Source organism: Coregonus lavaretus (assembly GCF_964263955.1).
Source record: "Coregonus lavaretus genome assembly, chromosome: 38".
Lineage (NCBI taxonomy): Eukaryota > Metazoa > Chordata > Actinopteri > Salmoniformes > Salmonidae > Coregonus > Coregonus lavaretus.
In genome coordinates, this window is record NC_140025.1 from 21,000,770 (window position 1) to 21,072,858 (window position 72,089).

General features: G+C 43.6%; 2 protein-coding genes across 4 annotated transcripts; one reads left to right on the plus strand and one right to left on the minus strand.

Moving 5' to 3' along the window:
* Positions 1-10,443: 10,443 nt before the first annotated feature.
* Positions 10,444-14,297, minus strand: LOC311112332 (uncharacterized protein). The gene is made up of 4 exons (XM_084155396.1): positions 12,949-14,297; positions 12,057-12,254; positions 11,861-11,969; positions 10,444-11,621 (listed from the first exon to the last, which is right to left on the minus strand). Exons 1-4 carry the CDS (start codon positions 12,952-12,954, stop codon positions 10,678-10,680), a joined length of 1,257 nt encoding a protein of 418 aa, XP_084011522.1. The 5' UTR covers positions 12,955-14,297; the 3' UTR covers positions 10,444-10,677.
* Positions 13,441-51,971, plus strand: LOC311112331 (centrobin-like). Of its 3 annotated transcripts, none has more exons than XM_084155393.1 (21): positions 13,441-13,528; positions 14,195-14,462; positions 14,798-14,981; positions 15,067-15,154; positions 24,958-25,024; positions 25,133-25,262; positions 25,538-25,654; positions 25,834-25,950; positions 26,177-26,275; positions 26,349-26,573; positions 26,859-27,026; positions 27,129-27,235; positions 32,434-32,538; positions 32,629-32,770; positions 32,980-33,151; positions 33,620-33,820; positions 35,499-35,716; positions 49,299-49,353; positions 49,456-49,566; positions 49,662-49,761; positions 51,725-51,971. In XM_084155393.1, the coding sequence occupies exons 2-21, from the start codon at positions 14,197-14,199 to the stop codon at positions 51,891-51,893; spliced, it is 2,841 nt and encodes a 946-aa protein (XP_084011519.1). In that variant the 5' UTR covers positions 13,441-13,528; positions 14,195-14,196; the 3' UTR covers positions 51,894-51,971. The 3 variants fall into 3 exon arrangements, with proteins under 3 accessions (XP_084011519.1, XP_084011520.1, XP_084011521.1); XM_084155394.1 differs by having other exon boundaries at positions 25,541-25,654; XM_084155395.1 differs by having other exon boundaries at positions 35,502-35,716; positions 51,725-51,967.
* The last annotated feature ends 20,118 nt before the right edge of the window (positions 51,972-72,089 follow it).

Below are 72,089 nucleotides of genomic sequence, written 5' to 3' on the forward strand. Positions count from 1 at the left end.
GCACGCACCCCACACCTGGAGTTCCAGGTCTCAGGCAGCCTCTGGAACTGCCGTTCTGCTGCCAACAAGGTTGACTTCATCCCAGCCTATGCTACCCTCCAGTCCCTCGACTTCCTGGCGCTGACGGAAACATGGATTACCACTGAAAACACTGCTACTCCTACTGCTCTCTCCTCGTCTGACCATGTGTTCTCGCATACCCCGAGAGCATCTGGTCAGAGGGGTGGTGGTACAGGAATCCTCATCTCTCCCAAGTGGACATTCTCAATTTTTCCCCTAACCCATATGTCTATCTCCTCATTTGAATTCCATGCTGTCACAGTCACTAGCCCATTTAAGCTTAATATCCTTGTCATCTATCGCCCTCAAGGTTCCCTTGGTGAGTTCATCAATGAGCTTGACGCCTTGATAAGTTCCTTTCCTGAGGATGGCTCACCCCTCACAGTTTTGGGGGATTTCAACCTCCCTACGTCTACATTTGACTCATTTCTCTCTGCCTCCTTCTTTCCACTCCTCTCCTCTTTTGACCTCACCCTCTCACCGTCCCCCCCTACTCACAAGGCAGGCAATACGCTTGACCTCATCTTTACTAGATGCTGCTCTTCTACTAATCTCACTGCAACTCCCCTCCATGTCTCCGAACACTACTTTGTATCCTTTTCTCTCTCGCTCTCCTCCAACACTACTCACTCTGCCCCTACACAGATGGTAATGCGCCGCCGCAACCTTCGCTCTCTCTCTCCCACTACTCTCTCCTCTTCCATCCTATCATCTCTTCCCTCTGCTCAATCCTTCTCCCTCCAATCTCCTGATTCTGCCTCCTCAACCCTCCTCTCCTCCCTTTCTGCATCCTTTGACTCTCTGTGTCCCCTATCCTCCCGGCCGGCTCGGTCCTCCCCTCCAGCTCCGTGGCTTGATGACTCATTGCGAGCTCACAGAACTGGAAGAAAACTAAACTCCCTGCCGACCTGGCATCTTTTCACTCCCTCCTCTCTACATTTTCTTCATCTGTTGCTGCTGCTAAGGCCACTTTCTACCACTCTAAATTCCAAGCATCTGCCTCTAACCCTAGGAAGCTCTTTGCCACATCCTCCTCCCTGCTGAATCCCCCCCCCCCCCCCCCTCTCTGTGGATGACTTCGTCAACCACTTTGAAAAGAAGGTTGACGACATCCGATCCTCGTTTGTTAAGTCTAATGACACTGCTGGTCCTGCTCACACTGCCCTACCCTATGCTTTGACTTCTTTCTCCCCTCTCTCTCCAGATAAAATCTTGCGACTTGTGACTGCAGGCCGCCCAACAACCTGCCCGCTTGACCCCATGCCCTCCTCTCTTCTCCAGACCATCTCCGGTGACCTTCTCCCCTACCTCACCTCGCTGATCAACTCATCCTTGACCGCTGGCTATGTCCCTTCCATCTTCAAGAGAGCGAGAGTTGCACCCCTTCTCAAAAAACCAACACTCGATCCCACTGATGTCAACAACTACAGACCAGTATCCCTTCTTTTTTTTCTTTCCAAAACTATTGAGCGTGCCATCTTTAGCCAACTCTCATGCTATCTCTCTCAGAATGACCTTCTTGATCCAAACCAGTCAGGTTTCAGGACTGGTCATTCAACTGAGACTGCTCTTCTCTGTGTCACGGAGGCTCTCCGCACTGCTAAAGCTAACTCTCTCTCCTCTGCTCTTGTCCTTCTAGACCTGTCTGCTGCCTTTGATACTGTGAACCATCAGATCCTCCTCTCCACCCTCTCCGAAATGGGCATCTCCGGCGCGGCTCACTCCTGGATCGCGTCCTACCTGACCGGTCGCTCCTACCAAGTGGCGTGGCGAGAAGCTGTCTCCGCACCACGTGCTCTCACCACTGGTGTCCCCCAGGGCTCAGTTCTAGGCCCTCTCCTATTCTCCCTATACACCAAGTCACTTGGCTCTGTCATATCCTCACATGGCCTCTCCTATCATTGCTACGCTGACGATACACAACTAATCTTCTCCTTTCCCCCTTCTGATAACCAGGTGGCGAATCGCATCTCTGCATGTCTGGCAGACATATCAGTATGGATGACGGATCACCACCTCAAGCTGAACCTTGGCAAGACGGAGCTGCTCTACCTCCCGGGGAAGGACTGCCCGTTCCATGATCTCGCCATCACGGTTGACAACTCCATTGTGTCCTCCTCCCAGAGTGCGAAGAGCCTTGGCGTGACCCTGGACAACACCCTGTCATTCTCCGCTAACATCAAGGCGGTGACCCGATCCTGCAGGTTCATGCTCTACAACATTCGGAGAGTACGACCCTGCCTTACACAGGAAGCGGCACAGGTCCTAATCCAGGCACTTGTCATCTCCCGTCTGGATTACTGCAACTCGCTGTAGGCTGGGCTCCCTGCCTGTGCCATTAAACCCCTACAACTCATCCAGAATGCCGCAGCCCGTCTGGTGTTAAACCTTCCCAAGTTCTCTCACGTCACCCTGCTCCTCCGCACACTCCACTGGCTTCCAGTTGAAGCTCGCATCTGTTACAAGACCATGGTGCTTGCCTATGGAGCTGTGAGGGGATCGGCACCTCTGTACCTTCAGGCTCTGATCAGTCCCTACATCCAAACGAGGGCATTGCGTTCATCCACCTCTGGCCTGCTGGCTCCCCTTCCTCTGCGGAAGCATAGTTCCCGCTCAGCCCAGTCAAAACTGTTCGCTGCTCTGGCACCCCAATGGTGGAACAAGCTCCCTCACGACGCCAGGACAGCGGAGTCACTCACCACCTTACGAAAAAGATATTGTAAAGTGGTTATCCCACTGGCTATAGGGTGAATGCACCTATTTGTAAGTCGCTCTGGATAAGAGCGTCTGCTAAATGACGTAAATGTAAAATGTAAATGGAATTGTGGAAATATTGTAAACTGTTTAAAACGTATTTCAAATATGTAAAACACAAATACTCCGTCCTGTCATCTCAGCTTCTAGAGCAGTACTAGTTTTTGGTATGTAACTCCCTAAAACCTGATTTAGTCTATGTTCATTGAAAAAGGTTGTAATATCAAATAGTGCCTCCATCTGCATTGTGTAAATTGTATTAAACATTATTTTAGACCATGTTCATGGAAATCTGTTGTTACACACAAGTAGCGTATCTCAGCAACATTGCTCCTCTCATCATCTTTAGTTGCATTATGGAATAAGCCTGAAATATGTATTTTACAATATTCATTCAAATATTTTGTTACAAATGGTCTCTTCTCTCATCATCTTTAGGTGCATTGTGGAAAAAGCCTAAAACAATATTTTTGACCATGTTCACTGAAAAAGGACAAAAATATATATTTCGCTATTCAAAAACAAATATTGACTCCTGATCTCTTCTTACGGTGCTGTACTAGTTTTTTGTTGCGAATCCCTAAAACATGTTTTTGACCATATTCATTCAAATCTGTTGTCTCCAAATTTCGTTAATTCCAAGTGCTCTGGTACTTGAATTGTGGAAATATTGTAAACTGTTTAAAACATATTTCAAAGATGTAAAACAGAAATACTCCGTTCTGTCATCTCAGCTTCTAGAGCAATACTAGTTTGTGGATGGTAACTCACTAAAACATTATTTTTGAACACGTTCATTGAAAAATGACAAAAATATGTATTTTGTGCTTCAAACACAAATATTGACCCCTGTTCTCTTCTTACATTGCTGTACTAGTTTCTTGTTGCGAATTCCTAACACATGTTTTTAACCATATTCATTCAAATCTGTTGTCTCCAAATTGCGTTAATTCCAAGTGCTCTGGTACTTGAATTGTGGAAATATTGTAAACTGTTTAAAACGTATTTCAAAGATGTAAAACACAAATACTCCGTCCTGTCATCTCAGCTTCTAGAGCAGTACTAGTTTTTGGTTGGTAACTCCCTAAAACATGATTTAGTCTATGTTCATTGAAAAAGGTTGTAATATCAAATAGTGCCTCCATCTGCGTTGTGTAAATTGTATTAAACATTATTTTAGACCATGTTCATGGAATCTGTTGTAACACACAAGTAGCGTATCTCAGCAACATTGCTCCTCTCATCATCTTTAGTTGCATTATGGAATAAGCCTGAAATATGAATTTTACCATATTCATTCAAATCTTTTGTTACAAATGGTCTCTTCTCTCATCATCTTTAGGTGCATTGTGGAAAAAGGCTAACACATTATTTTTGACCATGTTCACTGAAAAAGGACAAAAATATATATTTCGCTATTCGAACACAAATATTGACTCCTGATCTCTTCTTACGGTGCTGTACTAGTTTTTGTTGCGAATCCCTAAAACATGTTTTTGACCATATTCATTCAAATCTGTTGTCTCCAAATTTCGTTAATTCCAAGTGCTCTGGTACTTGAATTGTGGAAATATTGTAAACTGTTTAAAACATATTTCAAAGATGTAAAACAGAAATACTCCGTTCTGTCATCTCAGCTTCTAGAGCAATACTAGTTTGTGGATGGTAACTCACTAAAACATTATTTTTGAACACGTTCATTGAAAAATGACAAAAATATGTATTTTGTGCTTCAAACACAAATATTGACCCCTGTTCTCTTCTTACATTGCTGTACTAGTTTCTTGTTGCGAATTCCTAACACATGTTTTTAACCATATTCATTAAAATCTGTTGTCTCCAAATTGCGTTAATTCCAAGTGCTCTGGTACTTGAATTGTGGAAATATTGTAAACTGTTTAAAACGTATTTCAAAGATGTAAAACACAAATACTCCGTCCTGTCATCTCAGCTTCTAGAGCAGTACTAGTTTTTGGTTGGTAACTCCCTAAAACATGATTTAGTCTATGTTCATTGAAAAAGGTTGTAATATCAAATAGTGCCTCCATCTGCGTTGTGTAAATTGTATTAAACATTATTTTAGACCATGTTCATGGAATCTGTTGTAACACACAAGTAGCGTATCTCAGCAACATTGCTCCTCTCATCATCTTTAGTTGCATTATGGAATAAGCCTGAAATATGAATTTTACCATATTCATTCAAATCTTTTGTTACAAATGGTCTCTTCTCTCATCATCTTTAGGTGCATTGTGGAAAAAGGCTAACACATTATTTTTGACCATGTTCACTGAAAAAGGACAAAAATATATATTTCGCTATTCGAACACAAATATTGACTCCTGTTCTCTTCTTACGGTGCTGTACTAGTTTTTTTTGTTGCGAATCCCTAAAACATGTTTTTGACCATATTCATTCAAATCTGTTGTCTCCAAATTTCGTTAATTCCAAGTGCTCTGGTACTTGAATTGTGGAAATATTGTAAACTGTTTTAAACGTATTTCAAAGATGTAAAACACAAATACTCCGTCCTGTCATCTCAACTTCTAGCGCAGTACTAGTTCTATATCGTGGAGCTCCGCCCCATAGGGGAGCTCTGCTCCTATTGGTTTACCCACTGCCCTAAGGCAGCATCAGCCTGAGACAAAATTATGCACACACCTGCAGCCAATAGGAGTACAGGTGTCCCTATAAGAGGGGATGCCTCCCCTCAATCAGCCTCCCTTTATCTTCAGCGACTGGACTAGACTGAAGAAGCCAAGAAGAGACGAAGAGACGAAGAGACGAAGAGACGAAGAGAAGAAGAGAAGACTCAGGACGAAGAAAACACCGTCAATTTTCCAGTCATCGACGTCGTCCTAAAATGAGCACACCAGGAGATTTTCCACCCCCAAAAGCTCTTTTCAGAGCTCAATGCAGCTGCTCCTCCATGGCGGCCGGCGACTCCCACGACTTATGTTTTGTTTGTCTAGGGTCCCAGCATGCCAAAGAGGGCGTCTGCAGTCCCCTTAACTGCGCCTCCTGCGCCCTCCTTTCTACAAAGGAGAGGAAGCAGCGCTGGGCGTTTTTTAGGGAGGATATCCCCCTAGAGGATGTGTTGTCAATACTAGCCTCTGCTTCAGAGGCGTCGTCTGACGGCGCAGACTCAGGGGATGATAGGGACTATGAGGAAGAGGCTGACATTCCTATGGAACAGTCAGACCCCGTCCCTCATACATTCAAGCCCCCCTTTCCTTTGGTTAGCGAGAGGGCTTGTAGTTCCTATGGCGATGACGACACGGGCTCTGAGAAATCAGAAGCCCTGTCCTTCGCCGCAGCGTCTCTGAGGACGGACTTTCCGGGTCTCATTGAGAGAGCTGCCAGACGGCTCGAGATACCGCTGCCCCCTGTTCCCTCCGCACCGGAGGTTGATTTAATGGAGGGCGGCCCGTATTCCAGGCCAAGAAGAGCGGCAGAGCCACTGGCTCCTGCCATGCCTTCTTTGGCTAAATACGTAGAGGGCTCATGGGAGGCACCTTTAGCGGAGCGTTCGCCGGTTAAATCGTACCTCCCATTCACTAGAGTGGAGGGAAGGTTCCAGGGCCAAGTCAAGGGAATCCCCAGGTTAGAGAGCGCCATGGCGGCGTATCTCGTACCGGGTTCGAGTCCCTGGCCCTCTTCCAGAAAAGCCACATTGCCATCTCAGAAGGACCGTCTCACAGCACAGCTGTTAGAGAAGTCCTTCAATTTGGGAGCCAAGGCTGTAGCAGCAGCTAACAACATTGCGCTCTTGGCAGCCGCTCTGTCCCGTTTAACCACGGGTAAGACAGAGCTGGAGCCAGAGGAGGTGGAGGAGGCGTCCAGGATTTCTGGCGCCATCCTACACCTAACACAGGCATCGGCCGTCTGCTCGGGGAGGTCCATGGCCACCTCGGTGGTCGCGGAGCGACACCTCTGGTTGTCCCTGACAACCATGAAGGAAGCAGACAGGACGTCGCTTTTGAACGCCCCCCTCTCTGACGACGGGCTCTTTGGAGTCGCCGTCAAAGAGGCGACTGAGAGGTTTTCGAAGCTGGACGAAGAAAATAAGCAGTTCTACGTGCATTTTTAGTGCCCCCTTGTGTGCTATGCCGGGTAATACAGTAAATCCCAGTATGACAATATTAAATTCCGCCCAAGCCTATCAAAAAGCTAATTTTTTTTTCATGAATTTTTACAATATAGCCAATTTTGATGAGTGAAAATCGCCCAATTTTGCCTCCAGGACAAGACTCAATACAATAAACCTCAACCTGCGATTAAAACACATGGATTAGCAATCTTTCAAATTATTAGGACAGTAAACCTTAATTGTGTTCCAGTGGTTTATTAGATTACACGTGCTAGCAACTGCAGCTGGAGCCTCCCTCTTTTGCATGAGTGAAGTGAGTTCGGAAAAACTTAAAGTTAAATAGTTTTCACATACAACTGTATATTTCCGAACTCAGAATCAAATAGGCTTCCCAAAAATAACATGGTCGCTGTGATATAACGTTTATTTTTATTGGCGATTTTCTGCATTTATCAAAGTCCCATCAGTAGCCTGATTTCAGATATGTCCATGTAAACAAGATTATTAGGAAAATTGCTCTTCTTGCTCCAGTATGTAAACGTTTTAATCTAACTATTATATTAATCAGAGTATTATGCATGGAAAGTTACCCAGTGGATTTTTTATAGTATAAATGTTCCCCCCACCGCCACAAATATTTTCCGTTTTTGGGATATTTTTATTTTTCACCTGCACAGTAGGTAGCGGCACGCACATTTTAACGCCATTATACCAGAGAAGAAGAAGGAACCTACCGGTTTGTGGACCTAATAGGCCCTTTTCCGCCTTTCCGCCTTTCCGCCTTTCCGCGTAGCAGGTTAACTTCACTTCCGTTCGCCCGTAACCTGAGACTTCTCAACGAAAATACAACTGTTGACCACTAACTAGCAAGCTAGCTACTTGAAGAAATTCCAAAAGGTACGTTTAAGTTAAATTAGTAAAGTTAAGAGTAATAATGTTTACGTATATGCAATGGTTTGTAACTTGCTAACGTTATTGTTAATTCATAATTGTTCACTGCCTTAGTTACTTAAAAGTGGGCTAACGTTAGCTAACAACAACTTAGTACCAGATACCGATAACGTTAAAAGGTAGCGTTACATTGCTGCCTGGCTGTAATGTAACAAGTTTACTTAGCTAGCTATCTAACCCTTTGTTAGGCAGTTAGTTTATTCATGAATGTATAGTAACTCACCTATTCAAATACTGTTGTGCATGATAGCTAGATAAATATTGATTCCTGGTCAAAGCTGAATGTTAATTTAGCTGTTTCTTTTCTCCCGGTGTCTGTATCGCAACAGTATCCCATCCAACACCGAAGCATGGCACAATCTTCGAGAAGATGCTATTGCAGTGTACCATTTTGTTCAAACAACAAACAGAAATTCCCGTATCTGAGTTTTCACGATTTCCCTGTTGATGGAGAAATACGTGCCCGTTGGGTGAGGGCGATCAGGAGAGATGAGGGACCAAGTTTTAAGATTCTTCGTGGGAGCACCTTTGTTTGCAGTCAGCACTTTACCCCTGAGGATAGATACACATCGGCCAGTGGACGGATCCGTATTAAACAGGGATCAGTGCCGTCTAGATTCCACTGGAATGATTGGGGTAAGGATAGGTAGACAGCGTTAAACGTAATACTACTGTAATCCAATAATATATTACTTGTACAAAATGTTTAATAATTTAATCCTGATGCAATATAGCTGCTACATTTTGTCATTTTAGGGACTGAAAAGTGATTACCAAAATGTATCATGACAAGCATATGGTTAATTTCACACATATAGGAGGCTGCTCACAAGCTCGGGAGTCAGTTTACCAGCGAGCAAGAAAGCGTCTTGGTGTTGCTGTCCTGGATGATTCTGATCATGAGATGCCTGACAGCACAGAGGGTGCTTTGCCTGCAGTGACAAACGATCACGACTATGCCTGCCGTCCTTCTCCTGGTTAGTATTACAAATAAGAGTAACCATGTATCTGTTTGGCAAAAAAAGTAAAAGTATATGGCAGTTAAGTAAAAATACTATTTTATACTACGATTTGGAGTAACTGGTCTCTCTGTGAAAAGACTTGGCGTTTTAAACCTCATCCATCTTAGAAGCTTCTTCAGTTTTATTTATTGAAAATGGGATGGGATAGATGAGTAATAACTAACCTACCAACATGTATGCTTTTTCTTCCCCTTAAGGTAAACTGGACAGTGCTACTCAAAGAATTCGAGAGTTGGAGCTGCAAGTGTTGTCCCTAGAAATTGAGATCCAGCACCTGACAGTTAAGAAGCAGCATCCACTCCTTTTTAATTTTTGTGTCACAGATGAGGACTATCGCTACTACACACGATTCAGCTCAAAGGAGGTCTTCACTGTGTTTTGGGATTCTGTTTATCCCTCTGCTTCACGGCTTGTATACTGGTCTAAGGCACAGCAAACGGCACATGTGACACCTAGCCCTCACCGAAAACTTCCACTTATTGATGAACTATTTATGTTTCTGTGTCGTGTTGCAGCTGGGCTTCAGGAGAAAACCTTGTCTACCATCTTTGAGGTCAGCCTGTCCACAGTTAGCCGCATCATTTTAACATGGACTAGCTACCTTTACCAGGTTCTTGGCTCACTGCCGGTGTGGATGACAAGAGAGCAGGTGCAAGCCACAATGCCTGATAAGTTCAAGCTCTACTGCCCTCAGGTGAGAGTTATAGTAGACTGCACCGAGATCCGCTGTGAAACACCATCCTCCCTCTCACTACAGTCAGAAACCTTTTCGAGCTACAAAAATCACACCACCTTTAAAGGGCTGATTGGTGTAGCTCCATGTGGTGTTATCACATTTGTATCAAAGCTCTACACAGGCTCCATCTCCAACATGGAAATAACACGGAAATGTCAGATCTTGCATTTACTTCAGCCCGGAGATGAATTAATGGCGGACAAGGGTTTCCTGATCGAGAGGATGTTGTCAGAAGTGGGGGCAACACTCGTCATCCCTCCACTGAAAAAATCTCCTCAGCTCAGCAGGGAGGACACTCTTAAGACCCAGGCCATCGCCCGGCTGAGGATTTTAGTCGAGAGGGCCATACGGAGGGTGAAGGAGTACCATATCTGGGATGGGCTTGTTCCTCTTTCCACAGTGGGTTCAGTGAATCAGCTGTGGGCCATCTGCTGCCTCATGTCGAACTATCAGGGACCTCTTGACATTAAAGGAGACAAACCAGTCTGATGTTTTTGTCAACTGGAAGTTGTATATTTCCTGAGTAAGCTAGATGGGCTGTAAATAGAAGTACTTTTATATTACTGTATTGTATGTACAAAAAAATGTAAATATGAATTAACTTTGTTGGTAATTTAATTGATCTAATGTTATACTGTATGTTTTTGTTAAGGGTAATAACTTTTTCATAGCTATTAATGAACCTAATGTGATATATTGTAAAAATATCCAACTATTAACCATGTTATGTGCTTATGTGTCATGGCACTGATGGAACTATTAAATATATGTTTGCAAGCAACTGCTTCCAATCCTTTTTGATTTTGGTAAGAGCATTTACAACATCGCAATCCTTTTCAAAATTTGTATTTCAATACATAGATATACAGTATATAACACAATTAAGTTCATTTGCAGTTAAAGAAAAACATGTCGACATTTACATCACAATCCTTTTCAAAATGTGTGTTTCAGTACATAGGAGATATACAGTATATGACAAGTTAATTTGCAGTTAAAGAAAAAAATGTCAAAGGTTCACCTTCCACATTTACCTTAACACTATTTACACATAAAATTCTGCCTTATGTTTTATAACTTAAGAAGACATCCATGTAGATGTTATAATAGAAATGATCAAGCTTCTGTCGCATTGAGTGGATAATCTCCTCATCCCTAAAGATTCTCTCAACTGTGAAGTCAGTGCGGGTATCTGTAATGAAGTCACACCACTGAAGTCCGCTTAAGGCGAGTTGGCCTTGAACCTGATAGTAGTATTTGTGGCTCTTCTTAAGGCAGGCCTGGCCTTTAACTGTGATCAGGTGTTTAACTTGGGTAACATTTTCAACATCGCAACTCTTAACCTCAGCAAGACCAAATGGTGGTGCTTCTGTTGGGCAGAAGACTTTAGCATCCGGGCTGGCTGCAAGGTGAGGTGAATCAGGGTGGATGATGACCCCGCATTGTTTCAGAGAGACATCACAAAAATCAGAATATTGCCTCAGTATCTCAGGTTCCAGATCCAACCCTCTTCTCATAGCAGCTGTCTGAGGAGTTCCTCTCAGAATGCGGGTTGCCAAAGCCTTGGCAGACAACTCCCCACGAACATGGCATATTTCACGGAATCTGCTGGCTGTCAGTCGGGGTTTGCGTACCTGGCTCCACAGCTGGCATTCTGACTGCATTCTTGTTTCTGCTTCAATAGCAGCAGACATCTCCTCTGACACAATCAGGCTGTCCAAATGACATTGTTGTATGTAGTTGGGCTCAAAATCAATGGGAAATTTAAAGTTGTAACCTTCAATAGGCAACTGAGGAAACTCACTGGCACCAGGGTGTTTAATAATATCTCTACTTAATTCTAGAGGGCACTGGTAAGAAAGCACAGACCCAAATGGCACAGGGCCAAATTTAGAGTCCACCAAATTAAGGCCCTCAAGCCCGTGCAGCAATTTGCAAATCCCTGGTTGTGGACGGATGTCTTTCAGTTTCTCAGCACTGGCCATGACGTGAGGATCCGGAATAGGCCCTGGCATGAAAGTGAGATATGTCAAGTTTAGATTTCATTAAATGCCACCTTATCTTTTTCACTAAAAAAGACAACCACACTCATCCAGTCTCGTACATGCTTCTAATACAAATAAAAAAATATCCACTGAAAGTCTATATAAAAAGTAACAAATAATAATCACTTTTATGTTTGTATTATTTTAGAAATGCACTAAAGTCTTTGTGCTCTAGTACAGGCGGGGGCTCATTCAGACTCACCATCATAGGCTCGGTACAGTGTGCACTTCACACCAGCTCTGACACTTGTTTTTTTCTTAGCCGCTGGTTTACACACCGCCATATCATTGGTGGCCTCTGGTACAATTCCCTGTGATATAATAATGATGAACAATACATTGTCAAAAGTCAATACAAACTGCAAAGTTCTGCATCAGTGTAACAAATAATGTCTGACCTGTGTCCTAGGCCGGTGCCAGGTCTGCAGTGCGCTGGTGCATGACAGAGGCAATGGCACTGTCTTAAAGCCCATGGTAACATAGTGAGCACTTTGAAAAAGAAGTGCTACTATGTGATTACATAGTGCTTTCCCAGCAGAGCAGGAACATGACATGTGATTGAGTACCACAGGAACCTCTGCAGAGTCTAGTGTAACCTGTTCATAGAGACATAACAATTAGTGCTGTACTTACAAAACATTTTTTCTGCGTTTCATTATAAACTACTGTACACAATTTTCAAAACCCAATTTCTTTTTTTAATTAAGAAAAATTGGCTGTTCTGAAACCTTTGACAAGTAGTGCCAACACTTATCGAAAATTTGAACATTTTGAGTTATCACAGAATCTTTCCCAGTCTTTATTGCCGTCAACAACCCACATCGGTTTGTAAGAATTTCGTTGTGTATTAAGTTTAATGATACAAAATCAGAGCTCAGACTGAGAAACAAACTGATCCACAGTGGAACTTTGTGGAATCATTCTTATTAAATCTGCAACCGCAGCAAAACACAACAAAAAGAAAACTTATCTATCTTAACCTATCTTATCATAATGTTAGAGAACTGTTTATCTGAGAAACCTGAAGCCGATGAGCCTCCTCATTTTTCTTCATGGACCTGTAACATCGCCCTCTCACTGTCACCTCACCGTTAACTACACTTGAGACTGTTTCAATACAGTGATTGGGAGAAAGGGCGCAGCATTAGCCATTAATACATTACTGACTCTTATCTTACGGTCGATACAAACAGCAGTAATATTAAAAAGAGGCTGCAAAACAGAAACTCGTCAGCTCATAACCTTCGCTAGCATAGGGCTAATTTAAGCTAAATAAAGATAAACACGTACCTTCATAATCAAACAGGTAACCTTCAACGAAGAACTTGTAGCCTTTATCAAGCTTCGATCTTGAAGTAAGGGACCACTTGTCAGCAAGTCGTTCTACGTCGTTAAGTCGTATTGGTGGCAGATGTGAAAGGGACTGGGTGAACTCCATAATGATGTGCTACTAGCTAAGCGTTCCTAAGCGACACCGGATGTAAACATAGCCTGCATCGCGGCAGAACGGAAGTTGTCTGACGTCACGTGAAAAGGGCCTATACCGGACGTGGTGTAGCTTAAACAAGCGAAGTTGCCACTAGTTACCACAGCCAAGCGCGGTAAAAAAAAAAAAAAAAAAAAGTTTTTCAATCAAGCGCCGGGAGTTTTTTCGTTAGTTAGTACCAAAGAGTATCTATATACTGACTAGATGTTGATATAGCCTTCTGCTAACCTGGTCGTTAGCTAGCTAGTGTATTTAGCTAGAAGCTACCATTGAAGTCTTCAGTGAAGGATAGCTTGGTACAGTAACTAGCTAGCCACTAGTACCTTTTCGCGCCCGGGAGTTGTCCGAGGCCCGGGTACATACACAGCCACTCTCAACTAATAGGTAGGATGGGATTGTGTGTTATTATCGTTTGGAAAAGAAGCTAGCTAGGTAGCCTAACCAGAGTCATACTAAACTAATGACGCTTGTTAGTTAGCTGAGCTTGACCTCTAACGTTATGCATCACTATGATCTACAGGACGTTAACTTAATTTGAAAATGTTTAGCTAGTTAGCTATTTGCTAGCAATGTCTCACTCGTTGGTCTCCCATATAGCTAGCTATCACCATAGCAGTATACAGCCATTTCTCAGGATTAGTCACTTTCCTGTTGCTGGACTAGCTAACGACGTTGTCACAACAAACAAACAGCATCAACATTGCCTAGCTAACGTTAGTTGACTAACGTTACCTCTGTCTTATTTGCTCACTAAGTTAGCTAACGTTAATGTTTTGGTTAATTTTTTTGCTAGCTGAACATAAGTAGCTAGTTAACTAGCGAATTAGATAAGAACGTTTTTTTTAGACCAATCAAATGTACAGCAACAGTTAACGTCGTTAGTTAGCTTGCTAGCTAAGTAGCTGGAAAAGTTGTTGTTTGTAAACATAGGTAGCTAACATTAGCTAGGCATAAAAGGTTAGCTATGAACTGTAACTTGCTCATGTGATTGTACACAAACTCTGATTTAGTATTTTCTACACTGACTGACTGTGTGTTTACTCTGTTCAGGGATGGCATCAGTCAGGTGTGAAGAACTACAAAGTGACATAGAACCTTTGCATATATCAGCCCCCACCTCTCCTCCACCCGTTTCTCTCCTCACCGCTTCCCTTTCGAAACAAGCCCCTCCCTCCCCCTCTCTGATCTGCTCCTGGCCTTCCTCGCCCCGCTCCCTGTGGGATGAGTCTCGTGAGGTCACAGCCCGCCTCTACTCCTCGCTGCAACTCACCCGAGACCTCCAGGCCAAAGGTCAACCATCACCAGGCCACAGTCACAGGTAACCCAGGCCCTATCCAGAAACAACCCCTATGCTCCCAGAAACAACCTCACCCCCCTCTTGTCCAGAAATAAGACCAGGTGTTTAACATGCGAACAGACTGGCTGATGGACAGTGTCATGTGTGGTCGGTCCTCTGTAGCTCAATTGATAGAGCATGGCGCTTGTAACGCCAGGGTAGTGGGTTCGATCCCCGGGACCACCCATACGTAAAAATGTATGCGCACATGACTGTAAGTCGCTTTGGATAAAAGCGTCTGCTAAATGGCATATTATTATTATTAGAATAAATTTTTTTTTATGTCTCACTCTCTAACTATCTCTGCGTGTCTCCAGACAGGTGTCATTTCAGTTTTCTTCACAGCTGGGGGGGGAGGGAGGGGGTAAGGCTAGACCCCCCCTGAACCTCCACACCCCCTCCCCCGGGGGGAAACAGGAGGAGGGAGAGGAAGAGAGGGTGTTGGTAGAGGAGATGGGTGTTAATCTCCAGACCAGTGTGGACTACAGCAACAGACTGACTGTAACTAACCCCTTACATCCTACACGTGTTTGTTGTGTGTGTGCGACTTTGTGTGTGTGGTTTCATGTTGGTGTGTTGGTTGCAGAATGGCAGGAGACATATCCAGGACATGGAGAACGTCAGAGCTCACCTCCAAACCATGCTGAGAAGCACACCTACATTGGAGGCAGATGGTGAGACACTAGAGACTCCCTGTATCCCAAATCAACCCGAGCCCTTACCCCCATAGGCACAGATCTTAGAGGAATGGATGGATGTCCACAATATGGCAAAAAAATCCACCTGACCTGTCAGAGGTCAAGATGGAGGTGAAACTAGGGTTGGGCAATATTATGATAGTATTGTCTATTGACGATGATTGACAGCAATTGTCGATGGTGACGACATTATGATGTGACAGACGATGGTTTAGCGTATTTGAACTTGACTGGTGCCCCGCAGTAAAAAAGTATTGCAGGACAAGTGACATTCTAATTTGCCTATTCCTATTTGTTATAGCCTATTTCAATAAAACATTTAAAAAGCCTACAGAACGCAAGAGAGGAATGTAGGCCAGACAAAGCAGAGAATTACACCAAAGCAGCGCAAAATATTGTTTCTCTCGCTCCCTCTCTCTGTCGGATAAATGGGCATAATGGACACTCCTTAACTATCTTGTCTAGCTGTTTTAAAAAAACAGCCTATATTTCCTTCTCTCTCCATTTGATAGGCTATGATTATGGCTGAAGGCTATATGCTTATGCATGGATTTCTCCCGATCAAACAATGAATGTAACGCAGTTCCATCTCAAAAGTTATTTGAATAGCCAAAAAATGTAAGGTAGCCAGAGGACTAATAATGAGATAACAAACAATATCAATAGCCTATAGAAACATTTAATGACAAGTTTAATGACGTTTAAGCTTATTAAGAAAGAAATCCATGCGGGCCGGGAAAACCCCTACATGCGAGGTTGAAAACCAAATGGCCAATAACCTAAGGGTGTCCGCGGGTCCTTAACTTAAAGTCTTAAATCCATTTATATTGTGCTGCTGCTTAATTGTTGCCACTGCGGCAAAAAAAGGGGGGAAAATCAATATATAAAAAAATACTAGAGACACACTTTCAAGATGCCTCTGTGTGTGCACTACGTGTGCCAGTGCGAGTCGGGCCATTGCCAGAGGAGAGCGCAAGGTAGCCTAAACAATTAGGATAGACAACAACACTAGTCATTTCCGGGCGAGAATATCTGCTAGCATTATGCTTGACTGCTGCATCTCCCTGGTACTTGTTTAGCAGCAGTGTTTACTCGTTAACTTTGATTTGTTAGTTATTCGTCCATTTTTCGTGTAAGTATTTTTTGGGGGTCTGTGAAGTAGGCCTACCATAGTTTTGTGACTTTTACAACCTTGGCTTATTAGTGCAAGCTAGCTTGCTAGTTGACTGTTAACCTACCTCGGAGTCTGGACTGCGCTGCTGTGATCACCTCCACCTGCCTGGATTCTTCCTCTGATCGCAGGCCTCCTGGTTGCCTAACCCACCTTTTGGATTATTGCCTAGGGAATGTATCTATTTTGGATGTCCCTCGCCATACCTCCCTCTAGAATACCTATTGAATTACCCTCTTTGACTCTCCTGCGGCCCGGTGTAGCTCCTGCTGCCCGCTGCTTTTTCACCGGCTAGCTATAGGGCTCCCCTGAAGCGCTTCTCTACCTGGTTCTCGCTCTGGTAACCCAGCCTCCACTTTTTTTGCAACCAAATACTACTGGTATCAAGGAATTCAAAATGCAAGAAGATATTTAACACTTAGATGGAGAGTTGATACAATATGTATTTAATAGATACGGTATCGGGTTCATATAACAAACGTCACATGCGTTGCCTATTGTCATCCGAACTCCTGAACAAAGAAAACCTTTCCGTTTATATAGCCCTTCACATATTTTCTTCAACAACTTCTGGTATCCATCAGTGGGCACTCCCCACTCTGATGGTATCACCTTGTACCCAAGTCAGGGTATTCCATCTTTCATTTATTTTATTTTCTATTTCACCTTTATTTAACCAGGTAAGCCAGTTGAGAACAAGTTCTCATTTACAACTGCGACCTGGCCAAGATAAAGCAAAGCAGTGCGATAAAAACAACAACACAGAGTTACATATGGGGTAAAAAAAATCAAAGTCCATAAATACAACAGAAAAAAAATATATATATATAGTGTGTGCAAATGTAGCAAGTTATGGAGGTAAGGCAATAAATAGGCTATAGTGCAAAAATAATTACAATTAGGATTAACACTGGAATGATAGATGAGCAAAATAAATAACAATATAGGAATGAGGTAGTTGGGTGGGCTAATTTCAGATGGGCTGTGTACAGGTGCAGTGATCGGTAAGGTGCTCTGACAACTGATGCTTAAAGTTAGTGAGGGAGATAAGAGTCTACAGCTTCAAAGATTTTTGCAATTCGGCCAAAGGAGGTTTTGGCTTTGGGGATGACCAGTGAGATATACCTGCTGGAGCGCAGACTACGGGTGGGTGCTGCTATGGTGACCAATGAGCTAAGATAAGGCGGGGATTTGCCTAGCAGTGATTTATAGATGGCCTGGAGCCAGTGGGTTTGACGATGAACATGTAGTGAGGACCAGCCAACAAGAGCATACAGGTCACAGTGGTGGGTAGTGTATGGGGCTTTGGAGACAAAACGGATGGCACTGTGATAGACTACATCCAATTTGCTGAGTTGAGTGTTGGAGGCTATTTTGTCAAGGATCGGTAGGATAGTCAGTTTTACGAGGGCATGTTTGGCAGCATGAGTGAAGGAGGCTTTGTTGCGAAATAGGAAGCCGATTCTAGATTTAACTTTGGATTGGAGATTCTTAATGTGAGTCTGGAAGGAGAGTTTACAGTTTAACCAGACACCTAGGTATTTGTAGTTGTCCACATACTCTAGGTCAGACCCGTCGAGAGTAGTGATTCTAGTCGGGTGGGCGGGTGCCAGCAGCGTTCGATTGAAGAGCATGCATTTAGTTTTACTAGTGTTTACAGTAAGGGAAAAAAAGTATTTGATCCCCTGCTGAATTTGTACGTTTGCCCACTGACAAAGACATGATCAGTCTTTAATTTTAATAGTAGGTTTATTGGAACAGTGAGAGACAGAATAACAACAAAAAAATCCATAAAAACGCATGTCAAAAATGTTATAAATTGATTTGCATTTTAATGAGGGAAATAAGTATTTGACCCCTCTGCAAAACATGACTTAGAACTTGGTGGCAAAACCCTTGTTGGCAATCAGAGGTCAGACGTTTCTTGTAGTTGGCCACCAGGTTTGCACACATCTCAGGAGGGATTTTGTTCCACTCCTCTTTGCAGATCTTCTCCAAGTCATTAAGGTTTCGAGGCTGACGTTTGGCAACTCGAACCTTCAGCTCCCTCCACAGATTTCCTATGGGATTAAGGTCTGGAGACTGGCTAGGCCACTCCAGGACCTTAATGTTCATCTTCTTGAGCCACTCCTTTGTTGCCTTGGCCGTGTGTTTCGGGTCATTGTCATGCTGGAATACCCATCCACAACCCATTTTCAATGCCCTGGCTGAGGGAAGGAGGTTCTCACCCAAGATTTGACGGTACATGGCCCCGCCCATCGTCCCTTCGATGCGGTGAAGTTGTCCTGTCCCCTTAGCAGAAAAACACCCCCAAAGCATAATATTTCCACCTCCATGTTTGACGGTGAGGATGGTGTTCTTGGGGTCATAGGCAGCATTCCTCCTCCTCCAAGCACGGCAAGTTGAGTTGATGCCAAAGAGCTTGATTTTGGTCTCATCTGACCACAACACTTCATCACCCAGTTCTCCTCTGAATCATTCAGATGTTCATTGGCAAACTTCAGACGGCCCTGTATATGTGCTTTCTTGAGCAGGGGGACCTTGCGGGCGCTGCAGGATTTCAGTCCTTCACGGCGTAGTGTGTTACCAATTTTTTTCTTGGTGACTATGGTCCCAGCTGCCTTAAGATCATTGACAAGATCCTCCCGTGTAGTTCTAGGCTGATTCCTCACCGTTCTCATGATCATTGCAACTCCACGAGGAGAGTTCTTGCATGGAGCCCCAGGCCAAGGGAGATTGACAGTTATTTTGTGTTTCTTCCATTTGCGAATAATCGCACCAACTGTTGTCACCTTCTCACCAAGCTGCTTGGCGATGGTCTTGTAGCCCATTCCAGCCTTGTGTAGGTCTACAATCTTGTCCCTGGCATCCTTGGAGAGCTCTTTGTTCTTGGCCATGGTGGAGAGTTTGGAATCTGATTGATTGATTGATTGCTTCCTTCTACCCCCCCCCCCACACACACACACAGCGGAGTCGCTCACCCCCTTCCGGAGACATTTGAAACCCCACCTCTTTAAGGAATACCTGGGATAGGATAAAGTAATCCTTCTACCCCCCCCCACCCCCCCCCACACACACAGCGGAGTCGCTCACCACCTTCCGGAGACATCTGAAACCCCACCTCTTTAAGGAATACCTGGGATAGGATAAAGTAATCCTTCTACCCCCCCCCCCACCCCACAGCGGAGTCACTCACCACCTTCCGGAGACATTTGAAACCCCACCTCTTTAAGGAATACCTGGGATAGGATAAAGTAATCCTTCTACCCCCTCCCCACCCCCCCCCCACACACACAGCGGAGTCGCTCACCACCTTCCGGAGACATTTGAAACCCCACCTCTTTAAGGAATACCTGGGATAGGATAAAGTAATCCTTCTACCCCCCCCCCCCCCACCCCCCCCCACCCCCCACCCACCCCACAGCGGAGTCACTCACCACCTTCCGGAGACATTCGAAACCCCACCTCTTTAAGGAATACCTGGGATAGGACAAAGTAATCCTTCTAACCCCCCCCTCCCAAATTGTAAAGTGGTTATCCCACTGGCTATAGGGTAAACGCACCAATTTGTGAGTCGCTCTGGCTAAGAGCGTCTGCTAAATGACGTTAATGTGCCCTTGAGCAAGGCACTTAACCCCAATTGCTCCTGTAAGTCGCTCTGGATAAGAGCGTCTGCTAAATGACTAAAATGTAAATGTAAAATGTTCTGTGGACAGGTGTCTTTTATACAGGTAACAAACTGAGATTAGGAGCACTCCCTTTAAGAGTGTGCTCCTAATCTCAGCTCGTTACCTGTATAAAAGACACCTGGGAGCCAGAAATCTTACTGATTGAGAGGGGGTCAAATACTTATTTCCCTCATTAAAATGCAAATCAATTTATAACATTTTTGACATGCGTTTTTCTGGATTTTTTTGTTGTTATTCTGTCTCTCACTGTTAAAATAAACCTACCATTTAAAATAATAGACTGATCATTTCTTTGTCAGTGGGCAAACGTACAAAATCAGCAGGGGATCAAATACTTTTTTACCTCACTGTAAGAGCAGTTGGAGGCTACTGAAGGAGTGTTGTATGGCATTGAAGCAGTGTTGTATGGCATTGAAGCTTGTTTGGAGGTTTGTTAACACAGTGTCCAATGAAGGGCCAGATGTTTACAAAATGGTGTCGTCTGCGTAGAGGTGGCTCACTCGACATATTGGAATCCTTGTCATTCAGACTCTGTGGCACCAGGAGTGACCTATCTATCAGATTTAACTTTGTTCCTACAATACTGTGAAAAGACGTCGTATCAACTACTCCCCCCTTGATCTTCGCCGCATGAATAATAACTATCGGCTCTCCTATGATGTCCTTGTTCCTGCCCGCTCATCGGGCATCCTACGTAGACGCGGCTAACTGCATCGTGGCTCACGTCACAACTGGCCTGTCAACTATTCTACTGGTAGCAACATTAACTCTCTGGTCTCACTCACGCCCTACTTCCAATCCATCATCTTGTACAGTAAACCATGACTGCCTACGTCCCCTTCAACCTACTGTACCACTATCCATAAACTCACCTCTCTCACAATACTAACTTTGCTCGCCTCAACACTCAATCAATGAACAACAAAGGCCCCTTGCTCCATGAACTAATATCTGACAACAAGCTAGACTTCCTCCTCCTAACTGAAACTTGGCAATAACACAGTGATTTATTTTCTCTTAACCAAGCTACTAACCAAGCTACTCCTGCTGGTAACTCAAAACTTGCCTCTTTCATTGCTGATCTGGACTTTTTCAATATTACCCAACGTCAATTTTCCCACTCACATCAAGGGACACATACTTGATCTCATCTGCTCTGTTGGCCTCAACCTAACTCATATTTCTCTCTCCCTGTTCCCACTATCTTACCACAATATACTTAATTTCTCTCTTCCCTCATACTCACCTCACAACACTGACAAATGCCTTCTCTCCTTCTGCAACATCAAAGCTGTTGACCCCCTCCAACTCTGATGCCAATTGCTCTGCCCTGCCCCTTGACCACACCCCCAACACACCTGATGAACTAGCTGCCCAATTCAAACACTACTCTATCTGCCTCCCTCAACTCTCTGGCCCCCTCCAAACTAAACCGGTTTCCTTCTCCTCCCCCTGGTTTACCCCTGAGCTCCGCGCCCTGAAGCAAGCTGGCCGCCGACTAGAGCGCCTGAACTGGAAGTCTGGGCTCACTGCCCACGCTGAGGCCTACAAACTACACCTCTCCACCTACAGATGCCCTCAGTGCTGCCAGGTCCGCCTACTTCTCCGACATCATTTAATAACAACTCCCAGACTCTGTTCTCCACTGTCAGCAAACCACTTCAGCCCTGTGATGACACCTTCTCTACTCCCTCCACTGAACTCTGCAAATCCTTCCTTCAGATTTTCAAGGACAAGATCACCCAAATAAACTCATCACTGACTGATCAATCTCCCTCAGCCGCACCTGCCCCTGTTAACCTCCCAACTGTCACCCCTGAAACCCGTCTCTCCGAATTCGCCCCCATTGACTTTCCCTATAGCTCAAAACTCATCATGTCATCCAAGACTACAACTTGCTCACAGGATCTTCTCTCCACTGCTCTCATCAAAGTCTGCTTGCTGTCCATATATCGTACACATCTTCAACTGCTCCCTTGCCCACGGAACTGTTGATGTGGCAAATGAAAAATCCTCATCACTGTCCCCTCCAACTACAAAACAGCTGCAATCACCCCCATCTTAAAAATGCCAGTACTAGACACTACTTTCCTCAATAACGTCTGCCCCATTTCCAACCCCGCCTGCCTTGCATGAACTGTTGTCTCCTAATTACAAACCCACCTGCTAATCAACAACCTATTCTAGCCCTTCCAGTCTGGTTTCCGCCCCCTCCACAGTACTGAAACTGCAATCCTCAAAGTTGTCAATGCCCTGCTGATGCTGGTGCCCTCAAAATCCTGATTCTCCTCGACCTAAGTGCTGCTTTTGACACAGTGAGCTATCAGATCCTCCTCACCTGGCTTGAGGGTCTGGGTGTTGAGGGCACCGCACTCTCCTGGCTACAATAATACCTCACAAACCGGACCCACTACATCTCCCTCAATGGCCACACCTCAGATTCAGCTGCAGGGTGTCCCCCAGGGCTCTGTGCTGGGACCCTTACTCTTCATCTACATACTCCCCCTTGGTCAGATCCTCCGTCACTTCAACCTTGACTTCCACTGCTATGCCGATGACACCCAGATCTACCTCGACACCAAATCCCTCCTCAACCCACCTCTGTCCCACATTGAATCCTGACTCTCTGCAATATAAACATGAATTCAACAAAACTTCCTCAAGCTCAACAGTGATAAAACAGAACTACTCCCCATAGGCACCAAATGTACCCTCACCAAAGCTGGCAACCTCACCATTGATGACACCACTGTCTCTCCCTCCCTCCCCCCACACACGCAACCTTGGCGTCATCCTGGACTCCACCCTCTCCTTTGACCACCACATAAGACGGACTGTCAAATCCTCATCCACCTCTGCAACATTGCCAAAGTCCTCCCCCTCCCGTCCTGCCGCTGAAACCCTCATACATGCATTCATCTCCTCCCGTCTTGACTATTGCAACTCACTACTCCCCGGCATCAACTCAAACTCCTTAACGATTACAAGCATACCAATAACATGATGCAGCCGCCACTATGCTTGAAAATATGGAGAGTGGTACTCTAATGTGTTGTATTGGATTTGTCCCAAACATAACACTTTGTGTTCAGGACAAAAAGTTAATTGCTTTGGCAATTATTTTTTCAGTATTACTTTAGTGCCTTGTTGCAAACAGGATGCATGTTTTGGAAAAAATATATATCTGTACAGGCTTCCTTCTTTTCACTGTCATTTACATTTTACATTTACTAATTAGGTTAGTATTGTGGCATAACTACAATGTTGTTGATCCATCCTCAGTTTTCTCCTGTCACAGCCATTAAACTGTTTTAAAGTCACCATTGGTCTCATGGTGAAATCCCTGAGCGGTCTCCTTCCTCTCCGGCAACTGAGTAAGGAAGACGCCTTTATCGTTGTTGTGACAGTGTCTATTGATACACCATCCAAAGTGTAATTAATAACTTCACCATGCTCAAAGGGATAATCAGTGTCTGCGTTTTTCCTTTTTACCCATCTACCAATAGGTGCCCTTTGCGAGGCATTGGGAAACCTCCCTGTTCTTTGTAGTTGAATCTGTGTTTGAAATTCACTGCTCGACTGAGGGACCTTACAGATGAGGGACCTTACAAAAATCATGTTAAACACTATTATTGCACACACAGTGAGTCCATGCAACTTATGTGACACTTTAAGAACATTTTTACTCCTGAACTTATATAGGCTTGGCATAATAAAGGAGTTGAATACTTATTTATTCAAGACATTTCAGCTTTTCATTTTTAATTAATTAGTACTTTTTTTGAAAAACATTCCACTTTGGCCTACACACAATACCCCATAAGGTCAACGGCAAAAACATCTCAATCCATTTTAAAGTCAAGCTGTAACACAGCAAAATGTGGAAAAATAATACTTTCTGAAGGCAGTGTAGCGAGTTCCCACTTATTCAGATGGTAAATTATGTAGCATATATGCATAGCCTAGGCCAATATAGAAAATAAAAACATGCAGGCAAATGAATCTCTAAAGAGCCCAAAAATATATCTTATTATTCTGGATCCTATTTTGACATATTGCAAATCAAAATATCCGTCATGCCTTCCTTGAAAATGTTAGATTAAAAAAGCCAACTTCTTACATGTCTTGGAAAAAGTCATTCTAGAGCTCTCCTGCTTAGCTACTTGATATCTGATTACCTGAATGAGTTGACCACATGTTTTATACAGTAACAGTGCTGTATATTTGACTTTAAGGCATTTTTTCACAGTGGTAGTATCATTATGGTATTAACATTCTACTAAGCTGATATTGGTATCAAAAGCAACATTCTGACCATATAGTTTGTGACCTAGTAAATGATTCACCCATATATTATTATCCAGTTCTGACGACTGTAGACTGCTTCTATCCAGCCCATGATGTAGGCCTATAACCTTGCTCATTACGGTAAGACAGCCTGTTCCTTATCAGACAGTCACTGCTCCATCATGTGCGCACCACACATACAAATCTGTTCTGCTCCTCCACAAGAAAGGAATATTAGAAAATATTTGCCATTGCCTGCACTTAGCCTCTGCTCAGGCTTTCAACAACATTATCTTTTGTCATGATTTGTCCAGTTGCATTTGATTTCGCGCTATAGCACAACTATTGTTTTAGTTGGGGGAGGGTGATAGCATTGTATATAACAATGTTTTATGGGTATATAATCACGATAGGACAAAGGTTGACATCGCCCAACCGTAGGTGGAACCACCACCATATTGCTTACACCTCTTAGATCTGTGCCTAGGGGGTAGGGGCTGATTATTTGGGATTCAGGGAATGGGTGACACACACACACACACACACACTGAAGAGAAAGCACACCGACACACCATTCTCTCTCTCACACACACTGACTTTGCCAATATTTTATTCCCTGTATTGTCCTGCAGAAGGCAGCAGTGTTACAGGAAGTCCCAACCAGTCATTTAACAGTGACAGCACCTCACAGCTACTCAGGTAACACTACACACCTTCTCGTTTTTGTATTCTCTGTTATGGCTATGTTGTCAGTATGTATTTGACAATATGTAAAACAAATTGCACTTTTCTTATTCTCTTCTCCAGTGGTGGGGTAGGAGGTATAGAGGAGTTGTTCCCGCGGTATTCTTCTCGTCTGCGTTCTGACGGTGTCTTCTCCTCCCCGGAAACCACTGTCCTGAGGGAGAGCCTAGACAGGGAGAGGACCAGCCGCAAGGTACACCCACACGCGCACACTGGTCCTGGTATGACCTTCTAACTCCTGAGGATCAGCCCTGCTTTAGCCTGCTCTAGCCTGGTCTTAGTGCTGGCCAGTGTCTAACCCCTCTCTCTGTAGCAGTATGAGGGGCAGATGTGTGTGTGAGGGGCAGATGCTGCCTTGTGTGTAACTGTGTGTCTATAGCAGTGTGTGGTGCAGGTGTGTGTGTCTGTAGTAGGGTTGTCATGGTACCACTATCACAATACTGGTATCGTGACAAGCCTAGTCTGTAGCAGTGTGAGGGGCAGGTGCTGGTGTTGCAGAGTAAGGCTCTGGAGCTGCAGCAACGGTTGGCTCTCGCTATGTCAGCTGACCGGAAGAAGGACATCATGATCGAGCAGCTGGATAAGGTGTGGACACACCTTACACTCATACACACTCTTGCTCTCTCACTTCGCTAGCTCTCTTTCTCTCATACACGCAAATCTTCTGGATGGGTGTTATCTATATGGTGAAAATATCAGAGGCCAAGGTGGAGCTTTGTGTCTATCTGTCTGTCTGTGTCTGTCTGTCTGTGTCTGTCTATCAGACCCTGGCTAAGGTGGTTGAAGGCTGGAGGAAACATGAGCAGGAGAAGAGTGAGGGAGTGAAGAGACTACAGCAGGAGAAGGAGCTGGCGGAGAGACGACATACACAGCAGCAAGAGGTAGCACAAACACAGTATTTATGTGCCTACACAGATTTACAATTTTGCTGCCTTGAATCCATAGCTCTGTTTGAATTTGACAGTGGTTACATTTCCACACCACCATCCCACATCTTTATGCCAAACCAAGTGGCGGGACTGACATTGGCTGTTGTTGTCATCATATATACACAGGACTCACAGATTTCACTGTGTGTGTGTGTGTGCGTGCATGTGTGTTTTCCAGAGCCTTGCTCAATTAGAGCAGTCTCTGGCTCAGGTTGCTGAGGCGCTGGAGCAAGAAAAGAAACACTCTGATGAACTACAGAGAACCAACAGACAGCTGGTGAGTAACACACACACAGTCACATTCTCTCGCACTATCATTTACACACATCTGACTGTGTGTGTGTGTGTAGGAGCTGCGGCTGGTGGAGTTGGAAGGGTCTCTGTGTGACTGTAGGCGTGAGTGTGAGCGCGTGTGTGTGGAGCGTAACAAGGTGTGTGTGGAGCGAGACGGGCTGCATCTACAGGCCCAGGAAGCCCAGGCTGCTCTGACCTGCCTCCAGGAGCAAACAGCCAATGAGAGAAGATCGCTGGAGGACCAGACAGTCCAGCTAGCCAATCAACTGCAAGAGGAGAGGGTGGGTTTGTCTCTCTTGTCCAACATTTTGGAATGTTCATTTAAATCATTCAACTGAAATTGTTACTAAGTAACATCTTTGCCGCAAACGGAAGCCTTGTTGAAAGCTCCTCTGGTCTCTTATTTAGCAACTAACAGCAGTCTCTAACTAGCATTTCTGTGTATGAAGCGTACCTAATGGAATCAGATGTCGTTTAAGTAACTCAAAGCATCCTGAATTGGAGTTAATTCCAAAATTCTGACTTGACCCCATCCTGTGTGTGTGCGTGCATGCGTTTGTGTGTAGGAGTGCAAGCAGCAAGAGGAGCAGCATTTGGTGGAGGTAAGACAGGAGTTGGAGGAGGTGAGAGGAGAGTTGGCCAAAGTGAGGGGGAGACTGCTACAGCTGGAGGAGGAGGAAGTAGACTCGCGGAGAGAGAGGGACACGGAGCGCATGGACTGGGCTCTGGAACAGGTACATGTCTGTTTGTGTGTCTGTGTGTTTACAAGATCTTATGACTGTCTGGAGGTTTGTTTACAAAATTGTGTGTGTGTGTGTGTGTGTGTGTGTGTGTAGGCCCGGTTTGAAGCCCAGCGTTCTCAGTTGGAAGTAAAGCTGAAACAGGAGACTGAGAGACTGTCAGCTTTACAGCAGGAACACATTGCCCTGAAAGAACAGCAGAGGTACACACACACACACACACACACACATACAAACGCCACTAGGGGGCGATAAAGTTCTAGACCACTGTTATTCTACCCACAAGCAACCATACAAGGCCCTCCCTCGTCCGCCATTCGGCAAATCAGATCATGACTCCGTACTCCTGCTTCCTGTTTACAAGCAGAAACTCAAACAGGAAGTATCCATGACTCGCTCCGTTGAGAAATGGTCACCAGAATCAGAAATATGCTACAGGACTGCTTTGCTAACGCTGATTGGAATATGTTTAGAGACTCCGCCGATAACATTGACGAGCTAACCACCTCTGTTACAGGCTTCATTAGGAAATGCATCGGTGACGTTGTCCCCACGGTGAGAGTTCGCTGCTTCCCCAATCAAAAGCAGAGGGATTAACACCAAGTTTGGCGCTGAACTAAAGGACAGGGCTAATGCACACAGAGCTATCGTAGACAACCCAAAGGCTACGGCCATGGACAGGAATAAGTACAAGAAGTCCCGCTATGACCTCCGCAGAGTCATCAAACAAGCAGGACAATATAGGAATAAGGTGGAATCATATTACACAGGCCCTGTCACATGTGGCAGGGGCTACAGTCCATTACGGATTACAAAGGAAGACCCAACCGTGATCTGCCCAACGATGCCTCTCTACCAAACGAACTCAATGCAATTTATACACATGCTTTGACAACAACAACTTTGTGTCGGGTGTGAGGGCCTTCACCGACCCAGAGGATTGGGTGATCTCGCTCTCCGAGGTCGACATGAGAAAGATCTTCAATCAGGTCAACACCCGCAATGCCGTGGGGCCCGACGGTATTCCAGGGCATGTTCTCAGACAGTTGGCAGGTATATTCACGGTCATTCTCAACCTCTCCTTGTCCCAGTCTGAAATCCCCACATGTTTTAAGATGACCACCATCATTCCTGTCCCCAAGAACTCTAAGGCTTCATGCAACACTCACTTCTGTAATCATGAAGTGCTTTGAGAAGCTGGTTATAGCACACATTAACTCCACCATCCCAGACACCCTAGACCCACTCCAATTTGCATACCGCTTCAACAGATCCATAGATGATGGAATCTCAATTGCTCTCCACACTGCCCTCACCCACCTAGATAAGTGGAATACCTATGTGAGAATGCTGTTCATTGACTACAGCTCAGGGTTCAACACCATTGTCCCCTCCAAGCTTGTCACCAAGCGTAGGACTCTGGGTCCGAACACCTCCCTCTGCAACTGGATTCTGGACTTCCTGACGGGCCGACCTCAGGTGGTGAGGGAAGGCAACATCAACTCCGCCATGCTAACCCTCAACACAGGGGCCCCACAGGGGTGTGTGCTTAGTTCCCTCCTGTACTCCCTGTTCACCCATGATTGCGTGGCCACGCACGACTCCAACACCATCATCAACTTTGCTGACGACACAACGGTGGTAGGCCTAATCACCGGCGACGATGAGTCAGCCTACAGGGAGGAGGTCAGTGACCTGGCAGTGTGGCGCCAGACAGAGCATATGAGTGGAGCGGGAGCGAGCGTGGAGCGTGAGCGGACGGATTTTGACAGAGCGCAGAGCGGCATTTTTAAAAGGACGGAGCGTCGCTCTATGTCCCGCTCCAATTTCGCTCGCTCACACCACGAGTCTGAAGCATGCTCAAGCCTGACCCAGAATCCATCTGTTTAATTTAATTTGTGTCGTCCATGAATTTGTATTTTATAGAGCGAGAGGAGCAGCAGCAGCAACAAGAGAAAAGGGTTGAGGAATTCAAAAGTTTATTCACTGCACGTAAAGGCCCAACCATAACAAGGGAGAGAAAAAGAGAGCTGGATGTAGCATTTTTTAAAATGATTTTCATGGACTATGAACCGCTGAGTAAAGGAGAACGCGAAGGGATGCAACACTTCGCCAGCGTAGCTCAACCGGGCTACACCCCCCCAAGAAACTATGATAAATTAGTACTTTACTTTGTCAAATTTACATCTGAGATGCCCCATTCACATGCTTCAGCTGGCGATCAAAAACGCCGTTAACAAGCACGACAACATTAATAGGCTGTTAGTGAAAGTCGGGCACCTGGTGAAAAGTGTACGCAAGAGCACAGAGGAAACCGACCAATTAGGTGTCCGCCCCACAAATGCCTGCGCCATTCGATGGAGCAGCCAGCTGCGGATGATTCAGTCGTTCATCCGGTTGTTCCAAAAATACCCGTTATGGTAAAACAAACTCAAGTCTAATGTTGCTAACATCACCCTGAATCAAGTACGGCAGCTGACACACCTTGTCAGTGTGCTGACACCACTAGCAGACCTCACAGACAAAATGCAGAAGGAGCTGGGGAACCTGGGGATGTTCCTCCCTGCTGTCACAGAAATCAAATCCCTGCTCACCGATTACACTCACGCTGCACTTCCAATGGGCATCGCTGCTTTTGCAGAAACATTGGCAAACAACGTGTCAATTCGCTATGCAATATACTATACTGATTAACATCTCATTTTAGCGTCAGTGTTAGATCCCCGTTTCAAGACAGAATGGATAATCCGAGATGAGTCTGTATGCAACAAATTCGGGGAGATAAAGTAAGGCTGTGGTTTAAGCTAAAAGTGAAATACATGCAGATTTTGTTCCTTATTTGGAGTGAGCGGGGGGCGATTTGAGTGGAGCGCGATGCAAACTGCGTTGAGCGCTGAGCGATAATGAGCGGACTGGCCTGATGTGGCTTTGAGCGGGGGGAGCGGAGGGGTGAACAGCTCCGTGAGCGAGGAGCTGAGATTCTCACCGCTCCACTCCGCTCATATGCTCTGGCGCCAGAGCAACAACCTCTCCCTCAACGTCAGTAAGACCAAGGAGCTGATCGTGGACTACAGGAAACGTAGTAGTCCACATCGACAGGGTTGCAGTGGAGCAGGTCGAGAGCTTCAAGTTCCTCATTGTCCAAATCACTAAAGGCTTAAAACACACGTGCACAGTCATGAAGAAGGCGCGTGAAAAAGTTTGGCATGGGCCCTCAAATCCTGAAAAAGTTCCACAGCTATACCATTGAGTATCTTGACTGGCTGCATCACTGCCTGGTATGGCAATAGCACCGCCCTTGATCACATGGCACTACAGAGGGTTGTACGTACAGCCCAGTACATCACTGGGGGCGAGCTCCCTGCCATCCAGGACATCTACAGTGCCTTTGGAAAGTATTCAGACCCCTTGACTTTTTCCAGATTTTGTTACGTTACAGCCTTAATCTAAAATGGATAAAATAAATCCTTTAGCAATCTACACACAATACCCCATAATGACAAAGTGAAAACACATTTTTGCTAATTTATTAAAAATAAAAAACAAATACCTTATTTGAAGAAGTATTCAGACCCTTTGCTATGAGACTTGAAATTGAGCTCAGGTGCATCCTGTTTCCATTGATCATCTATGAGATGTTTCTACAACTTGATTGGAGTCCACCTGTGGTATATCCAACTGATTGGACATGATTTGGAAAGGCCCACACCTGTCTATATAAGGTCCCACAGTTGACAGAGCATTTCAGGGCAAAAACCAAGCCATGAGGTCGAAGGAATTGTCCGTAGAGCTCCGAGACAGGATTGTGTCGAGGCACAGGTCTGGGGAAGGGTACCAAAAAATGTCTGCAGCATTGAAGGTCACCAAGAACACAGTGGCCTCCATCTTTCTTAAATGGAAAAAGTTTGGAGCCACCAAGACTCTTCCTAGAGCTGGCCGCCCGGCCAAACTGAGCAATCGGGAGAAACAGCCGGCTTGGAGTTTGCCAAAAGGCACCTAAAGACTCTCAGCCCATGAGAAACAAGATTCTCTGGTCAGATGAAACCAAGATTAAACTCTTTGGCTTGAATGCCAAGCGTTAGGTCTGTAGGAAACCTGTCACCATCCCTACAGTGAAGCATGGTGGTGGCAGCATCATGCTGTGGGGATGTTTTCCAGCGGCAGGGACTGGGAGACTAGTCAGGATCGAGACAAAGATGAACGGAGCAAAGTACAGAGTGATCCTTGATGAAAACCTGCTCCAGAGTGCTCAGGACCTCAGACTTGGGCTTAGGTTCACCTTCCAACAGGACAACGTCCCTAAGCACACAACCAAGACAATGCAGGAGTGGCTTTGGGACAAGTCTCTGAATGTCCTTGTGTGGCCTAGCCAGAGCCCGGACTTGAACCCGATTTGAACATCTTTGGAGAGACCTGAAAATAGCTGTGCAGCAATGCTCCCCATCCAACCTGACAGAGCTTGAGAGGATCTGCAGAGAAGAATGGGAGAAACTCCCCAAATACAGGTGTGCCTAACTTGTAGCGTCATACCCAAGAAGACTCAAGGATGTAATCGCTGCGACAAAGTACTGAGTAAAGGGTCTGAATACATGTATAAATGTGATATTTATTAATTTTTATAAATTAGTAAAAATGTCTAAACCTGTTTTTCCTTCGTCATTATGGGGTATTGTGTGTAGATTGATGAGGGGGAAAAAACAATGTAATCCAGTTTAGAATAAGGTTGTAACAATGTGGAAAAAGTCAAGGGGTCTGAATACTTTCTGAAGTCGGTGTGGAAGGAAGGGCCGGGAAATCATTAAAGACTCTAACCACGCAAACCATAGACTATTCTCTCTGCTTCCGCACAGCAAGAGGTACTGGTGCATCAAGTCAGACACCAACAGGCTCTTGAACAGCTTCTATCCCCAAGAAATATGATTGATAAATAGCTACACAGACTATCTTTTATTGACTTTTTATTTTTGCACTCTCTATGCACACTCACGATCAGCTGTCCGTCCTGTCTCCCTGTAGCGCTCACTTAGGCACCTCACAGTACTGTGTTTCCCAATTAATGAACAAGGAAGGGCCGGGAAATCATTAAAGACTCTAACCACGCAAACCATAGACTATTCTCTCTGCTGTTTAAACTCTTTACAATGAAGATCTGTGAAGTTATTTGGATTTTTACTAATTATCTTTGAAAGACAGTGTCCTGAAAAGGGATGTTTATTTTTGTTGCCGAGTTTAGTACGCTTACTTACTTATTGTGTTCTTCATATTTCTTCTTATTTCATTGTGATTGCATTGTTGGGTTTTGAGTTTGCAAGAAAGGCATTTCGCTGTACTTGAGCATGTGACATTGAAACTTGAACACACACACACTTCAACAGTGTTTGACGTGTGTCTGTGTTTTCAGGAAGCAGCTGCTGGACCTGAGTGCTCGCCATGAGAGAGAACTTTCCTCCCAGTTACAGCAACACCAGCAGCACACACTCACACTCACCCAGGACTACCAGACCAGGTAACACACACACACACACGCAAAGTTTATCACACCAGGTTGGTTTGTGCATTTGTAATGGTTTCTGCCCATTTTGTGTGTGTGTGTCAGGCTGGCCCACTCCAAGCAGCAGTCTGTTTTGTTGGAGGAGAGCAGGAGGAGGCTCGAAGTGCAGAGAGAGGAGCTTGTGAGCAGACTGCAGAGTTTACTACGCTCCCATTGGACAGAAGCGCTGAGACTGCTCAGCACACAGGTACACATACTCACACTCAAACACAGTGTTTCCACACAGATTATTTCTGTCACTTCTTGTTGTTAAGAGAGATACTGACTTGCACTTTTGCTTTCTGCCTCTGCTAATGTTGGTTTGGTGTAGCAAAACCAACATTTGCTATCATCCGTTTTTTCAATGGTCAAGGCACAGCCTTCTGAGCCAGCCAGCAGAGTGTGTTTGTTTTGCAGGCAGAAGGGTCTTCTCTTCCTTCGCTGTGGGACGAGCCCAAAGACTGGATGAACCAACATCTACTACAGAAACCATCTAGTTCACACATTACAGCACAGTACAGAGCTGCAGCTCACACGCACATGGTGCAGAGAGAGCAGGAGGGGGAGGAAGTTGCTCGCTTGGCACAAGGTAATCAATAGTAACCTTTTATGTTTTAAACCACTCTGCTTAAACTCACTGATTGGACCGTTCATCCTGAAAGTGCTAGCTTCTCAAACTTTTGAACGGTGCCAGAGATCAAGCACTGATTCTCTATTCCCAAGAATACGGTGTTGATGTCTGGCTTGTGAGACTACATTCAAGTCAAACATTGTATGCTGAAAAAACGCATGTAAACAACACATTCAAGGTAAATGGTGGCAAATCCACAAGCCCCCACTGCCATCCTTTTTGTTAGTCACTTATTTAGCGATTTCTAAGCTCAAAAAGAATTTACCAAATGTGCTCATTAAACATTATTATTGTGGTTCGCACCGGCCCGAAAGTTTGTATAATGGTTGCACTGTAGAGTCCTGCAGTGTCTCAGTTGAGAGAAGTGCATTCTCTATTGTTATCATATTTTTGTTAGTATAATAATTATTATATTTGTTTCACCAGACGCTCAAGCAGTGGTCCTCCGACTCTCCAGAGAGAGGGGGGGATTAAGTGGCGAGGGCGAAGCAAGAGCGATAACAGAGGGAAGAGAGAGAGGATGGGGGAGAGGGGCAGGAGGAGAAGAGAGTGGAATCCTCAGTGTGCTGAACCACACTCTCTCCTTCAACCCTCTGGAGCCACAACTAGACACCACCAACATGACAGGTACACACACACACACACTTGTGAACACCGCACACACACGCCCAGCTAGAAACCACCAACATGACGGTAGGGCTGGGAATTGCCAGGGACCTCACGATATGATATTATCACAATGCTTTGGTGCCGATACAATATGTGTTGTGATTCTCACGATTTTATATGTATTGCGAATCGAAACTGTGATTTTATTGCAATTCGATGTTCCAAACATTGCTCATCATATGTCTGCTGCCGAGGGACAAAAGAGAGACATGAGAAAACAAGTTTTGATCAGTCATGGAAATAAAAGTGCTGAAAACAAATTGGCTCCCTATTTAAAAAGATGGAGATCAAGCGATGAAAGAAAAGTTTTGGTGCACGTACAGCCAACTAGCACAAAAATAATATTGTGATTATAGTCCAAACGATACGATATATCGTCAAAAATAATATCCTTATATATAACTTTTTGTTCTTCTATCCTCGTGGAGACCTCAAATTAATTTATATAAAAAATCCTATTTACCCGAACCTGTAACCCAAACCCTAAACCTAACCCCTTACCCTAATTGTAACCCTAACCCTAATTGGAACCCTAAACCTAACCCCTGAGCTTAAAATAGCATTTGTCCTCATGGGGACGTGGGAAATGTCCCCACGAGGGAGAATATTTATTGTGGGAACTTTTGGGGATTTTAGGTCCCCACAAGGATAGAAGAACCAAACACACACAAACACACACACACACACACACACACACACACACACACACACACACACACACAGCTAGAAGCCACCAACCTGACAAGAACTCAGGGGTGTGTGTGTACGTATATTGTGTGTAGGTATTGTGTGTTGGTGGCACCTTAATTGGGAAGGATGGGCTCGTGGTAATAGCTGGAGTGGGATAGGTGGAATGGTATTCAACACATCAAACACATCGTTTCCACGTGTTTGATTCCATTCGCTTCGTTCCAGCCGTCCTCCCCTCAGCAGCTTCCATTGGTAGGTATTGCACTCTCACACTCGGGTGTGTGTGACAAGACTGTGCAGTAGCCTAATAGTCATCTCATCTCAAATCCGTTAATGTTGGAATTGGATTTATGCAGTCTCCCTGAATCCTTCTGCCACCAGAGCCAGAAATATATACAGTAATGCCAACACACTCTTACACACACTAATACACTCTTAACACATAGTAATACACATGCACACGCTATCACAATTTTGTCTGCCCTTATCCTTCTGCTACCAGAGCCAAATAATTTTTTCTTTTCTTTTTTAGTCATTTAGCAGACGCTCTTATCCAGAGCGACTTACAGTTAGTGAGTGCATACATTATTTTATTATTATTATTATTTATTACTTTTTTCAAACCCACAACCCTGGCGTTGCAAGTGCCATGCTCTACCAACTGAGCTACATCCCTGCCGGACATTCCCTCCCCTACCCTGGACGACGCTGGGCCAATTGTGCGCCGCCCCATGGGTCTCCCGGTCGCGGCTGGCTACGACAGCGCTTGGATATACACTTACACTAACACACAATGACACACACTAACACAATTGTCTTTTCTGCAACCTGAGTTAAATATATAATAAAGCTGCCCTGAGTGTGACCATGGTGAAATGTATACATCCTGGGTTAATCTCTCTCACACAGCTAAATATACTCACCACTTTTCTGTGTGTTTGTGTAGCAGGACTTGAGGAGTTGTGTGACAGAGGGGGAGATCTGAGGGGATGGGTGTCGGAGGAGGATGAGGGAGAAAGACTGAGAGCTGGAAGTGGAGAGAGGCAACAGTGGGCGGAGAGGGGTTCCAGCCTCAACTCTGACCCCAGACCTAACTCTGACCCCAGCCCCAGCCCTAACTTTGACCCCGAAAGGAGGAGTGAACTACAGTACTATGTCTCCATGGTGGGCACCTCTCTCTCTCTGTGACACACACAAACACTCACACACTGTCTATATTCTCTTTCCTTTCACTTACACACAGTTCTCTCAAACTGAACTATGGTTGAATATTTCCCAAGTATTTTACAAATGTTCCATCCTGAGAATTAATCATTTTTCTCCCGGTATTTCCTGCCAAAATTGGAAGTGTCATTCTAAAGCATATAAATATGTCTGGATTTGATTAGAGCTTTGATTCAAGCCTGATGCTGATCCATACATTAACCTGTTAAACTCTGGTGGCATTTTCTAAACAACGCATAATATTGTATACTACCCTCATAAAGCACATTTTGGTTTTAAAACTGTCTTACAACCCCATGCTTAGTACTGTTAGAAAGGTAAGAATTGTGTGATTCAGGTGAAGGTGTCAGAAACATTGTGACTACTACAGAGGCCAAGATGCAGCAGACCAAAAAGAAACATACATTTACTTCTTTTGTAAATGTGGGTTCCCCACAATTGTCTCCATGTTGGGGAATAAGATATTTTAAAAGTCTAGGTTTGAGATACAATAAGTCACCAATTACTGTTCCAAAAGGAAAAATATTTTAAAGAGGGATTTTTTTTTCTCTGATCTTATAACTAACGGAGGTGCTCGAAACGTTCAAATTCCCATTGAAACACAGCCATTATTTAAGTGCAGGGCTTGTGCAACGCTCCATACCTTTACAGGAATGAGATAGATATTTACAGTGGGGAAAAAAAGTATTTAGTCAGCCACTAATTGTGCAAATTCTCCAACTTAAAAAGAGGAGAGGCCTGTAATTTTCATCATAGGTACACGTCAACTATGACAGACAAATTGAGAAATTTTTTATTAATCTATTAGGCCCTAATCTATGGATTTCACATGACTGGGAATATAGGTATGCATATGTTGGTCACAGATACCTTCAAAAAAGGTCAGTATCTGGTGTGACCACCATTTGCCTCATGCAGCGTGACACATCTCCTTTACGAAGAGTTGGTCAGGCTGTTGATTGTGGCCTGTGGAATGTTGTCTAGCTCCTCTTCAATGGCTGTGCTGGATATTGGCGGGAACTGGAACACGCTATCGTACACGTCGATCCAGAGCACCCAAACATGATCAATGGGTGACATGTCTGTTGAGTATTCAGGCCATGGAAGAACTGACATTTTCAGCTTCCAGGAACAGATCCTTGTGACATGGGGCCGTGCAGTGTCACGCTGAAACATAAGGTGATGGCAGCGGATGAATGGCACGACAATGGACCTGAGGATCTCATCACAGTATCTGTGCATTCAAATTGCCAATTGATAAAATGCAGTTGTGTTCGTTGTCCGTAGCTTATGCCTGCCCGTACCATAACCCCACCGCCACCATGGGGCACTCTATTCACAACGTTGACATCAGCAAACTGCTCGCCCACATGACGCTGTCTGCCATCTGCCCGGTACAGTTAAAACCGGGATTCATCTGTGAAGAGCATACTTCTCCAGTGGCCATTGAAGGGATGCATTTTCCCACTGAAGTCTGTTACAGCGCCTAACTGCAGTCCGATCAAGACTCTGTTGAGGACGACGAGCACGCAGATGAGCTTCCCTGAGACGGTTTTTGACAGTTTGTGCAGAAATTCTTCAGTTGTACAAACCCAGTTTCATCAGCTGTCCTGGTGACTGGTCTCAGAAGACCCCGCAGGTGAAGGAGCCGGAGGTCCTGGGCTGTCGTGGTTACACGTGGTCCGTGGTTGAGGCCGGTTGGACGCACTGCCAAATTCTCTAAAACGATGCTTATGGTAGATAAATGAACATTAAATTATCTGGCAACAGCGCTGGTGGACATTCTTGCAGTCAGCATGCCAATTGCATGCTCCATCAGAATTTGAGATATCTGTGGCATTGTGTTGTGTGACAAAACTGCTAATTTTAGAGTGGCATTTTATTGTTCCGAGCACAAGGTGCACCTGTGTAATGATCATGCTGTTTAATCAGCTTCTTGATATGCCACACCTGTCAGGTGGATGCATTATCTTGGCAAATGAGAAATCCTCACTAATAGGGATGTAAACAAATTTGTGCACAAAATTTGAGAGAAATAATATTTTTGTGTGTATGGACAATTTCTTGGGTCTTTTATTTCAGCTCATGTTTCATGAGACCAACACTTTGCATATTGTGTTTATATTTTTGTTTAGTGTACATATGAGGAAAAAGCTGAAGTCTCCATTGATGTAAATGTATCCTCTGTCTGATTCCCAGTTCTTCCACTAGATACAATGAGGGAAAAAAGTATTTGATCCCCTGCTGATTTTGTACGTTTGCCCACTGACAAAGAAATGATCAGTCTATAATTTTAATGGTAGGTTTATTTGAACAGTGAGAGACAGAATAACAACAAAAATATCCAGAAAAACGCATGATAAAAATGTTATAAATTGATTTGCGTTTTAATGAGGGAAATAAGTATTTGACCCCCTCTCAATCAGAAAGATTTGTGGCTCCCAGGTGTCTTTTATACAGGTAACGAGCTGAGATTAGGAGCACACTCTTAAAGGGAGTGCTCCTAATCTGTTTGTTACCTGTATAAAAGACACCTGTCCAAAGAAGCAATCAATCAATCAGATTCCAAACTCTCCACCATGGCCAAGACCAAATACCTCTCCAAGGATGTCAGGGACAAGATTGTAGACCTACACAAGGCTGGAATGGGCTACAAGACAACAGTTGGTGCGATTATTCGCAAATGGAAGAAACACAAAATAACTGTCATTCTCCCTCTGCCTGGGGCTCCATGCAAGATCTCACCTCGTGCAGTTGCAATGATCATGAGAACGGTGAGGAATCACCCCAGAACTACACGGGAAGATCTTGTCAATGATCTCAAGGCAGCTGGGACCATAGTCACCAAGAAAACAATCGGTAACACAATACGCCGTGAAGGACTGAAATCATGCAGCGCCCGCAAGGTCCCCCTGCTCAAGAAAGCACATATACAGTGGGGGAAAAAAGTATTTAGTCAGCCACCAATTGTGCAAGTTCTCCCACTTAAAAAGATGAGAGAGGCCTGTAATTTTCATCATAGGTACACGTCAACTATGACAGACAAATTGAGGAAAAAAAATCCAGAAAATCACATTGTAGGATTCTTTATTTATTTATTTGCAAATTATGGTGGAAAATAAGTATTTGGTCACCTACAAACAAGCAAGATTTCTGGCTCTCACAGACCTGTAACTTCTTCTTTAAGAGGCTCCTCTGTCCTCCACTCGATACCTGTATTGATGGCACCTGTTTGAACTTGTTATCAGTATAAAAGACACCTGTCCACAACCTCAAACAGTCACACTCCAAACTCCACTATGGCCAATACCAAAGAGCTGTCAAAGGACACCAGAAAAAAAATTGTAGACCTGCACCAGGCTGGGAAGACTGAATCTGCAATAGGTAAGCAGCTTGGTTTGAAGAAATCAACTGTGGGAGCAATTATTAGGAAATGGAAGACATACAAGACCACTGATAATCTCCCTCGATCTGGGGCTCCACGCAAGATCTCACCCCGTGGGGTCAAAATGATCACAAGAACGGTGAGCATAAATCCCAGAACCACACGGGGGGACCTAGTGAATGACCTGCAGAGAGCTGGGACCAAAGTAACAAAGCCTATCATCAGTAACACACTTTGCCGCCAGGGACTCAAATCCTGCAGTGCCAGACGTGTCCCCCTGCTTAAGCCAGTACATGTCCAGGCCTGTCTGAAGTTTGCTAGAGTGCATTTGGATGATCCAGAAGAGGATTGGGAGAATGTCATATGGTCAGATGAAACCAAAATATAACTTTTTGGTAAAAACTCAACTCGTCGTGTTTGGAGGACAAAGAATGCTGAGTTGCATCCAAAGAACACCATACCTACTGTGAAGCATAGGGGTGGAAACATCATGCTTTGGGGCTGTTTTTCTGCAAAGGGACCAGGACGACTGATCCGTGTAAAGGAAAGAATGAATGGGGCCATGTATCGTGAGATTTTGAGTGAAAACCTCCTTCCATCAGCAAGGGCATTGAAGATGAAACGTGGCTGGGTCTTTCAGCATGACAATGATCCCAAACACACCGCCCGGACAATGAAGGAGTGGCTTCGTAAGAAGCTATTCAAGGTCCTGGAGTGGCCTAGCCAGTCTCCAGATCTCAACCCCATAGAAAATCTTTGGAGGGAGTTGAAAGTCCGTGTTGCCCAGCGACAGCCCCAAAACATCACTGCTCTAGAGGAGATCTGCATGGAGGAATGGGCCAAAATACCAGCAACAGTGTGTGAAAACCTTGTGAAGACTTACAGAAAACGTTTGACCTGTGTCATTGCCAACAAAGGGTATATAACAAAGTATTGAGAAACTTTTGTTATTGACCAAAGACTTATTTTCCACCATAATTTTCAAATAAATTCATAAAGAATCCTACAATGTGATTTTCTGGAATTTTTTTTCTCATTTTGTCTGTCATAGTTGACGTGTACCTATGATGACAATTACAGGCCTCATCTTTTTAAGTGGGAAAACTTGCACAATTGGTGGCTGACTAAATACTTTTTCCCCCACTGTATATGCCCGTCTGAAGTTTGCCAATGAACATCTGAATGATTCAGAGGAGAACTGTGTAAAAGTGTTGTGGTCAGATGAGACCAAAATCGAGCTCTTTGGCATCAATTCAACTCGCAGTGTTTGGTGGAGGAGGAATGCTGCTTATGACCCCAAGAACACCATCCCCACCGTCAAACATGGAGGTGGAAACATTATGCTTTGGGGGTGTTTTTCTGCTAAGGGGACAGGACAACTTCACCGCATCAAAGGGACGATGGACGGGGCCATGTACCGTCAAATCTTGGGTGAGAACCTCCTTCCCTCAGCCAGGGCATTGAAAATGGTTCGTGGATGGGTATTCCAGCATAACAATGACCCAAAACACACGGCCAAGGCAACAAAGGAGTGGCTCAAAAAGGAGCACATTAAGGCCCTGGAGTGGCCTAGCCAGTCTCCAGACGTTAATCCCGTAGAAACTAGCCTCCCGAGTGGCGCAGTGGTCTAAGGCACTGTATCGCAGTGCTAGCTGTGCCACTAGAGATCCTGGTTCGAATCCAGGCTCTGTTGTAGCCGACCGCGACCGGGAGACCCATGGGGCGGCGCACAATTGGTCCAGGGTAGGGGAGGGAATGGCCGGCAGGGATGTAGCTCAGTTGGTAGAGCATGGCATTTGCAACGCCAGGGTTGTGGGTTCGATTCCCACGGCGGGCCAGTATGAAAAAGTACGATCCCCATGTGCAGTTGCAAATCGTAGTCTGGCTTTTTTATGGCGAGTTTGGAGCAGTGGCTTCTTCCTTGCTGAGTGGCCTTTCAGGTTATGTCGGTATAGGACTTGTTTTATTGTGGATATTGTCACGAATGTCGGTGGAATGTGGTAGGCCAGAGTCAAGCGCAGGACACAGAATGAGATGAAGAACCACTTTACTGAGAAGTAAAGAAATACAAGAAAACCCTCCAAAATGACAAAGGAGGAGCAAAACCTGCACACAAAATGACACTCTAACAGTACAATAAACACGCACACCAAACAGTGGACGTGTACAGGTTAAATAGGCAGACAAACTAACATAATGGGGAACAGGTGCGCAACAACAGACAACAATCAAGTGAACATAGAAACATCTAACATAGAGCGGCAGCAGCTAGTACTCCGGTGACGACGAACGCCGAAGCCTGTCCGAGCCAGAAGGAAGGGCAGTCTCGGCAGAATCCGTGACAGATATAGATACTTTTGTACCTGTTTCCTCCAGCATCGTCACAAGGTCCTTTTGCTGTTGTTCTGAGATTGATTTGCACGCGTCTCCTTCCTGAGCGTTATGACTGCTGCGTGGTCCCATGGTGTTTATACTTGCTCCCAAGGATGAACCAGACTTGTGGAGGTGTACACATTTTCTTCTGAGGTCTTGGCTGATTTCTTTTGATTTTCACATGATGTCAAGCAAAGAGGCACTGAGTTTGAAGGTAGGCCTTGAAATACATCCACAGGTACACCTCCAATTGACTCAAATGATGTCAATTAGCCTATCAGAAGCTTCTAAAGCCATGACATCATTTTCTGGAATTTTCCAAGCTGTTTAAAGGCACAGTCAACTTAGTGTATGTAAACGTCTGACCCACTGGAATTGTGATACAGTGAATTATAAGTGAAATAATCTGTCTGTTAACATTTGTTGGAAAAAGTAGATGTCCTAACCGACTTGCCAAAACTATAGTTTGTTAACAAGAAATTTGTGGAGTGGTTGAAAAACGAGTTTTGATGACTCCAACCTAAGTGTATGTAAACTTTCGACTTCAACTGTAGGCTACCGCACATTACGCACAACAGAAAAACATAAAAGCTCTCCCGAGTGGCGCAGTGGTCTAAGGCACTGCATCGCAGTGCTAGCTGTGCCACTAGAGATCCTGGTTCGAATCCAGGCTCTGTCGTAGCCGGCCGCGACCGGGAGACCCATGGGGCGGCGCACAATTGGCCTAGCATCGTCCAGGGTAGGGGAGGGAATGGCCGGCAGGGGATGTAGCTCAGTTGGTAGAGCATGGCGTTTGCAACGCCAGGGTTGTGGGTTCGATAAAATAATGTATGCGCTAACTGTAAGTCGCTCTGGATAAGAGCGTCTGCTAAATGACTAAAATGTAAATGTAAAATAAAACAAGCTCCAGTCGGCTAAACTTTTTGAGTGTGGACTGTATTACTATACTGTATTTTATTATACTGTATTGTATGGACTCAAATTACGCATCTCGTTCAAACCATGAAGCTGGGAGAGAACATGCGATGCTGGTGCAGGACATGCGTTACAATTATAGGCTAGTGAATTTGAGTTACATTTTTTAATATATTTAATATTTTACATTTTTATAATTAGTAGGCTGACGCATGTACATTTAATAATATTTCCCCTAATGTTGTGCGACGTGCATATAAGCCTACCTCCTCTTTCTCTCTCTATTGTTGCTTCATTTCTTCCTCGTTATATTAAATACGTTTTGCTGTCCTTACCTTGATCATTGGAATGACATGCTTTAATAATATAGGACTAGAATAAGATTATGGATCTGAATAAATAATTATTATAGCCTACTGCCATGACGTGTTCCCTCTTCTTTAAAACTCCCCATGAGTTCTATAGGCTGCTAGGCTTGGGTGGCATCCAGATTGTCATATCGTCATATTGATCTTGTGCCATACCAGGATATTCTGTAATACAGGCACTGAACACAGGGGACGCTGTTTTCAAACCCCACTGATACTCTGTTATGTAAAGATTAGCAATGCTAACAAGTACATGTAAAACCCATAGAGAATGCTACTAACTTAGCAATCGAAATGCATTTAGCACATGTTAGACAGTTAACTTAATAGTTTAAAGATTTCAAGCTGGCAAACATTTAGTTGTGAATTAAATATTGTAATTAGATCACCTGGCACATGCTGCACAACCGTGAGTGACTCACAAGACTCCCGTCTCTCGTCGTTGTGTGCTTGTAAACAAACACCACGTGACTTCAAAGAAATAGTTTAAACGGTATTGACGGTATTGAAAAAAACATCCCGTGGCTTTTTCCAAATACCCCGGTATATGGTATACCATCCATGCCTAGCTGCTGCATTTAACATTCAGCAAACGAGCTTGTATTCCTTTTCAAATAGTCTATTAGTATAAGAAATGCAACAACATCAAAATTCCAGCAAGTTATTCTATGGGACTCCAAGAGCTAAGCAGCATTTTTTAAGGAGAGAGGCCAGTGGAGTGCAGGTGCTTATTGCGCAAAAGACAGAGGCTATAAGTTAGAAGCTTACGCATAACACATCCTTTATTTGCTAAATATATGGCTAATACTGCATTGAATGTGTTACCTAAAAGAGGTAGGCTAGGACATCTATATACAGCTCTGGAAAAAATTAAGAGACCACTGCAAATTTCTCTTAAATAAGCATCTCTACATGTATGACAGCCATTCCAGTGTCTGTTGCATTCCAACACAGGCACACCTCATTCTACTGAATTAGGTACTGATTAGGTGATCACCTGAACCAAATCTTATTTAACGAGGAAAAGTATAAAAACCACTGCTGTGGTCATCACTATCCTATTGCAATAGGACCAGCTGAATGGCAAAAACAGTGCTAATAGTACCTCAAAAGTAATATTAATCAAAACATAACTATTGACCATGCCAAAAGAGTTGAAAAGGAACGTTTTGAGTGAGGAAAAGAAGGGTTAAATTCTGGCTTTACTGGCAGAGGGATACAGTGAGCGTCAGGTTGCTTCCATCCTTAAAATGTCAAAGACGGCGGTTCATAAGAACAAGGTCAAGCAGCAGACATTGGGGACAACAAAGCTACAGACCTGCAGAGGGCGAAATCAACTCTCTACTGACCGGATGACCGCCAGCTCATTCGAATGTCACTCAACAACCGTAGGATGACATCAAGTGACCTACAAAAATAATGGCAAACGGCAGCTGGGGTGAAGTGCACGGCGAGGACGGTTCGGAACAGGCTCCTAGGGGTAGGGCTGAAGTTGTGCAAAGCTAGAATAAAGCCCTATATCAATGAGAAGCAAAGAAGAGCCAGGCTGAGGTTTGCAAAAGACCGTAAGGATTGCATCGTAGAGGACTGGAGTAAGGTCATCTTCGCTGATGAGTCCAATTTTCAGCTTTGCCCAACACCTGGTCGTCTAATGGTCAGATGGAGACCTGGAGAGGCCTACAAGCCACAGTGTCTCGCACCCACTGTGAAATTTGGTGGAGGATCGGTGATGATCTGGGGGTGCTTCAGCATGGCTGGAATCGGGCAGATTTGTCTTTGTGAAGGACGCATGAATCAAGCCACGTACAAGGTTGTCCTGGAAGAAAACTTGCTTCCTTTTGCTCTGACATTGTTCCCCAACTCTGAGGATTGGTTTTTCCAGCAGGACAGTGCGCCTTGCCACACAGCCAGGTCAATCAAGGTGTGGATGGAGGACCACCAGATCAAGACCCTGTCATGGCCAGCTCAATCTCCAGACCTGAACCCCATTGAAAACTTCTGGAATGTGATCAAGAGGAAGATGGTCACAAGCCATCAAACAAAGCCGAGCTGCTTGAATTTTTGCGCCAGGAGTGGCATAAAGTCACCCAACATCAATGTGAAAGACTGGTGGAGAAAGTTGAAATTTGTAATTGAAAATCAGGGTTATTCCACCAAATATTGATTTCTGAACTCTTCCTAAGTTAAAACATTAGTATTGTGTTGTTTAAAAATTAACATGAACTTATTTTCTTTGCATTGTTCGAGGTCTGAGAAAACTGCATTTTTTTTGTTATTTTGACCAGTTGTCATTTTCTGCAAATAAATGCTCTAAATGACAAAAAAAATATTTGGAATTTGGGAGAAATGTCAGTAGTTTATAGAATAAAACAAAAATGTTAATTTTACCCAAACACATACCTATAAATAGTAAAACCAGAGAAACTGATAATTTTGCAGTGGTCTCTTATTTTTTTCCAGAGCTGTGTGTGTGTATATATATATATATATAATCCAGAAAATCACATTGTAGGATTTTTTATGAATTTATTTGCAAATTATGGTGGAAAATACATTTTTGGTCAATAACAAAAGTTTCTCAATACTTTGTTATATACCCTTTGTTGACAATGACACAGGTCAAACGTTTTCTGTAAGTCTTCACAAGGTTTTCACACACTGTTGCTGGTATTTTGGCCCATTCCTCCATGCAGATCTCCTCTAGAGCAGTGATGTTTTGGGGCTGTCGCTGGGCAACACGGACTTTCAACTCCCTCCAAAGATTTTCTATGGGGTTGAGATCTGGAGACTGGCTAGGCCACTCCAGGACCTTGAAATGCTTCTTACGAAGCCACTCCTTCTTTGCCCGGGCGGTGTGTTTGGGATCATTGTCATGCTGAAATACCCAGCCACGTTTCATCTTCAATGCCCTTGCTGATGGAAGGAGGTTTTCACTCAAAATCTCACGATACATAGCCCCATTCATTCTTTCCTTTACACGGATCAGTCGTCCTGGTCCCTTTGCAGAAAAACAGCCCCAAAGCATGATGTTTCCACCCCCATGCTTCACAGTAGGTATGGTGTTCTTTGGATGCAACTCAGCATTCTTTGTCCTCCAAACACGACGAGTTGAGTTTTTACCAAAAAGTTATATTTTGGTTTCATCTGACCATATGACATTCTCCCAATCCTCTTCTGCATCATCCAAATGCACTCTAGAAAACTTCAGACGGGCCTGGACATGTACTGGCTTAAGCAGGGGGACACGTCTGGCACTGCAGGATTTGAGTCCCTGGCGGTGTAGTGTGTTACTGATGATAGGCTTTGTTACTTTGGTCCCAGCTCTCTGCAGGTCATTCACTAGGTCCCCCCGTGTGGTTCTGGGATTTTTGCTCACCGTTCTTATGATCATTTTGACCCCACGGGGTGAGATCTTGCGTGGAGCCCCAGATCGAGGGAGATTATCAGTGGTCTTGTATGTCTTCCATTTCCTAATAATTGCTCCCACAGTTGATTTCTTCAAACCAAGCTGCTTACCTATTGCAGATTCAGTCTTCCCAGCCTGGTGCAGGTCTACAATTTTTTTTCTGGTGTCCTTTGACAGCTCTTTGGTCTTGGCCATAGTGGAGTTTGGAGTGTGACTGTTTGAGGTTGTGGACAGGTGTCTTTTATACTGATAACAAGTTCAAACAGGTGCCATTAATACAGGTAACGAGGGGAGGACAGAGGAGCCTCTTAAAGAAGAAGTTACAGGTCTGTTAGAGCCAGAAATCTTGCTTGTTTGTAGATGACCAAATACTTATTTTCCACCATAATTTGCAAATAAATTCATTAAAAATCCTACAATGTGATCTTCTGGATTTTTTTTCCAATATTTGTCTGTCATAGTTGACGTGTACCTATGATGAAAATTACAGGCCTCTCTCATCTTTTTAAGTGGGAAAACTTGCACAATTGGTGGCTGACTAAATACTTTTTTCCCCCACTGTATATATATTATTATTAAAAACAGAAATACCTTATTTACGTAAGTATTCAGACTCTTTGCTATGGGACTCGAAATTGAGCTCAGGAGCATCCTGTTTCCATTGATCATCCTTGAGATGTTTCTACAACTTGGAGTCCACCTGTGGTAAATTTAAATTGATTGGACATAATTTGGAAAGGCACACACCTGTCTATATAAGGTCCCACAGTTGACAGTGCATGTCAGAGCAAAAACCAAGCCATGAGGTCGAAGGAATTGTCTGTAGAGCTCCGAGACAGGATTGTGTCGAGGCACAGATCTGGGCAAGGGTACCAAAAAATGTTTACAGCATTGAAGAAGCTTGGAACCACCAAGACTCTTCCTAGAGCTGGCCGCCCGGCCAAACTGAGCAATCAGGGGAGAAGGGCCTTGGTCAGGGAGGTGACCAAGAACCCGATGGTCCCTCTGACAGAGCTCCAGAGTTCCTCTGTGGAGATGGGAGAACCTTCCAGAAGGACAACCATCTCTGCAGCACTCCACCAATCAGGGCATTACGGCAGAGTCGTCAGACAGAATCCGCTCCTCAGTAAAAGGCACATGACAGCCCCTAAAGGACTCTCAGACCATGAGAAACAAGATTCTCTGGTCTGATGAAACCAAGATTGAACTATTTGGCCTGAATGTCTGGAGGAAACCTGGCACCATCCCTACGGTGAAGCATGGTGGTGGCAGGATCATGCTGTGGGGATGTTTTTCAGCGGCAGGGACTGGGAGACTCGTCAGGATCGAGGCAAAGATGAACAAAGTACAGAGAGATCCTTGATAAAAACCTGCTCCAGAGCGCTCAGGACCTCAGATTGGGATGAAGGTTCACCTTCCAACAGGATAAAGACCCTAAGCACACAGCCAAGACAACTCAGGAGTGGCTTCGGGACAAGTCTCAATGTTATTAAGTGGCCCAGCCAGAGTCCGGACTTGAACCCAATCAAACATCTCTGGAGAGACCTGAAAATAGCTGTCCATCCAGCAACACTCTCCATCCAACCTGACAGAGCTTGAGAGGATCAGCAGAGAAGAATGGGAGAAACTCCCCAAATACAGGTGTGTCAAGCTTGTAGTGTGATTCCCAAGAAGACTCGAAGGCTGTAATCGCTGCCAAAGGTGCTTCAACAAAGTACTGAGTAAAGGGTCTAAATACTTATAAATGTGATATTTCCTGGTTGTTTTAAAAATACATTTGCAAATATTAATACAAAACCGTTTTTGCTTTGTCATTATGGGGTAGTGTGTAGATTGAGAGAACATTATTTAATCAATTTTAATAAGGCTGTAACGTAACAAAATATGGAAAAAGTCAAGGGGTCTGAATACTTTCCAAAAATCTAATTGTATTTGTCTCATGCGCCGAATACAATAGGTGTAGACCTTACAGTGAAATACTTACTTACAAACCCTTAACCAACAATGCAGTTCAAGAAACAGAGTTAAGAAAATATTTACTAAATAAAGTAAAATAAAAAATAAAAATCTTGATTAGATAAGTGTTCAAACCCCTGAGTCAATACATGTTAGAATCACCTTTGGCAGTGATTACAGCTAACAGTCATTCTGGGCAAGTCTAAGAGCTTTCCACACCTGGATTGTGCAACAGTCCCATTATTATTTTCAAAATTATTCAAACTCTGTCAAATTGGTTGTTGATCATTGCTGGTCAACCATTTTTCAGGTCTTGCCATAGATTTCCAAGTCTATTTAAGTCAAAACTGTAACTCGGCCACTCAGGAGCATTCACTTTCTTCTTGGTAAGCAACTCCAGTGTAGATTTGGCCTTGTGTTTTAGGTTATTGTCCTGCTGAAAGGTGAATTCATCTCGGTGTCTGGTGATAAGCACACTGAACCAGGTTTTCCTCTAGGATTTCACCTGTGCTTAGCTCCATTCTGTTTCTTTTTTATCCTAAAAAACTCCTGTTCTTAACGATTACAAGCATACCCATAACAAGATGCTTGAAAATATGGAGAGTGGTACTTAGTAATGTGTTGTATTGGATTTGCCCCAAACATAACACTTTTGTATTCAGGACAAAAAGTTGATTGCTTTGCCACATTTTTTGCAGTATTACTTTAGTGCCTTGTTGCAAACTTGATTTATGTTCTGGAATATTGTTATTCTGTACAATTCTGTCAATTAGGTTAGTATTGTGTAGTAACTACAATGTTGTTGATCCATCCTCAGTTTTCTCCCATCACAGCCATTTAACTGTTTTAAAGTCACCATCGGCTTCATGGTGAAATCCCTGAGTGGTTATTTCCTCTCCGGCAAGGGAATTAGGAAGGACGCCTTTATCTTTGTAGTGACTGGGTGGGTGGGTGGGTGTATTGATACACCATCCAAAGTGTAATTAATAACAAAGGGATATTTCATGTCTACGTTTTTTTTTAATCTACCAATAGGTGCCCTTCTTTGCGAGGCATTGGGAAACCTATGAACTGCCTAGTAAGGGAAACTAATGAGACCCCTCTCTCCATCTGTCTCAGTTATTAGATCGTTCTCCAGGAGAGCCCGTGGAGAGTCCAGCTCAGGACAACACAGGTAACCATGGCAACTAGTAACCTAACATTACAAGGTTCAATTACCTCAAGGGGAGTGAAGCGTTATGTGTGTGCTATTTACCTGGGGTTTGTGTGTGTGTAGGTCTGGGGTCGTCGTGGGACAGTGTGAAGTCTCAGCCTCACGCCCCTCTGGACACCCCCTCCTCCCCTGGAGACAAAACCAGACACCCCACACACACTCCAGCTAACACAGGTGTGCTGCACACACACACATATACAAACACAAAAATAGCCTGGGAATATCTCATTTCAGTTTAAAAACCCTCCTCCGCCCCTGTGTGTGTGCAGGTCTGGTGTCAGCCCAGCTCAGGTCTCTCCTGGCGCAGTTCCCATCCCAGCCTGACAGGGAAGCGCTCTCTCTGCAGTTGCTGTCTATGCTGACCCATGGGTAAACCACAGACACACACCCCCTATGAACCTACCTGTCCACAACAAACATTTAACAAGCTGTACTTTAGAATGTTATTGGAACTCAGTGCATTCAGACTGCAGTCTATTGTGAGTGTTGTGTGTGTATTAAGGTTTGTGTTTCGTATTGTCTATTTTTTATTTACCTTAATTTAATCAGGGAGTCACCATTGAGACCAGTGTCTCTTACGAGGGAGCTCTGCATATACAGTGGGGAGAACAAGTATTTGATACACTGCCGATTTTGCAGGTTTTCCTACTTACAAAGCATACAGAGGTCTGTAATTTCTATCATATGTACACTTCAACTGTGAGAGACGGAATCTAAAACAAAAATCCAGAAAATCACATTGTATGATTTTTAAGTAATTAATTTGCATTTTATTGCATGACATAAGTATTTGATACATCAGAAAAACAGAACTTCATATTTGGTACAGAAACCTTTGTTTGCAATTACAGAGATCATACGTTTCCTGTAGGTCTTGACCAGGTTTGCACACACTGCAGCAGGGATTTTGGCCCACTCCTCCATACAGACCTTCTCCAGATCCTTCAGGATTCGGTGCTGTCGCTGGGCAATACGGACTTTCAGCTCCCTCCAAATATTTTCTATTGGGTTCAGGTCTGGAGACTGGCTAGGCCACTCCAGGACCTTGAGATGCTTCTTACGGAGCCACTCCTTAGTTGCCCTGGCTGTGTGTTTCGGGTCGTTGTCATGCTGGAAGACCCAGCCATGACCCATCTTCAATGCTCTTACTGAGGGAAGGAGGTTGTTGGCCAAGATCTCGCGATACATGGCCCCATCCATCCTCCCCTCAATACGGTGCAGTCGTCCTGTCCCCTTTGCAGAAAAACATCCCCAAAGAATGATGTTTCAACCTCCATGCTTCACGGTTGGGATGGTGTTCTTGGGGTTGTACTCATCCTTATTCTTCCTCTAAACACGGCGAGTGGAGTTTAGACCAAAAAGCTCTATTTTTGTCTCATCAGACCACATGACCTTCTCCCATTCCTCCTCTGGATCATCCAGATGGTCATTGGCAAACTTCAGACGGGCCTGGACATGCGCTGGCTTGAGCGGGGGGACCTTGCGTGCACTGCAGGATTTTAATCCATGACAGCGTAGTGTGTTACTAATGGTTTTCTTTGAGACTGTGGTCCCAGCTCTCTTCAGGTCATTGACCAGGTCCTGCCGTGTAGTTCTGGGCTGATCCCTCACCTTCCTCATGATCATTGATGCCCCACGAGGTGAGATCTTGCATGGAGCCCCAGATCGAGGGTGATTGACCGTCATCTTGAACTTCTTCCAAATTCTAATAATTGCGCCAACAGTTGTTGCCTTCTCACCAAGCTGCTTGCCTATTGTCCTGTAGCCCATCCCAGCCTTGTGCAGGTCTACACTTTTATCCCTGATGTCCTCACACAGCTCTCTGGTCTTGGCCATTGTGGAGAGGTTGGAGTCTGTTTGATTGAGTGTGTGGACAGGTGTCTTTTATACAGGTAACGAGTTCAAACAGGTGCAGTTAATACAGGTAATGAGTGGAGAACAGGAGGGCTTCTTAAAGAAAAACTAACAGGTCTGTGAGAGCCGGAATTCTTACTGGTTGGTAGGTGATCAAATACTTATGTCATCCAATAAAATGCAAATTAATTACTTAAAAATCATACAATGTGATTTATATTCCATCTCTCACAGTTGAAGTGTACCTATGATAAAAATGACAGACCTCTACATGCTTTGTAAGTAGGAAAACCTGCAAAATCGGCAGTGTATCAAATACTTGTTCTCCCCACTGTACAATTTAATGAAATACATAACAAATAAAATACAGCACAACACATATTGAACAGGCAAACATAAATGTACACAATATTCACAAAACACAGTCAACTAAAACAAACACATTCTTCATTATAAAAATCCTCTCCGGTCTGTATAGGTCTGATGGTGAGTGTGAAGAGAAGCCGAGCCGCCTGAAGAAGATAGACCCACTCCTCCGGAACTCTGGGGTGTCCCGGGTAGCTAGTCAGGGGTCTGGGGTGAGGGGTCAGGTGCCGGGTATGAGGGGCAGAAGGGGGTGGCAAGGAAGGGGGGGAGCGTGGAGATGATGTTTTTTTTAAAGCTGTTTGAATGTTTCACCACATCACATATGTTTGTGACTGTTATTAAAATCCACTTTTTCTACTCATGAGGTTCTGTGTGTATGCTTCACACAAAACTTCAAAGACGTTTGCAAATGAGAGAATAGAAACATTATCTCCCTCGTCCCTCTCTCACTCATATTAGGAAGTGTGTGAGGCCACTTCCTGAGTACGGTCCAGTTTCGACCACTTAAATGTCTGACAATCTCCACTCACTCACTGATCCCTGATGCACTTTCTTGCACACATTGATCCTCTGATCCCACAACATAGGAAAAAGAAGGTAGAGAAGCCCCCTCTTTCTGTCCCTCTCGTTCTATCTGATGACCATAGAGATGGGGCTGTGGTCTGGTGTAATGCTGGTTTAAGGCTCTCTGGAGTATCTGGTGTTGGAATATGAGGATTTTTTTGTCAGCGCTGTGTGTGCCTGGCCATCAGCGCACTGTGAGTGTGTAGAGCTCTGAGGTAGGACTGTGTTTCTGACAGCAACCAGCTGCACCAGGTGAAACAGTCATAACGTTGCAGATATTCACAGAGTGTACAAAACATTAAGAATACCTGCTCTTTCCATGACAAAGACTGACCAGGTGAATCCAGGTGAAAGCTATTATCCCTTATTGATGTCACTTGTTAAATCCACTTTACTCAGTGTAGATGAAGGGGAGGAGACTGGTTTAAAGAAGGATTTTTAAGACTGGAGATGTGGATTGTGTATGTGTGCCATTCAGAGGGTGAATGGACAAGAAAAAATATTTAAGTACCTTTGAATGAGGTATGGTAGTAGGTGCCAGGCGCACCAGTTTGTGTCAAGAACTGCAACACTGCTGGGTTTTTCACGCTCAAAAGTTTCTGGTGTATCAAGAATGGTCCACCACCGAAAGGACATCCAGCCAACTTGACACAACTGTGGGAAGCATTGGAGTCAACATGGGCCAGCATCCCTGTGGAACACTTTCGAAACCTTGCCCCGACGAATTGAGGCTGTTCTGAGGGCAGAAGGGGGTGCAACTCAATATTATGTATATTTGTTTTGTACATTCAGCACAATCAGACATAAACACATCACCACAAGCAACAAATGATAGCAACAGGAAAAAACAAGCATCACCCCTGGCCATTAATGGCAGCTATAGCCCTAGGGATAAAGGAGCATCGACCTCTGGCGATACAACGCAGCTGGAACTCCTGTTATAGGGGTTGCGATTGGTCCCCCCAAGATAGAGGTAACCTTGAGTAACACGTTTGTTTTAAGAGGTAACGAAGGCTGCTTAAACTGACCCCTGTAATCTTAGAATACAGTGCCTTCAGAAAGTATTCAGACCCCTTGACTTTTTCCACATTTTGTTACGTTACAGCCTTACTCTAAAATTGATTAAATAAAACAATGTCCTCAGCAATCTACCCCATAATGACAAAGATAAAACATGTTTATTGATTTTTGGGGGGCAAATTTATAAAAAATACAAATACCTTATGTACAGTGGATATAAAAAGTCTACACACCCCTGTTAAAATGCCAGGTTTTTTGATGTAAAAGAATGAGAAAAAGAGAAATCATGTCAGAACTTTTTCCACTGTTAATGTGACTTATAATGTGAACAATTCAATTGAAAAACAAACTGAAATCTTCAAGGGAGTAAAACGAAAAATAAAAACCTTACAATAACCTGGTTGCATAAGTGTACACCCTCTTATAACTGGGGATGTGGCTGTGTTCAGAATTAACCAATCACATTCAAACTCATGTTAAATACAAGTCATTACACACCTGCCATCATTTAAAGTGACTGATTAATCACAAATAAAGTTAAGCTGTTCTAGCAGGATTTTCCTGACATTTTCTTAGTTGCATCTCAGAGCAAAAGCCATGGTCCGCAGAGAGCTTCCAAGGCATCAGAGGGATCTTATTGTTGAAAGATATCAGTCAGGAGAAGGGTACAAAATAATTTCCAAATCATTAACTATACCATGGAACACAGTGAAGACAGTCATCATCAAGTGGAGAAAATATGGCACAACAGAGACATTACCAAGAACTGGACATCCTTCCAAAATGTATGAAAAGACGAGAAGAAAACTGGTCAGGGAGGCTTCCAAGGGGCCTACAGCAACATTAAAGGAACTGCAGGAATTTCTGGCAAGTACTGGCTGTGTACTACATGTGACAACAATCTCCCGTATTCTTCATATGAATGGGCTATGGGGTAGGGTGGCAAGACGGAAGCCTATTCTTACAAAGAAAAACATCCAAGCCCGGCTGAAGTTTGCAAAAACAAACATCAAGTCCCCCAAAAGCACGTGGGAAAATGTGTTATGGTCTGATGAAACCAAGGTTGAACTTGTTGGCCATAATTCCAAAAGGTATATTTGGCGCAGAAACAACACTGCACATCACCTAAAGAACACCATACCCACAGTGAAGCATGGTGGTGGCAGCATCATGCTTTGGGGCTGTTTTTCTTCATCTGGAACCGGGGCCTTAGTCAGGGTGGAGGGAATTATGAACAGTTACAAATACCAGGCAATTTTGCCACAAAACCTTCAGGCGTCCGTTAGAAAGCTGAAGAGGAAGTTTACCTTTCAGCACGACAACGACACAAAGCAAACATCCAAATCCACAAAAGCATGGCTTCACCAGAAGAAGATTAACGTTTTGGAATGGCCCAGCCAGAACCCAGATCTGAATCCAATTGAACATCTCTGGGGTGATCTGAAGAGGGCTGTGCGCAGGAAATGTCCTCGCAACCTGACAGATTTGGAGCGCTTTTACAAAGAAGAGTGGGCAAATATTGCCACGTCTAGATGTGCCATGCTAATAGACTCCTACCCAAAAAGACTGAGTGCTGTAATAAAATCAAAAGGTGCTTCAACAAAGTATTAGTTTAAGGGTGTGCACACTTATGCAACCAGGTTATTGTGAGTTTTTTTTCTTTTCTTTTTTTTTCCTCAAAGATTTCAGTTTGTTTTTCAAATGAATTGTTCACATTATAGGTCACATTAAAGGTGGAAAAAGTTCTGACATGATTTACCTGTCTTATCTTTAACATCACAAAAACCTGGCATTTTAACAGGGGTGTGTAGACTTTTTATATCCACTGTAAGTATTCAGACCGTTTGCTATGAGACTCGAAATTGAGTTTAGGTGCATCCTGTTTCCATTGATCATCCTTTAGATGTTTCTACAACTTGATTGGAGTCCACCTGTGGTAAATTATATTGATTGGACATGATTTGGAAAGGCACACACCTGTCTATATAAAATCCCACAGTTGACAGTGGATGTCAGAGCAAAAACCAAGCCATGAGGTCGAAGGAATTGTCTGTAGAGCGCCAAGACAGGATTGTGTCGAGGCACAGATCTGGGGAAGGGTATCAAAACATTTCTGAAGCATTGAAGGTCCCCAAGAACACAGTGGGTTCCATCATTCTTAAATGGAAGCAGTTTGGAACCACCAAGACTCTTCCTAGAGCTGGCCGCCCCGCCAAACTGAGCAATCGGGGGAGAAGGGCCTTTGTCAGGGAGATGACCAAGAACCCGATGGTCACTCTGTCAGAGCTCTAGAGTTCCTCTGTGGAGATGGGAGAACCTTCCAGAAGGACAACCATCTCTGCAGCACTCCACCAATCAGGCCCTTATGGTTAACTGGCTAGACGGAAGCCACTCCTGAGTAAAAGGCACATGACAGCCCGCTTGGAGTTTTCCAAAAGGCACCTAAAGAACTCTCAGACCATGACAAACAAGATTCTCTGGTCTGATGAAACCAAGATTGAACTCTTTGGCCTGAATGCCAAGCGTCACGTCTGGAGGAAACCTGGCACAATCCCTACGGTGAAGCATGGTGGTGGGAACATCATGCTGTGGGGATGTTTTTCAGCGGCAGGGACTGGGAGACTAGTCAGGATCGAGGCAAAGATGAAGGGAGCAAAGTACAGAGATCCTTGATGAAAACCTGCTCAGGACCACAGACTGGGGCGAAGGTTCACCTTCCAACAGGACAACGATCCTAAGCACACAACCAAGACAATGCAAGAGTGGCTTCGGGACAAGTCTCTGAATGTTCTTGAGTGGCCTAGCCAGAGCCCGGACTTCAACCCGATCGAACATCTCTGAAGAGACCTGAAAATAGCTGTGCAGCAACGCTCTCCATCCAACCTGACAGAGAGGATCTGCAGAGAAGACGGGAGAAACTCCCCAAATACAGGTGTGCCAAGCTAGTAGCGTCATACCCAAGAAAAAGTCATCACTGCCAAAGGTGCTTCAACAAAGTACTGAGTAAAGGGTCTGACTACTTATGTAAATGTGATATTTCCGTTATTTTATTTTGATAAATTAGCAAACATTTCAAAAAAACGTTTTTTGTTGTCATTATGGGGTATTGTGTGTAGATTGATGAGGGGAACAAATAAAATAACCCATTCTAGAATAAGGCTGTAACATAACAAAATGTGGAAAAAGTCAAGGGGTCTGAATACTTTCCGAATGCACTGTATATGTAGCAGAAAAGCTGTAAAAACCCAAGAATATATGTGTCCTCCGAAGAGGGATGGATAAAAAAAAAAAAAAAAGACTAATAAAAGATCTGTAAAACGTTGTGCTCTATCCGTTCTCCCCAATTAAGGTGCCACCATCCTCCTGTGATTGAGATGCAGACTATGCAAATATCTCTAGTTTAAACAGATTCGATTTCCGCAGGGGTGCGGACATTGACTCTAGGGGTATCTCATGATATATTCTGTGCACAAACATGGTTGGATATAGTCTGGTTGAAATCTAACTTGAAGTCCTGACTTCAGAGACTGGAAAGGCTCCTTGATGTTGTCAGCACGAATTGTCGATAATGAAGGGACTGTGCTTTTTACTGGTTGGTTCTCTTTGTGTAGGGTTGCAAAGCTACCGGTAATTTACCAAAGTTACCGAAATCTTCAGTAATTTGGGAAATGAACAGGTAATCTATGGCAATCTGTGGTAACTTTGGTAATTTATACTAGAATAACTTTATTTTATTATTCATATATGGTTCAATAGAAAATAGCAAAAGCTGAAGAACATACGCACATCCAGGTACTTTCCGCAGCTGCTAGAGTTGTAGGCAAATTTGTGAAAAGCAGAAAGGAAAACGCCGCTCTACAGATCTCTATAGCAAACCTACGGACAGGATTACCCTCCTTAGAGGTGACAGCTTTCATCCATGTCCACTTATTAAAAGTCTCCCTATAAGTCAATTCAGTTGCATCAGAAGAATATACAGCTCTGATGCTTCTTATCAGAAACAGACCACGGACCTCGCACAGAGGTTTAAGGAAAGGGGGTTCAAGGACAATTGGGTAAAACATGCCAATGATTGTTTTGAAGGACTAACACAGCTGGAAAGCCTTCAACCAAAAGTTAAAGAAAAAGCATAACATGTCCCCTCATGCTTTACGCAATACTCACCATTGGGGAAGGCATTTTAGGACATTATTAAGAAGCACTGGTACATTATTGATACTGACCCACAATTGAAATTTTTAAACATCCTCCACGTATGGTCTTTAAAAGACCCCCAAACGTGAGAGACATTGTGGTTAAATCTGATTACCCACCAGAGAAAAGGGAAACTTTCTTGGACAAGGTTCCGGAGGGTTATTACAAATGTGGCCAATGTGCTCAATGCAGCTTCACGTACAAATGCAACTAATTTACCCATCCCCCACAGGACAAAGGCCTGATTACCTTCATGTCCACCAATGTTGTTTACATGTTGAAATGTCCTTGTTGTCTGTCTTACATATGGAAAACCCACATAAGCCTCAAGACACGGATCTGTGAGCACCGTAGCAATATACAGACAGGTGAGACAAAGAAGGGTTGCTGTTCATTTTGTACAAGCTGGACATCCTATTAGTTCTCTGAGATACATTGGAATAGAAATGGTCAAGATGTCATGCAGGGGAGGGGACATTGAGAGGAAACTTCTTCAAAGGGAATCTTTCTGGATCCACAGGCTCAACACACTATCTCCTCTTGGCCTTAACAAGGAGTTTGACTTGTTTTTATAGTTTCAATATGTCCAAATTGTGTGTGTTTTTTTTAAATCCTAATTGAACATTGTATGTATATTACTGTAAATATTGATCACATTCCTTGTATATGATCATATATTTTGATACATTGAATGTTAATATTGTGAACCTATGTTATACATTTTTTACCTCCTGTTTCAGGAAGTGATGTCACTGAGTATTGCCCCTATATATAGGACCTTCCACCCCCACCTGGGATATGGATGCCTTATGAAGACCTAAGGGTCGAAACGTTGTTATAAATAAATATAACCTGGGAGCATGAGCAGCAGTGTGTGGCGTTTTCCTTTCTGTTTTTCAATAGAAAATAGCCTAATTAATGAGAAAAGCATCTAATCAACAATGGCATTATTTTCAATTAACTCTGCAACTCTTCCAACTATTAACTTTTTTCACAACTGCCACCAGTTTGGCGCCAAAACATTTACAACATTTTACATAGTAAAATAAATAACAGTGTGTCATTTTTTTATTTTATTTATGCTGAAACCCTGATTTTTTACCTATATATTTTACTTGACAATTGGTTCTGGTGTTGTCCCTAAGATCTGGAAAGCAGCACGTCCTCCCACTACATAAAGGAGGAGATCGGAGGAGATCCTTCTGACTTAGGTAACTACCGTCCAATTTCCAAATGATCTTGCCTTTCCAAAGTTTTAGAATGCCTGACTAACTTTCAGCTAAGAACGTTTTGTAACTTCTCACCCTATTCTTAATGTGCACCAATCTGGTTTTAGACCTGGACATAGCACAGTTTCAGCTGCTATACTTATTTTAGATGATGTGTTAAATTGCTTGGATCATAAAAATAATTGTGCTGCCTTATTTATAGACCTGTCCAAGGTCTTCGATACCGTTGACCATCACATTCTTATTCAAAGGTTGACTGATATAGGCCTGGATCAGGCTTCATGCAAGTGGTTGGAAAATCATCTTTTACATTTACATTTTTTACATTTTTAGTCATTTAGCAGACGCTCTTATCCAGAGCGACTTACAGTTTATTTTTTCATACTGGCCCCCCTTGGGAATCGAACCCACAACCCTGGCGTTGCAAACGCCATGCTCTACCAACTGAGCTACATCCCTGCCGGCCATTCCCTCCCCTACCCTGGACGACGCTGGGCCAATTGTGCGCCGCCCCATGGGTCTCCCGGTCACGGCCGGCTACGACAGAGCCTGGATTCGAACCAGGATCTCTAGTGGCACAGCTAGCACTGCGATGCAGTGCCTTAGACCACTGCGCCACTCGGGAGACATCTGTCAGACAGGACTCAATGGCTGTGTCCCAATCCAAAGGCAGCTGCCTACCTTCATCCAAAAGGCACATACCATAGTAGGTAGCACTTTTCCATTAAATAACTGCCATTTGGGAAGGGATTCGAAGGCAGCATGACGTGACAACGCATTCCATCTAGCGCAATAATTTTGTTTACGTTGTAGCCACTATAGCAGCGTGAGCAAATAGTGCTAGCAATTCAGTGAACAACTATCCCAAAATGGAAATATCTGACACGAATAACAAGTAAAATAATCGATCTCCTCAGTCCCTGTTCATGAATTAAGTTGACACCGACCAGCATAATTATCCTACGGTATAGGGTCCTCCTCTCGCATATTGCTAGGTCTGCAGCTCCATCGGACAGACAAGCAGCCTTGTATGCATGATACAGGAGGCGTTTTTTTGAGCTAGCTAAACAAGATATATTACTGACTGTTTAAGAATGATTCATAGCCAGAATAGTGACGTTTCACTGTGAAGCTAATATTGCATTAGAGCTGCTAATGTTTTTTCTATGAGTAGGCTTACATTGTGTACTATCACACCGTGCATATTATATTAAATGACACTGATGTTCAGCATAACATGGTTTTATGTTAGTTGATAACTAATATTGAAAGGTGATATGATGCAATCTAACTAGATAAAGCTACTTCATCCTAATGTAAGCTAAATGCATTGGATACAAATACTGGCATGTGAGAAAGGATAACATGTCCAATATAATTATGTAAATGAATATCAAACAGCAACATACAGTATATTCAATGAAATGAATACAGCATTGTAATATTATTGATGTCTTTCTCTCTCCTTGCAAGCGAAAAACAGATGCCCAAGCCTCAAAACCAGAAACATGTGGAGACATCAACACTTGTCATTTTGAATAAATGTTAATAATTGTATTGGTTTTCCTGTATCTGTTCATGAGTCCTTAAAACACAGTCCATTGTACAAAATAAATAATTCCCAAGTGAGGGACATCTCAAGGAGATTAACCTCCAACATTCATTAGCTTGTTCAGTACATGAGGGCAAAAATGTAGTCATGACCGCCACAGGTTGTTTTTTTATACACAGGACAGGAGTTTACAAGTTTTTATTCCATCTCCTTTCAACTAATTGTGGTCTAAATTGAAGATTTGCCCACAGTGCAATCCCCTGGGACAGAAAATCAAATCTGTATTTTAGACTGAGCCTCATAAGTAAGATACAATGTCCTGACATATCTGCATGACAAAATGGGTGAATCTATTTCTATCTAACATTGTGCTGTTGCACACTCCTTAATAAAATCCTGGGATATAGTGATTATCCTGGTGTCTGGGAGGTTCCCAACAAGTTCTTTACATCTGCAGGGTGTCAGGGTGAGATGGCCTTCAAGCATAGACAAGGGGGGAGAAATTAACCTCAATGCTCAAATTTCAGTGCTGGTTCAAGTCACATAACTACCTTTACAAATGTTTTGTTAACAGTTTTGCAAATGTTTTGGCTGGTTCAGTTGTTAACAGTAAGAGTAGAATAACTGAGCCTTACATTTTAACTAGTAACACCAAACCCAGATGCGCAACACAATAGGGGAAGGAAGGGAAAGTTACGTTGCGTAAACAGACACTGCATGCAACTAGCTAGCCAGCAAGCTTGCTAAACAGACTCATCAACAGAATACACAAATAACTTGACTGGCTAGCAAGCCTAGAATGAACAGAACACAGCTGGCTGCATTTCCTATGTTTTTCATCAGATATTGCACTTTTTTTTACATGTCTTACCTCTAAACGAGTCGGGCAGGACTGTTTTCTCCTGCCAAGCCAATGCAATGGAGTGAAACAAGATCAGGTTCCCACTCCCATGAAAAAAATTGCTAAAACTATTTGCCACATGTCTATAGCTGGCTAGCAAGTTCACCAATTCATGATTTAAAAACTGTCCGGGTCTTCACAATTGACACTATTGAATCTATGAATAGGCCTAGTTAGTTTAGTTGTTAATCTCAAAACAGCCGATAAGCAGGACGAGATCGCCTAACATTAGCTAGCTATCGCGTACAACATGTTAGCTAGCTAACGTTAGCTTGGCAATGGGCTGTTACTCAACATTTGAATTCAAAATAAATAGGAAAGTAATTTGTTGAAAATGTTAACATAATTTGGTGAATAAATAAATGTTATACTTACATTTTGCAAAGTTATTCCTTATTCTTCTGAAAAATGTTCTCCCAAGCGGGGACTTGTGTCTGCCATTAACTCAGAATTGTTTAGAATTTTCAGTGCGCCGCATGGTGTTATGGGATAGCCTCCCCGGCGAAGGATACATGAGATGCTGCCTTCAAAATCGGCTGAATGAATACACCTTAGAAGCCAGCATTTTAGGTACCTTGGGATTGGGACATGCCAATTTTGATGTCCTGCCTAGAAATGCTGGTTCAAAAGGCAGCATCCTTGTCATTTGGGACACAGGCAATGTGTGATCTCTGAGGGCGTTAAGTCTAGATTCCTGGATATTAAAAAAGGTGTACCGCAGTGGTCGATACTGGGATCTGTTCTCTTTACTATTTCTATATATAATATTGGTCTATCTGTTAAAACTTGTAATATTAATCTGTATGCAGACGCTACAGTTATGGTTGCCATTGCCCCAACTGTTGACCAGGCAATGTTAGAGCTGCAATCTGACCTTGTTACCTTACAGAAAGCCCTGGTTGGTTTAAAACTTGTACTTAACATGGGCAAGACTAATTACATGTTGTTCTCTAGTTCTCGCAATAATATTTCAGATGGACTACATATTTATTCATTGGTTGGTTCTCCCATTGCCTACAAATATCTGGGCATTTGGATTGACAAAGACTTAATGTTTTTAAAAACATACAGATGAGAAATAGATAGTCTCTCCCTAAATAGCAGGAAGTAGATTGTACAGTCAATTTTCCTGCCAGTTCTTGACTATGGCGACACCATTTATCGGAATGCAGCAGCCACTACTCTTAAACCTTTGGATGCCGTCTACCATAGCACCTTTCGCTTTATCACTGGTGACAGTTTTAATACGCATCACTGCATCCTGTATCAAAAGGTTGGCAGGTCCTCATTAAAGTCCCATCGGTCAGTATAAAGACAAGAGTTACAAAACACGTTTGCAGAGTTGGTTAACTCTTGAAGTTCTTATCTTCATGTCTCCACCGAATTGGTTAGATCCACTTTTAGTTTTGATGCGCCCCACTGCAGATTTCGTTGAAATTGGATGTTCAGGCAGTTTAGGGTATTGATTGAAGACCCGATAGCTGAGAGATGTACAGTGGGGAGAACAAGTATTTGATACACTGCCGATTTTGCAGGTTTTCCAACTTACAAAGCATGTAGAGGTCTGTAATTTAAATAAAGGTGAAATAAAATAAATAAAAATCATAGGTACACTTCAACTGTGAGAGATGGAATCTAAAACAAAATCCAGAAAATCACATTGTATGATTTTTAAGTAATTAATTTGCATTTTATTGCATGACATAAGTATTTGATACATCAGAAAAGCAGAACTTAATATTTGGTACAGAAACCTTTGTTTGCAATTACAGAGATCATACGTTTCCTGTAGGTCTTGACCAGGTTTGCACACACTGCAGTAGGGATTTTGGCCCACTCCTCCATACAGACCTTCTCCAGATCCTTCAGGTTTTGGGGCTGTCGCTGGTCAATACGGACTTTCAGCTCCCTCCAAAGATTTTCTATTGGGTTCAGGTCTGGAGACTGGCTAGGCCACTCCAGGTCCTTGAGATGCTTCTTACGGAGCAACTCCTTAGATGCCCTGGCTGTGTGTTTCAGGTCGTTGTCATGCTGGAAGACCAAGCCACGACCCATCTTCAATGCTCTTACTGAGGGAAGGATGTTGTTGGCCAAGATCTCGCGATACATGGCCCCATCCATCCTCCCCTCAATACGGTGCAGTCTTCCTGTCCCCTTTGCAGAAAAGCATCCCCAAAGAATGATGTTTCCACCTCCATGTTTCACGGTTGGGATGGTGTTCTTGGGGTTGTACTCATCCTTCTTCTTCCTCCAAACACGGCGAGTGGAGTTTAGACCAAAAAGCTCAATTTTTGTCTCATCAGACCACATGACCTTCTCCCATTCCTCCTCTGGATCATCCAGATGGTCATTGGCAAACTTCAGACGGGCCTGGACATGTGCTGGCTTGAGCGGGGGGACCTTGCATGCGCTGCAGGATTTTAATCCATGACGGCATAGTGTGTTACTAATGGTTTTCTTTGAGACTGTGGTCCCAGCTCTCTTCAGGTCATTGACCAGGTCCTGCCGTGTAGTTCTGGGCTGATCCCTCACCTTCCTCATGATCATTGATGCCCCACGAGGTGAGATCTTGCATGGAGCCCCAGACCGAGGGTGATTGACCGTCATCTTGAACTTCTTCCATTTTCTAATAATTGCGGCAACAGTTGTTGCCTTCTCACCAAGCTGCTTGCCTATTGTCCTGTAGCCCATCCCAGCCTTGTGCAGGTCTACAATTTTATCCCTGATGTCCTTACACATCTCTCTGGTCTTGGCCATTGTGGAGAGGTTGGAGTCTGTTTGATTGAGTGTGTGGACAGGTGTATTTTATACAGGTAACGAGTTCAAACAGGTGCAGTTAATTCAGGTAATGAGTGGAGAACAGGAGGGCTTCTTAAAGAAAAACTAACAGGTCTGTGAGAGACGGAATTCTTACTGGTTGGTAGGTGATCAAATACTTATGTCATGCAATAAAATGCAAATTAATTACTTAAAAATCATACAATGTGATTTTCTGGATTTTTGTTTTAGATTCCGTCTCTCACAGTTGAAGTGTACCTATGATAAAAATTACAGACCTCTACATGCTTTGTAAGTAGGAAAACCTGCAAAATCGGCAGTGTATCAAATACTTGTTCTCTTCACTGTAGATGTTAACTATGAGTGTATTTGAGATTTTAGTGTATTTTAACTGTTGCTTGTATTCTATAAAATGTGTAAATTGTAAAAACACAGGGCTCCCTTGTAAAAGAGACCTTGGTTTCAATGGGACTACCTGTAGAAATAAAGGTAAAATAAACACAATATTAAACACCAATGGTATTCACTAAGTTGATGATTTATATTTAGGATAATGTTTTACAGCTTGTCATTTAAAACATTCAAATACAAACGAGAGGTCTCAACCCCAGAGGATTGTTTTTTTGTGAGATTCACAGGGGGTTAACCTCCATCATGCTTTTGGGGAAAGAGGATAATTTTGTACATGTATTAACTTGGCCCCGCAGACAATTGATCTGAGATCGACTTAAGATTCAGTTATGATATATACAGTATCTCACAAAAGTGAGTACACCCCTCACATCTTGGTAAATATTTGAGTATACCTTTTCATGTGACAACACTGAAGAAATGACACTTTGCTACAATGTAAAGTAGTGAGTGTACAGCTTGTATAACAGTGTAAATTTGCTGTCCCCTCAAAATAACTCAACACACAGCCATTCATGTCAAAACCGCTGGCAACAAAAGTGAGTACACCCCTAAGTGAAAATGTCCAAATTGGGCCCAATTAGCCATTTTCCCTCCCTGGTGTCATGTGACTCGTTAGTGTTACAAGGTCTCAGGTGTGAATTGGGAGCAGGTGTGTTAAATTTGGTGTCATCGCTCTCACACTCCCTCATACTGGTCACTGGAAGTTCAACATGGCACCTCATGGCAAAGAACTCTCTGAGGATCTGAAAAAAAAGAATTGTTGCTCTGCATAAAGATAGCCTGGGCTATAAGAATATTGCCAAGACCCTGAAACTGAGCTGCAGCACGGTGGCCAAGACCATACAGCGGTTTAACAGGACAGGTTCCACTCAGAACAGGCCTCGCCATGGTCGACCAAAGAAGTTGAGTGCACATGCTCAGCGTCATATCCAGAGGTTGTCTTTGGGAAATAGACGTATGTGCTGCCAGCATTGCTGCAGAGGTTGAAGGGGTGGGGGGTCAGCCTGTCAGTGCTCAGACCATACGCCGCACACTGCATCAAATTGGTCTGCATGGCTGTCGTCCCAGAAGGAAGCCTCTTCTAAAGATGATGCACAAGAAAGCCCGCAAACAGTTTGCTGAAGACAAGCAGACTAAGGACATGGACTACTGGAACCATGTCCTGTGGTCTGATGAAACTTATTTGGTTCAGATGGTGTCAAGCGTGTGTGGCGGCAACCAGGTGAGGAGTACAAAGACAAGTGTGTCTTGCCTACAGTCAAGCATGGTGGTGGGAGTGTCATGGTCTGGGGCTGCATGAGTGCTGCCGGCACTGGGGAGCTACAATTCATTGCCAACATGTACTGTGACATACTGAAGCAGAGCATGATCCCCGCCCTTTGGAGATTCCAATATGATAACGACCCCAAACACACCTCCAAGACGACCACTGCCTTGCTAAAGAAGCTGAGGGTAAAGGTGATGGACTGGCCAAGCATGTCTCCAGACCTAAACCCTATTGAGCATATGTGGGGCATCCTCAAACAGAAGGTGGAGGAGTGCAAGGTCTCTAACATCCACCAGCTCTGTGATGTTGTCATGGAGGAGTGGAAGATGACTCCAGTGGCAACCTGTGAAGCTCTGGTGAACTCCATGCCCAAGAGGGTTAAGGCAGTGCTGGGAAATGATGGTGGCCACACAAAATATTGACACTTTGGGCCCAATTTAGACATTTTCACTTAGGGGTGTACTCACTTTTGTTGTCAGCGGTTTAGACATGAATGGCTGTGGGTTGTGTTGTTTTGAGGGGACAGCAAATTTACACTGTTATACAAGCTGTACACTCACTACTTTACATTGTAGCAAAGTGTCATTTCTTCAGTGTTGTCACATGAAAATATATTCTCAAATATTTACAGAAATGTGAGGGTTATACTCACTTTTGTGAGATACTGTATATGTTTTTGCTTTAAAATGCAAGTTTGACCAATTCCAGTTCTTTTCAATTGGAAATAAAACAAATTGTATAAAGAATTCAAGATTCCATATGACAGAAATACGTCGCAGTGACAGAACTTTAACACCTGCAATAAAGGCTGTTGATCAATTTGACTGAATACTGCATTTAGAACGGACTCCTGTCCAGACCAGCCATTAGAAAAATGAATTTGTTGCTGCAAACGTCCCGCAAGTTTGTGGCATATTTGCTGCAAACTAAATAGTGTGCCACAAAATGTTGCCAGATGTTTGCAAACGTTTGCCACTAGTGGTGAATCTGCAGCAATCCTTTGGCAACAATAATATTTATTGCAACTAGTGGCAAACAGTTCGCCAGAGGATTTTTTCTGGCAGACAATTCTCTCAAGATTGTATTTGAAGTGGCAAACAGTTTACCAGAAGCAGTTTCTGGATGATGCATTTGTATTTAGTGAGTCTGCCAGATCAGAGGCAGTCGGGATGACCACATGTTATCTTGATAAGTGCGTGAATTTGACAATTTTCCTGTCCTGCTAAGCATTCACCATCTAATGAGTAATTTTGAGTGTCAGGGAAAATGTATGGAGTAAAAGTAGTCAAAAATATAAATAGTAAAGTACAGATACCCCAAGAAAACGAGTATTTTTACTTAAGTACTTTACACCACTGCTAGCTAGCTACAGTACCTACCAAAGTTGTCTGGTGAGTGTCTAACTTATCAATTAAACTTCCTAATAAACGTTTACATGCCTAGTTAGCAATATCATGTTTTATGGCATAGAGTGAAACACATTTTGTTGATACCTGTTTCAATCTGTCAGCGCCACTGACTGACTGGCTAGCGCTTAGCTAGCTAACGTTAGCTATCATATTTTAGCACAATTCATGTGATAGGTAGCTAGCTAACTAATGATATGCCTAAACACGTATATTTTTAGGTGAATACGTTGCTGTCTTTCAATATCATTATGCATGTTGATATGCTAGTGTCACGGTTCAGTAGTATGTTAGTTTGCACAACAGATAAGGTAGCTAGCAACAATAGAAGTTGATTTGACATCAAAGCAAAACGTACATTTTGCAGATGCATACCCTTCCTCTACCCGCGGTGTTGGAAGAGGCTGTATTGGGAGGAGGATGCATCAACACCCTGGAAATATGTTTGTGGTGCACTCAGTCATTATACTTTTTTTGAGTGATAATTGAGTGTTTCGTGTTCAAGATTGATAATTTAAGTACATGCATGTATTATTTTCATAAATGTAGCCCATACATTCATTATTTGTAACAATTTGATCTTTAATGTATTATTTTTATTTTTATTTCACCTTTATTTAACCAGGTAAGCCAGTTGAGAACAAGTTCTCATTTACAACTGTGACCTGGCCAAGATAAAGCAAAGCAGTGCAATAAAAACAACAACACAGAGTTACATATTGGGTAAACAAAACATAAAGTCAAAAATACAGCAGAAAATATATATACAGTGTGTGCGAATGTAGTAAATTATGGAGGTAAGGCAATAAATAGGCCATAGTGCAAAATAGTTACAATTTCGTATTAACACTGGAATGATACAGTGAGGGAAAAAAGTATTTGATCCCCTGCTGATTTTGTACGTTTGCCCACTGAAATGATCAATCTATAATTTTAATGGTAGGTTTATTTGAACAGTGAGAGACAGAATAACAACAAAAAAATCCAGAAAAACGCATTTAAAAAATGTTATAAATTGATTTTCATTTTAATGAGGGAAATAAGTATTTGACCCCCTCTCAATCAGAAAGATTTCTGACTCCCAGGTGTCTTTTATACAGGTAACGAGCTGAGATTAGGAGCACACTCTTAAAGGGAGTGTTCCTAATCTCACTCAGTATGTTACCTGTATAAAAGACACCTGTCCACAGAAGCAATCAATCAATCAGATTCCAAACTCTCTACCATGGCCAAGACCAAAGAGCTCTCCAAGGATGTCAGGGACAAGATTGTAGACCTACACAAGTCTGGAATGGGCTACAAGACCATCGCCAAGTAGCTTGGTGAGAAGGTGACAACAGTTGGTGCAATTATTCACAAATGGAAGAAACACAAAATAACTGTCAATCTCCCTCGGCCTGGGGCTCCATGTAAGATCTCACTCGTGGAGTTGCAATTATCATGAGAACGGTGAGGAATCAGCCCAGAATTACACGGGAGGATCTTGTCAATGATCTCAAGGCAGCTGGGACCATAGTCACCAAGAAAACAATTGGCAACACACTACGCCGTGAAGGACTGAAATCCTACAGCGCCCGCAAGGTCCCCCTGCTCAAGAAAGCACATATACAGGGCCGTCTGAAGTTTGCCAATGAACATCTGAATGATTCAGAGGAGAACTGCGTGAAAGTGTTGTGGTCAGATGAGACCAAAATCGAGCTCTTTGGGATCAACTCAACTCGCCGTGTTTGGAGGAGGAGGAATGCTGCCTATGACCCCAAGAACACCATCCCCACCGTCAAACATGGAGGTGGAAACATTATGCTTTGGGGGTGTTTTTCTGCTAAGGGAACAGGACAACTTCACCGCATCAAAGGGACGATGGACGGAGCCATGTACCGTCAAATCTTGGGTGAGAACCTCCTTCCCTCAGCCAGGGCATTATAAATGGGTCGTGGATGGGTATTCCAGCATGACAATGACCCAAAACACACGGCCAAGGCAACAAAGGAGTGGCTCAAGAAGAAGCACATTAAGGTCCTGGAGTGGCCTAGTCAGTCTCCAGACCTTAATCCCATAGAAAATCTGTGGAGGGAGCTGAAGGTTCGAGTTGCCAAACATCAGCCTCGAAACCTTAATGACTTGGAGAAGATCTGCAAAGAGGAGTGGAACAAAATCCCTCCTGAGATGTGTGCAAACCTGGTGGCCAACTACAAGAAACGTCTGACCTCTGTGATTGCCAACAAGGGTTTTGCCACCAAGTACTAAGTCATGTTTTGCAGAGGGGTCAAATACGTATTTCCCTCATTAAAATGCAAATCAATGTATAACATTTTTTTACTTGCATTTTCGGGCGTTGTAGAATAGATTCAGGGCATTATGTACAGACAAGGATATGGAAGGATATGAGTACAGTGGAGGTAAACCTAAGCGTTGGGTACCGATGAAAGAGATAGCATCACTGGAGGCACCGATTGAGTTGGTCTCTGCGTGTATGGGGGGTGGGACAAAGGAGCTATCTAAGGCAGGTTGAGCTGGACTGGGGGCTCTACAGTGAAATAGTACAATAAGAAATAACCAAAACAGCAATAAGCAAGGCATATTGACATGGTCCTCTGTTGTGGTCCTCTGTAGCTCAATTGGTAGAGCATGGCGCTTGTAACGCCAGGGTAGTGGGTTCTATCCCCGGGACCACCCATACGTAAAAATGTATGCACACATGACAGGTGTTATTCGAGAGAGCTAAGACAACAGCTGGTAATGGCGACAAAGTTTATGTTTAGCGACAGAGGCTAAACATAAACAGGATGCAGTACCGTATAAAGGAACAGTCCAGCAGGCATCAGCTGTATAGTTGAGTTATCATAACGTCCAGTGAACAGCAATAGGAGAGTTCGGAGGTAGTTCGGGGGCTGCTACAGCACTGGCGAGCAAGAGGCATGGCTTGCGTGTGCTAGCGTGCCGTGGCTAGCAGATGGATCTTCGTGGTCGACGTCGTAACGGGAAACCTGTTGAAACCACATGTATCCTTGCGTAATAAATCTAAATGTATCCTTGCGTAATACCCTAGATGCAGTCGCACCCCTAAAAACAAAACACATTTGTCACAAGAAACTAGCTCCCTGGTATACAGAAAATACCCAAGCCCTAAAGCAAGCTTCCAGAAAGTTGGAACGGAAATGGCGCTCCACCAAACTGGAAGTCTTCCTACTAGCTTGGAAAGAAAGTACAGTGAAATATCGAAGAGCCCTCACTGCTGCTCGATCATCCTATTTTTCCAACCTACAGTCGTGGTCAAAAGTTTTGAGAATGACACAAATATTAATTTTCACAAAATCTGCTGCCTCAGGTTTTATGATGGCAATTTGCATATACTCCAGAATGTTATGAAGAGTGATCAGATGAATTGCAATTAATTGCAAAGTTCCTCTTTGCCATGATAATGAACTTAATCCCCCCAAAAACATTCCACTGCATTTCAGCCCTGCCACAAATGGACCAGCTGACATCATGTCAGTGATTCTCTCGTTAACACAGGTGAGAGTGTTGACGAGGACAAGGCTGGAGATCACTCTGTCATGCTGATTGAGTTAGAATAACAGACTGGAAGCTTTAAAAGGAGGGTGGTGCTTGAAATCATTGTTCTTCCTCTGGTAACCATAGTTAACTGCAAGGAAACACGTGCCGTCATCATTGCTTTGCACAAAAAGGGCTTCACATGCAAGAATATTGCTGCTAGTAAGATTGCACCTAAATCAACCATTTATCGGATCATCAAGAACTTCAAGGAGAGAGGTTCAATTGTTGTGAAGAAGGCGTCAGGGCGCCCAAGAAAGTCCAGCAAGCGCCAGGACCGTCTCCTAAAGTTGATTCAGCTGCGGGATCGGGGCATCACCAGTGCAGAGCTTGCTCAGGAATGGCAGCAGGCAGGTGTGAGTGCATCTGCACGCACAGTGAGAAAAATACTTTTGGAGGATGGCCTGGTGTCAAGAAGGGCAGTGAGGAAGCCACTTCTCTCCAGGAAAAACATCAGGGACAGACTGATATTCTGCAAAAGGTACAGGGATTGGACTGCTGAGGACTGGGATAAAGTCATTTTCTCTGATGAATCCCCTTTCCGATTGTTTGGGGCATCCGGAAAAAACCTTGTCCGGAGAAGACAAGGTGAGCGCTACCGTCAGTCCTGTGTCATGCCAACAGTAAAGCATCCTGAGACCATTCATGTGTGGGGTTGCTTCTCAGCCAAGGGAGTGGGCTCACTCACAATTTTGCCTAAGAACACAGCCATGAATAAAGAATAGTACCAACACATCCTCCGAGAGCAACTTCTCCCAACCATCCAAGAACAGTTTGGTGACGAACAATGCCTTTTCCAGCATGATGGAGCACCTTGCCATTAGGCAAAAGTGATAACTAAGTGGCTCGGGGAACAAAACATCGACATTTTGGGTCCATGGCCAGGAAACTCCCCAGACCTTAATCCCATTGAGAATTTGTGGTCAATCCTCAAGAGGCGGGTGGACAAACAAAAACCCACAAATTCTGACAAACTCCAAGCATTGATTATGCAAGAATGGGCTGGCATCAGTCAGGATGTGGCCCAGAAGTTCATTGACAGCATGCCAGGGCGGATTGCAGAGTTCTTGAAAAAGAAGGGTCAACCTGCAAATATTGACTCTTTGCATAAACTTAATGTAATTGTCAATAAAAGCCTTTGACACTTATAGAATGCTTACAATTATACTTCAGTATACCATAGTAACATCTGACAAAAATATCTAAAAACACTGAAGCTTGAAGACCAACCTTTGACCACGACTGTAATTGAGGAGAATAAGAACAATTCAAAATGTATATTTGATACTGTCGCAAAGTTAACCAAAAATCAGCATTCCTCAAGAAAGGATGCCTTTCACTTCAGCAGTGGTAGTGATGAATTCATGAACTTCTTAGACGAAAAGATCATGATCATTAGACAGCAAATTACGGACTCCTCTTTGAATCTGAGTATTTCTCCAAAGCTCAAGTTTTTTAATCCTATAATCTCTTGACACATTCATGAAAATAGTCATGGCCTCTAAACCTTCAAGCTGCATACTGGACCCTATTCCAACTAAACTACTGAAAGAGCTTCTTCCTGTGCTTGGCCCTCCTATGTTGAACATAATAAATG

What these genes read in the sequence shown, in the direction of transcription:
- LOC311112332 (XM_084155396.1), bottom strand. An exon ending in GGCACCGGCCTAGGACACAG is followed by an intron (nt 11,970 to 12,056) that starts GTCAGACATTAT and finishes ATTATATCACAG; the next exon opens with GGAATTGTACCAGAGGCCAC. An exon ending in ACTGTACCGAGCCTATGATG is followed by an intron (nt 11,622 to 11,860) that starts GTGAGTCTGAAT and finishes CTTTCATGCCAG; the next exon opens with GGCCTATTCCGGATCCTCAC.
- LOC311112331 (XM_084155393.1), top strand. Translation starts at nt 14,197, where the DNA reads ATGGCATCAGTCAGGTGTGAAGAACTACAAAGTGACATAGAACCTTTG. An exon ending in AGCACCTCACAGCTACTCAG is followed by an intron (nt 25,025 to 25,132) that starts GTAACACTACAC and finishes TCTCTTCTCCAG; the next exon opens with TGGTGGGGTAGGAGGTATAG. An exon ending in TGAGACTGCTCAGCACACAG is followed by an intron (nt 32,771 to 32,979) that starts GTACACATACTC and finishes TTTGTTTTGCAG; the next exon opens with GCAGAAGGGTCTTCTCTTCC.